This window comes from Phaseolus vulgaris, chromosome 1 (genome assembly GCF_000499845.2).
Source record: "Phaseolus vulgaris cultivar G19833 chromosome 1, P. vulgaris v2.0, whole genome shotgun sequence".
In the NCBI taxonomy this organism is placed as follows: Eukaryota; Viridiplantae; Streptophyta; class Magnoliopsida; order Fabales; family Fabaceae; genus Phaseolus; species Phaseolus vulgaris.
This window is the reverse complement of record NC_023759.2, coordinates 13,572,107-13,634,528: the sequence shown is the minus strand read 5'-3', so window position 1 is coordinate 13,634,528 and position 62,422 is coordinate 13,572,107. Positions and strand designations below refer to the sequence as shown.

General features: G+C 34.2%; 2 protein-coding genes across 8 annotated transcripts; both read right to left on the bottom strand.

Annotated features, from left to right (window-relative positions):
• Positions 1-42,847: 42,847 nt before the first annotated feature.
• Positions 42,848-43,936, bottom strand: LOC137815546 (uncharacterized). Its single transcript, XM_068618662.1, has one exon. It carries the CDS (start codon positions 43,934-43,936, stop codon positions 42,848-42,850), a length of 1,089 nt encoding a protein of 362 aa, XP_068474763.1.
• Positions 43,937-44,446: 510 nt separating this feature from the next.
• Positions 44,447-47,854, bottom strand: LOC137813635 (uncharacterized). 7 transcript variants are annotated; one of them, XM_068615990.1, is made up of 13 exons: positions 47,658-47,810; positions 47,309-47,359; positions 47,002-47,209; positions 46,649-46,723; positions 46,472-46,530; positions 46,242-46,377; positions 46,056-46,152; positions 45,899-45,965; positions 45,690-45,788; positions 45,413-45,502; positions 45,028-45,182; positions 44,836-44,937; positions 44,447-44,728 (listed from the first exon to the last, which is right to left on the bottom strand). In XM_068615990.1, the coding sequence occupies exons 3-13, from the start codon at positions 47,189-47,191 to the stop codon at positions 44,563-44,565; spliced, it is 1,236 nt and encodes a 411-aa protein (XP_068472091.1). In that variant the 5' UTR covers positions 47,192-47,209; positions 47,309-47,359; positions 47,658-47,810; the 3' UTR covers positions 44,447-44,562. The 7 variants fall into 7 exon arrangements, with proteins under 7 accessions (XP_068472091.1, XP_068472087.1, XP_068472092.1 ...); XM_068615986.1 differs by having other exon boundaries at positions 46,242-46,389; positions 47,658-47,759; XM_068615991.1 differs by lacking the exon at positions 47,658-47,810 and adding an exon at positions 47,479-47,599.
• Between the last annotated feature and the right edge of the window lie 14,568 nt (positions 47,855-62,422).

The following is a 62,422-nucleotide window of genomic DNA, read 5'->3' as shown; positions in this document are numbered from 1 at the left end:
TTATTCTACCCAGATCCCACCCAAACACAGCAGCAACACCAACCTTTCATCAAACACCTTGGATTTGGATTCTTCAAAGCACATGATCTCTCTTGATCAACAATCTCCCCATATTTGATGAAGACCCTGGTTGCTTGTGTTAATCTTGATTGAATATGAAACAACATCTGCAAAGCAAAAGAACTATGCAATCCAGAGCATATCTCGTAGCAGGTTATGATGGCACAAAAACCAGTTTTCTAAATAACCATAATAGTAGAAAAACCAGCCAAAAAACTAAGCTAAAACATGCCAAACAACAACTCCATACCAGACCAGAATGCAACCGAAATTAAAAAAACAGAGTTATAGCAGTTTAAGACAACACATAAATCATATTCTCCCCCTATTTGTCTTCACAAATAGACTTTAGGAAGAGATGAAAACATAATAATTCAAAATAAAAGCAATACACACATAGAAAGAGCAACAAAGACTTGTCTTCCAAGCTTCACAATCGGTTGTTTCGTGATATCAATCGATTGTTTTTCTTCAATCTTCTTGCCCATACTACAACTCAAGAATCTGATTCTGAACAGCTTCAATCTGTTCATCAAGGGTTTGAAAACATGTATCCATGCTTTGAAATCTGTTGTCAAAGTTCTAAAAATTTGTAACACAAAGATCATGAAGATTCCTTTGGTTTTCAACAAAGCTATCCAACCTATTGACCATGTAATTCTCAAAGGAAGACATGAAGGAGTCCTATCTCCTTGATGTCCAGCTCTTGTTCCAGCACCTAAGTCAGTAGTAGGTTGTTCTTCATTTTGAACATTCATATCAGCACCTTCAGCAACTTCTTGATCTTCTTCATCATGTTCGACATGAGCACCACTTAAGGAACCACCATAATCACCATCCTTACTTACCCATCTTCCATTGATCTTGGTAAAATCCATCTTACTTAGTGACCCATTGTTCACTTCATGTGTTGATTTCACCAACTCAGATGTTTCATCCTCAAGATTCACTTCAAAATAATTTAAGAATTTAGAAATCAAGATAGCATAAGGATAATGATAATCACTTAACCTCATAGATTTTTGCATGTGTTCCTTGATGATATGGATCCAATTAATCTTGACTTTGCTCATTATGTAGTATATGTAGACAAGATCTTCCTCAGTTAGAACAAAATGGTTGCTCCCTCTTGGTGTTAGAATCCAAGTGACAATGAGAGCCAACAATCTTTCGTTCAATTTCAACCCTCCAACTGAACAAGTTCTTACTTGTGCATGAGGATTCTTCAAACAACTTTTGTAATATTGAATTTTGTTGAAGTCTTCCACCACACCAATGTTCCCTTTGTTGATTCTCAAACCAGCATACTTTAGGCCAATCACAGCAGCCCACATTTCATGAGTGATCTCCATATCCACACCTTTGACATCAGAGACAAGATTGTTACCTTCAAACTTTAAATTGGTGTAGAAAACCCAAATAAGATCCGGATAGATGTTCCCTTTCATCTCTAAGAACCTCTTCAGAAGTTGTTCTTTGAGAAGACTTCTCACATCACCCAGCTTTTGGCTCTTCAACCAGATAAAAGAGACAACTTTTGGATTGTTTATCACTTTTCTACTTGTTTCAAAGTGATATTTCTCAATCAATTCATTGTCTCCTGAAGATCAACCTTCAAGACGTCCTCCTGATCTTACAGCTTTGGTTTTAATCCCTTTTAATAATGGAGGAGTGGAATCCATGAAACCAGAAGTGAGAAATCAGAAAAATAAAGGAAGATATGAGATGTAGCAAGAGATATGCCATTGGGTTGTTTTTGTGTAGAAAAACAGTTGCAGAGGGTTTTATAGCAAAACAGAAATCCTCTTTGATCCTTTTGTTGCAGTGGGTTTTACAGTGGATTTCAGTCTTCAAGAAGAGGAATCTGGTTCAATCTTTGCACAAAACCACGTCAGCCCTTACCTGAAAATCACATGGTCAACACATGTGGATTTGACTAGTCATAAAGGTACTTGAATTTCCAAGATATGAAATATATTCCTTTTATGACAAGAAGAAACTTTCTCCTGAATCAAATTAGACCTCTTGACTGCTTTATTGACTCATAATCCCTTTAAAAAGAAATCTGTAACAGATAGAATTCATAAAGAAATTAAATCAATTTTATGCAGTGTTGTAAGAGAAGAAATAATCGGTTGTTTCGAGAAAACAATCGGTTGTTTTTTTGCAGCAGCAACAATGTTTGAGATTTAAAACAAAAACAGAGAAGAATCAAAATGTAATTGTACATGTATACAAACTCCTTTTCTTCCAAAAGCTTGATCAGATAGCTCAAAACCCATGCTTCTTTTAGTATCCCTGCAACACAATAAATTCAAGTAACAAGATTTGGTACCCTTACAAATGTGGGTCCTTTTGATTCAGCTTTATCACTGGAAACTTCAGAGCCTTTGGGAATCCATCTCATAATTAGATACGAATGCAATCCTATTCCATTCTCTCTTGAAAATCCAAAGCTTGATGTGAATCTTGAAATCATAGAATCAATTCTCTCAAAACTGAATTTCTCAAAACTGTTTCTTACATATTTGACAACATAAACAAACTATTTATATTTTCCAAAGATTGGTCAAAGCAATTAATGAAGGAGCGTATTCAGTTGGAAAACATTTAAAGCAGATTTACCATTCAAAATTCAATTATGTTAGGATTTTAAAAGAAACAATCGATTCAAACCACGAAACAGCCAATTGTTTGGCTTGACAGTTAAGTCAATCACACCAAAACAGTTTTCAACCTTTTCAAAGCTCCTAAGAGTAAAACAACCGATTGATTCAACAAAACAACATGTTGTTTTTCACTTAGTTGGAAAAACACTTGATTTCAAAAAGGTTTTTAATCACATCAGCTTTAGATTCAACAAAGGAGTGGGTCACACTTTATTCTACCCAGATCCCACCCAAACACAACAACAACACCAGCCTTTCATCAAACACCTTGGATTTGGATTCTTCAAAGCACATGTCACTCTTGATCAACAACTTCATCCTTATATTTCCCAATGGCAAATGTTATGAGAACTTATTTATTGACCATGATTTCACCCTTTTCACTAAGCCATTGTAATTTATAGGGCTTTGTATGAGAGATAGTAGGTGATAACTGTCGTTTTGCTGTCAAATTAATATGATTCTAGCGTAGACTTGTCTAACACTAGAGAGATGATAGTATAATTGTGGTCAAATGTCCCCAAGTCGTCTCATCAACGAATCCAATAATAAAATCAGTTGATCAGGGGTTAAAATCTATCTGCAAGCAATAAAAGTTAGCAATAACAATAAAGATAAAAAAGGGGTTTGAGATATTTGTGTAGAAAATATAAAAGAGATTAAAATAGCAAATAAAAAGCGGTTGATCCCAAGTTCTTCCACCATTGAATTCTTCATAGGTTGTCTAAAGATTAATCTTTTCTCAATCCTCCAATAGAGCTAAACGAGATTGAACATGCGCCGATCTGATTCAACTGAAACTCACCAGTAAAGCATGCGTCTACTGGTTTAATTCATACCCACTTTGTTCCATGCGTATACTCCATGGGAATGCTTACCTCCTATCTCTTGAATCATGCACCCAAGAAATTAATTAGAACAATGCGACCTAACTAAGAAAGCAAAGTTTAAGATAAGGAAGACTCTCAATCATGCGTTCAAGTGCAACCTCTCAGAAAAACTAGTTTTCCAAAAGATTAGACAATAAAAACAACTGCTATAGAGAATTAAAAATAGAAACTTTTATTGAACAAAACCTCAGAACTCAATGGGGAATTATAAAAGAATTAACCAAAAAGGTTTAGCCCTCCATGCGGAGGCAAAACAAAAGAATTACTAAGAAGAAAATAAACTAAGAAAACCCTATGAAGCTCTCTCCCTTTCTACTTGATGCTTGTGTCCTTTTATAAGGCTTTTCTGCTCCAAGGATCTTGGGAAAATATTGCAGTTTAGATTTTGTAAACAGTTTCCACTTTCCATAATTCTTTTTATTTTGCAGAAGATTTGCTTCCAATTCCGTTTCTGGAATCTTGTAGCTTTTATTTTCTCTTTCTTTTCCTCAGAATTTGTTTTCTGTTTTGATTTAAAGAAGCAACTTGGACTTTTGCATGTTTGGCCCATTCACAAAGGTAGATGCTTCACATAATTTACCCTAAAAGCACAAAATTACCAAAGATAATAGTTAAGGCCCAAATAAACCCAAATATATGAATATTAATTAAAACAATGAATTTATTTATTATTATAGTCCAATAATATATGATTAAGGCTATTGTGTGTGAATAAATATATGCTCATCAAATACCCCCACACTTATCCTTTGGCACTCTTGGGCAAAACACTCTAAGGTTTAAAAAGAAAAGAAAAACAGTGCAAATAACAAATAGCAAATTCTAAGAATTCATAATGACAGACGTAATGTAATTTCAAGAAATCAAGGAATCAAGAAAAATGTGAATGTAAATTCCTATATTTTAATATACAAGCAGGTAATTGAAATCAAAGGTTGAATCAAAATTGACAAAACTTCATTGGACACTCTCCAACTCTCAAGTGTTTAGGGTTTGTATTTACCCTCATCACCCATGCAGACAAACACTACCATATGCTTAGCATGACTCTAATGTTCACAACAATTGAAAAAAACATGCAATCAAAGATCAAGAGGTCTTCATAAGGGATTTAATGAGGCTAAGGTAAAGGTAGGTAAAAGGGAGAAATTAGGCTTAAAACCATAGAAAAACAAAGGAGCAATGGAGGATAGGTCTAAAAACAAGTGTAAGTATTATGAAAATTCAACTCCTCTTTTTATTTCAAGATATAATTTTTTTTACATATAGTAGACAGTCAATCCAATGTATTAGAGGATCCACTCTTATTTTCTTTATTTTGCTTTGCTTTTCTTTTTCTTCTTGTATTCCTTTTTTTTTCTACCTTTATTTTTTTCTTTTTTTTTCTTTAAAACTGAAGAGGTAAATTATGAAAATGAGATACACCCCCACACTTATTCAAAAACCTATTCCCAAATAATTTTAAAGCTCCTTCATCTCCCCAACTATCATTCTCCTCCCCCACACTTAAATCATACATTGTCCTCAATGTAAAATCAATAAATAAATGTGTATAAGAAAAGTGAGAGAAGAAGTACTCCCTCATTCAGGTTGAGGGAAGTGGCAGTTACAGTGTTTCAACCATCCCCTCTACAGTATAAGCCAAGACTCTTCATCCATAGTGGTGTAGAAACACTATTAGCTGGAGTGTCTAACCAAAGCATGCAGTACCTTGGTAAACTATGTAACAAAAATATTATGATGAAGAAGCCTTGAAATAGTGGATGGAACTGGGGTAGGTCTGGAGGACGTGTGAAATGGTACAGTTTCTTCCATGGATGGATGATGGTATTTTCCAGAGTATACATGGAAGATGTAAATTTATTCCATATAGACGATCTAATATGGTTAACTGTTTGGGGATCGTCTAAGGGTGGTGGTCTAAGGTTAGACAGTCTAGCTAGGGTAGACGGTCTAGTTGGGGTGGGAGATGGAATGAAATGTAAGTTAGGAGGTGGTGGTGGCTGGTAAAGGCTGCTTTCAAACGTTCCAATTATGATAGAAGGTGTAACCAGTGGAGATGATGGAATGAGTGATATGGGCTTCACCTTAAATAACGGAGGTTGTATTCTTTGAAGCTTCAAGGATGGAAGAATAATATCATCTTCTTCTCCACTAGCAGCATCTGCCTGAAAGATGGCCAATGTCAACTCTTCCTCATCTTGTATTACCTCCAAAACCCTGTTAGAGTCATTTGCTAGTGCGCAATCTTTTTCAGTAGATTCAGCAAGTATAACAATATCAACAACTTCAACATGTGTCATAAAGTCTAATGCCTCTTGATTAAGCAATGATTTTTCCTCCATCAGTGGAGGTTGGACATTAGTTGGTAACGGTTCAGAGATCCTAACAACCTGCAAATCAACAGTGTCTACACTGCAAATTATGTCATCGGAGGATATGCATTTGTTCATCACAGAACATGTTGCACATGTATCATCAAAATCCTCTATGTCTTCAGCAGTCATATGCACTTTGGGAGTGTCTGGATAAGGTTTTATTCCTGCAAATGAAATGGAAACTGGAGGTGATGAGCATATATTTATTCAAACTCAGTAGCCTTATTCATAGATTATTGGATTATAATAATAAATAAATCCATTGTTTTAATTAATATTCTTATAATTGGGTTTATTTGGGCCTTAACTATTATTATTGTTAATTTTGTGTTTTTAGAGTAAATTATCCAGATGAAGCATCTACCTTTGTGAATGGGCCAAATATGCAAAAGTCCAAGTTGCTTCTTGAACCAAAACAGAAAAAATATTCTAAGGAGAAGAAAGGGAAAATAAAAGCTACAAGATTCCAGAAACAGAATTAGAAGCAAATCTTCTACAAAATAAAAAGAATTATGGAAAGTGGAAACGGTTTACAAAATCTAAACTGCAATATTTTCCCAAGATCCTTGGAGTAGAAAAGCCTATAAAAGGACACAAGCATCAAGGAGAAGAGGAGAGCTTCATAGGGTTTTCTTAGTTTATTTTCTTCTTAGTAATTCTTTTGTTTTGCCTCCGCATGGAAGGCTAAACCTTTTTTATTGATTCTTTTGTAATTCCCCATTGAGTTCTGAGGTTTTGTTTAATAAAAGTTTCAATTTTTAATTCTCTATAGTAGTTGTTTTTATTGTCTAATCTACTGGAAAACTGGTTTTTGTGAGAGGTTGTACTTGAACGCATGATTGAGAGTCTTCCTTATCTTAAACTTTGGTTTCTTAGTTAGTTCGCATTGTTCTAATTAATTTCTTGGGCGCATGATTCAAGGGAGAGGAGGTAAGAATTCCCATGGAGTATACGCATGGAACAAAGTGGGTATGGATTAAACTAGTAGACGCATGCTTTACTGGTGAGTTTTAGTTGAATCAGATCGGCGCATGTTCAATCTGGTTTAGCTCTGTTGAAGGATTGATAAAAGATTAATCTTTAGAGAACCTGTGAAGAATTCAATGGTGGAAGAACTTGGGATCAACTGCTTTTTATTTGTTATTTTAACCTCTTTTATATTTTATGCACAACTATCTCAAACCCCCTTTTGATCTTTATTGTTATTGCTAACTTTTATTTGTTTGCAGATAAATTTTAAACCCTGATTAACTAAATCACTATTGGATTCGTTGGGAGACGACTTGGGGACATTTGTCCACAATTATACTATCATCTCTCTAGTGTTAGACAAATCTACGCTAGAATCATATTAATTTGACAGCAAAACGACAACTATCAAATTTGGCGCCGTTGCCGGGGAATTCAATTTGATTTTTGTTATCAGGTTTTTCTTTTTATCTGCATAATTTTTTTTTTCCTAATTTTTTTTTCTGCTTATTTAACCTGTATTTTCTTCCTATTAGTTTTTATTTATTTAGTATAACAAAATAAATAAATAAATAAATAAATAAATAAATAAATAATATTTAGTTTATCTCTTATCTTTATTTTATTTTGATTTGTTTTTATTTTCTTTCTTTATATCTTTTATCTTTATTTTTTTATTTGTTATTATTTTATTTCTTTATATCTTTTATCTTTATTTTGCTTTGATTTGTTTTTATTTTAGTTTATCTCCTATATCTTTTATCTTTATTTTGTTTTGATTTGTTTTGATTTTATTCCTTTATATCTTTTATTTTTATCTTCTTTTGCCTTTATTTTATATCTTTTCTGTTTTTAGTTATTTCTTTTATTTTGTTTTGTCATCTTTATATTTATTTCTATTTTTGTTTTTGTTTACTGTTTTTATTTTCTATATTTTATTTATTTTAACATAATTTTTTTTCTCTAACTTTTTTTTAAGCATTAAGTGTAGCATTTGCATTAGTTTTTTTTTTAGGATCTTGCATTTAGGGTAGACACTTCAGTTGCTACTCTTTGATTTTTTAATATTGAAAGCAATTCAGGGAAGACTCTGGCTAGGAAAGACTTGGTTTCTAAGTTTGTCCCTTTGTGACTCACCTCTCTTTCGTGGGAGTTTACTTGGTTTGCTTTTCAATTTAAAAAAAAAATTGCTGTAAGGCGTCTAATAGGTGTTGGTGTCCATAATATACATCCCTTGTTTTCAATTCTAAAATGGAACAGAAATTAAGTGAAGAAATTTACAATTATGATATTCATTATGTGCCATATTTGCAGCAACCTTCACAATTTTATGAGCAGCCTCCACATTGTGAACCATATTTTCAACAACCTTAATATTTTAATCCATATTGTCAGCCGTCATATGAGCAACCTCAACAACAACCATATTATCAACAATACTATTTTGATGAAAGGAAAACACCTTTTCAACCATTTTTGCAAACTGATAATATTCCTCATAATCTTGAAGAGCCATCTTTAGAGGAGCTGGTGAGACAATTAATGATAAATACAATGAAATCTGAACAGAGCATAGATGCTAGTCTATTAAAATTAGAAGAGAAAGCTAGTCAATTGGCTAGACAAGTTGAAGATATTGCTAAGAATTTTGATGATACATGTGCAACATGTGTTGAGATGAACAAATGCATATCGTCTGATGATATGATTTGCAATGCAGACGCTGATATTACTACACCAACATTGTCTAATGAGTCAGAATGCATATATGCAACCATACCAATTGTTTTTTATGTTGACCCAGTTGATTTGCAGGTTGTTAGGATCTCTGAACCATTACCAACTAATGTCCAACCTCCACTGATGGAGGAAAAGTCATTGCTTAATCAAGAGGCATTAGACTCTATGACACATGCTGATAAAAATCATTTCGTGCATCATATAAACACTGAGGATGAAAATGTGCTTGAGCTTCTAGGAGATTTTAACTTCTCCAATCCAGTTGAATGTATAGAGGATGAGATAGATGAGCTCTTAGAATGCACTAACCCTTGTGATGCATGTCTTGATACAAAAGTTGTTGATGTTGTTATACTTGCTGAATCTACTGAAAAAGATTGCGCACTAGCAGATGGCTCTAACAGGGTTTTGGAAGTCATACAAGAAGAGGAAGATCAGATATTACCCATCTTTCAAGTAAACATGGCTAGTGGAGAAGAAGATGACATTATTCTTCCATCCTTAAAGCTTCAAAGAGTACAACCTCCACTATTTAAGGTGAAGCCCATATCACTCATTCCATCATCTCCACTGGCTACACCTTCTATCATAATTGGAACGTTTGAAAGCAGCCTTTACCAGCCACCACCACCTCCTAACTTACATTTCATTCCATCTCCCACCCCAACTAGACTGTCTACCCTAGCTAGACTGTCTAGCCTTAGACCACCACCCTTAGACGATCCCCAAACAGCTAACCATATCAGATCGTCTATGACGAATAAATTTTTGTCTTCCATATATACTCTAGAAAGTACCATCATCCATTCATGGAAGAAACTGTACCATTTCACACGCCCTCCAGACTTGCCCCAGTTCCATCCACTATTTCAAGGCTTCTTCAACATAATATTTTTGTTACATAGTTTACCAAGGTACTGCATGCTTTGGTTAGACAATCCATCTGATAGTGTTTCTACACCACTATGGATGAAGAGTCTTGGCTTATACTGTAGAGGGGATGGTTGAAACAGCTGCAACTGCCACTTCCCTCAAGCTGAATGAGGGAGTACTTCTTCTCTCACTTTTATTATACACATTTATTTATTGATTTTACATTGAGGACAATGTATGATTTAAGTGTGGGGGAGGAGAATGATAGTTTAGGATTTATCTTTTGTTGTTTTATTTTGTTTTTTAATTTATTTGTTTGAATTTCTTTTTGCTTCTATTAAAATAAATAAGCTTTTTAGGATTGTCTAAGGGCTGACATGTTTTATAATTCTTGAAAATCTTGGTTTCTTGATATTTGTTGTTTGGATTTTCTTACAAATTGATAAATAAGTTGGTTATGAGAAATTTTGGGTTGAATCTTTTGATAGAATGTCCCTAGTGAGTTTTGAGCCTTAATTGATATATCATTTAATACTCTTTTTAGTGTGTTTTCACTCATGTTTGCTTATACTCTAGAACTTAGCTTGATTCTTTGTTTTACAACTGTGATTTACGTGCATGAACTGATATGATAGAGACATTCTTTGTTTAAATTAACCCACTAGCCATATTAGCCTACCTTTATGATAATCCATTTGTTAGCCCCTTGAGCCTATAGCTTTTTTCTTATTTTTAACCCTCATTACAAGCCTCAAAACAGAAAAACCATGTTTGTCCCTACCTTAGAAGATAAAGAAGCTTTGCAATTATTTGGAAATAAGTTTTTGAATAAGTGTGGGGGTGTATCTCATTTTCATAATTTACCTCTTCAGTTTTAAAGGAAAAAAAAGGGTAGAAAAAAAAGGAATACAACAAGAAAAAGAAAAGCAAAGCAAAATAAATAAAATAAGAGTGGATCCTCTAATACATTGGATTGACCGTCTACTATATGAAAAAAAATATATCTTGAAATAAAAAGAGGAGTTGAATTGTCATAATACTTACACTTGTTTTTAGACCTATTGTCCATTGCTCCTTTATTTTCTATGGTTTTTAAGCCTCTTTTCCCCATTTTACCTACCTTTACCTTAGCCTCATTACATCGCTTATGAAGTCCTCTTGATCTTTGATTGCATGTTTTTTTCAATTGTTATGAATATTAGAGTCTTGCTAAGCATATGGTAGTGTTTGTCTGCATGGGTGCTGAGTGTAAATACAAACCCTAAACACTTGAGAGTAGGAGAGTATCCAATGAAGTTTTGTCAATTTTGATTCAACCTTCGATTTCAATTACCTACTTGTATATTAAAAATATAGGAATTCCCATTCACATTTTTCTTGATTAATCTTTAGAGAACCTGTGAAGAATTCAATGGTGGAAAAACTTGGGATCAACCGCTTTTTATTTGTTATTTTAACCTCTTTTATATTTTCTGCACAACTATCTCAAACCCCCTTTTTATCTTTATTGTTATTTCTAACTTTTATTTGTTTGCAGATAAATTTTAAACCCTGATTAACTGAATTACTATTGTATTCGTTAGGAGATGACTTGGGGACATTTGTCCACAATTATACTATCATCTCTCTAGTGTTAGACAAGTCTACGCTAGAATCATATTAAATTGACAGCAAAACGACAGCTATCAGGAGGCATGGCAGAATTAATCTCAACACATATATCAGGATCACAAGTATAGCCGGTATCAAAGTTGGAAAAATTTTCTATATCTAAATTAGGATCATGATGTAAATTCAAACTTTTCTTAGAAATATCTTCAAATTGTCTAGTCAATTAACTAAATTTCTCTTCTAATTTTGATAGAGTAGCATCTATGCTTTGCCGAGATTTCATTTTATTTACCATTAATTGTCTCACCAGCTCCTCTAAAGATGGCTCTTCAAGATTATGAGTAATATTATCAGTTTGCAAAAATGGTTGAAAAGGTGTTTGACTTTCATCAAAATAGTATTGCTGATAATATGGTTGTTGTTGAGGTTGCTCATACGACGGTTGATAATATGGATTAAAATGCTGAGGTTGTTGAAAATACGATTCACATTGTTGTAAAGGCTGCTCATAAAACTGTGAAGGTTGCTGCAAATATGGCTCATAATAAATATCATAATTGTAAATTTCTTCAGCTAATTTCCGTTCCATTTTAGAATTTAAAACAGGGATGTATATTATGGACACCAACACCTATTAGACGCCTTAGAGCAAACTCTTTTTTTGTTTAAATTGAAAAGCAAACCAAGTAAACTCCCAGGAAAGATATGAGTCACAAGTGGACAAACTTAGAAACCAAGTCTTTCCTAGCCAGAGTCTTCCCTGAATTGCTTTCAATATTAAAAAATTAAAGAGTAGCAACTGAAGTGTCTACCCTAAATGCAAGATCCTATAAAAAAAACTAATGCAAATACTACACTTAATGCTTAAAAAAAACAAAATAGTTAAAGAATAAAAAAGATTATGTAAAAATAAATAAATAAATAAATAAAATATAGAAAATAAAAACAGTAAACAAAAACAAAAACAGAAATAAATAAAGATGACAAAACAAAATAAAAGAAATAACTAAAAACAGAAAAGATATAAAATAAAGGCAAAATAAGATAAAGATAAAAGATATAAAGGAATAAAATAAAAACAAATAAAAAACAAAATAAAGATATTGGAGATAAAATAAAATAAAATAAAAACAAATAAAAACAAAATAAAGATAAAAGATATAAAGAAAGAAAATAAAACAAGTCAAAACAAAATAAAGATAAAAAATATAAAGAAAGAAAATAAAAACAAATCAAAATAAAATAAAGATAAGAGATATCCTAAATATTAGATTTTTTATTTTATTTTTTCGTTTTTTTTATTGCTATACTAAATAAATAAAAACTAACAGGAAGAAAATACAGGTTAAATATTCAGAAAGTAAAATTGGGAAAAATAATTATGCAGATAAGAAAGAAAAACCTATAACCAAAATCAAATTGGATTCCCCGACGACGGCGCCAAATTTGATAGATGTCGTTTTACTGTCAAATTAATATGATTCTAGCGTAGACTTGTTTAACTAGAAAGATGATAGTATAATTGTGGACAAATGTTCCCAAGTCGTCTCCCAACGAATCCAATAGTAAAATCAATTGATCAGGGGTTAAAATCTATCTGCAAGCAATAAAAGTTAGCAATAACAATAAAGATAAAATGGGGTTTTGAGATAGTTGTGCAGAAAATATAAAAGAGATTAAAATAGCAAATAAAAAGCGGTTGATCACAAGTTCTTCCACCATTGAATTCTTCACAGGTTCTCTAAAGATTAATATTTTCTCAATCCTCCAACAAAGCTAAACCAGATTGAACATGCGCCGATCTGATTCAACTGAAACTCACCAGTAAAGCATGCGTCTATAGGTTTAATCCATACCCACTTTGTTCCATGTGTATACTCCATGGGAATGCTTACCTCCTCTCTCTTGAATCATGCACCCAAGAAATTAATTAGAACAATGTGAACTAACTAAGAAAGCAAAGTTTAAGATAAGGAAGACTCTCAATCATGCGTTCAAGTACAACCTCTCAGAAAAACTAGTTTTCCAAAAGATTAGACAATAAAAACAACTGCTATAGAGAATTAAAAATAGAAACTTTTATTGAACAAAACCTCAGAACTCAATGGAGAATTATAAAAGAATCAACCAAAAAGGTTTAGCCCTCCATGCGGAGGCAAAACAAAAGAATTACTAAGAAAACCCTATGAAGCTCTCTCCCTTTTTACTTGATGCTTGTGTCCTTTTATAAGGCTTTTCTACTCCAAGGATCTTGGGAAAATATTGCAGTTTAGATTTTGTAAATAGTTTCCACTTTCCATAATTCTTTTTATTTTGCAGAAGATTTGCTTCCAATTCTGTTTCTGGAATCTTGTAGCTTTTATTTTCTCTTTCTTCTCCTCAGAATTTGTTTTCTATTTTGATTTAAAGAAGCAACTTGGACTTTTGCATGTTTGGCTCATTCACAAAGGTAGATGCTTCAGATAATTTACCCTATAAACACAAAATTACCAAAGATAATAGTTAAGGCCCAAATAAACCCAATTATATGAATATTAATTAAAACAATGGATTTATTTATTATTATAGTCCAATAATCTATGATTAAGGCTATTGTGTGTGAATAAATATATGCTCATCAGTAGGTAATCCAAGTTTCTCCACTACTCTTGTACTTGCCACATTAGCACAACTTCCCTATCTATGATCATGGAACTTGTTGTTAATAAGGTAGCGGGTGTGAAAAATATTTTCTCTTTGAGTTTCATCAAAAGGTTTTTAAATTTTCCCTAAGATTCGCCTTACCACTAACAAATCACTTTCACATGGTATTTCACATTCATACTCACTTGGGGTTTTTGATGAGCTTGGGGAGTTAGATCTAGAAGATTGTGAGCTATGATCACTTACAACTACCCCCTTTTAACCAACATAGTTCTTCTACTAGGTTAATTTGCAGCAATGTGCCCAATACCTAAACATTTAAAATGCTTAGTATTTTAGGTTTTGGTAGACGACTTAGGAGTAGAAGTAGAAGGTATATGCTTAGAGTTCCTATTATGTGGGGTGGGTTCTCTTGAGAAATTTGAAATAGATTTTTCATTTTAAAATTTTTTGTCCTTTCAAGATGTTTTGTAGAATCCATCATTGTGAGCATTTTAAAAGAATTTTTCTTTGAAAGTTGTGATTCCACCTTGATGGCTATGTGAACCAACTTTTCTAAAGAAGAATATTCATACAATTTTACCACATCTTGGATTTCTCTCCTTAACCCACTCATAAACATAGCTATTTTAGACTCATCACTTTTCATCATGCATATTAGCTTTGGTTAAGGTAATCTCTATATCTTTAAAGTACTTATCTAGACTCCTATATACTTGATGAAGCCATTGAAGCTTCAACAAGAGTTCCTTCCTATAATGAGGAGGAACAAACCGTTTGCGCATACATTGCTTTAAATCACTTCAAGAGACCACGTTTGGACTCTTGTTTAGTCCAATGTCCATTACAGTCTTATGCCACCATTTCATGGCATAGTCATCAAATTCTAGGAAAGCTAATGTTACACATTGGCTATCATCTACATCATACACACTAAAATTTTGTTCTACTATAGTTTCCCATCCTAAGTACACATTAGGATCACTATTTCCATAAAAAAAGGCAATTAAACATTTGACATTTGTCTCTTGTGATGTTGACAATGGCACGTTTCTCCATAGTATTGCATTCTCCCATCTTCATCTTCTTCCTCTTAGCTCCAATAATGCATGTAATATCTTGCTCTTCTAGACTCCCATCTTCTTCCATGATTTTGTCTCTCTTGGGAGTCATCTAGCCGTTGCAATCTCTCCATCAGGTGTCTCATGATCTCCTCCTTTTGAGCCAAATCTCTCTTAGTTTCTTCAAGTTCCACCATTAGACTAGCCTTGTGAGGAAATGATGGTTTCAAAGAATCATGGGAAGAAATATGAGATATGATTGCATAAAATGAATCAACCCAAATTATCACACAAATGTGGAAAAAAAAAATTAAAACACACTCTCTCAAGTGTATCACTTGGCTATTTTAGTAAAAATGAAAAAAAAGATAAGGTAAGATCACTCTTCACTCAAAAATTAAATCTAAATTACAATGAGGCTAAAACTTGAAAAGAAATACTTCAATCGAAAGATGACACAACTTTTATCAAATCACTTAAAAAGAAAGTAATGAAGCACATCCACACAAAACTAAGAAATTTTAAAGACAAGCAAGAAAATGACTAATTCAAGAAAGCTAAACCAAAATAGGAATTGAATGTAGAAAAACTTGAAGAAAAACAACAAAGCACTTTTAAAGATTCCAAGAAAACTTACTTAAATTTTAAGTATGAAGCTTATTTTTAGAAATTATCAAAGTGAGAAGGATAAAACTCTACAAAATATGAACACAATTTGCCACACATATAAAATTCTTTTAGCAATTTAATTTTGAAATGTGAATGCATATAGTTTTCTTTGTTTCTATTGATTCAATTTTTCCATATTCTGTTCATATGTATTTTTTTTTGATTCAGATTCAATTTATGTGAACACTTGAATTCTATATTTGGAATTAAATCAACCACTACTAAAACAAATTCTAATTTGTTTTTAATTCTTCACAATTAAAATCAAATAAGTCGAAAGAAACCAGCCCTAGAACACTAAGAACATAAGACTCAAGCAAAGATGGCTATGAAAATTTAAATGAGAAAGGAATTCAAAGCAGAATTTAAATTGCCAAAGAATATAAAATCAGAATTCAAAATGACAAGGAAGGTAAAACGAAATTGAAATGACAAGAAATGTAAAAACGGAATTGAAATGACAAGGAATGGTTGAAAGCAGAATTGAAAGTGCTTAAAATAAATCCAAGCGAATAGTGATGGAAGAGGGCCAAGCACAACCTTTCATGAAAAGCAAGGGCCAAGTCAAGAACGTCCAAGACCAAGCTAGGAGCGTCTAGGACAAGAAGACCAAGCTAGGAGCATCTAGGACAAGCTAGGAGCGTCTAGGACAAGAAGACTTGATCAAGCTATGAATGGGAAAGTGGTATACTAGCACAATTTCCGTGAAGGCCCAACAAGTGTAGTTTAGCTTTAATTGGGGTGTAAATAGCACAACCATGTGGACAATTGTTTAATTTTCTGCACATTAGAATTAAGGAAGCATTAACCTTGATTAGCTAAAGGTTTCTAGAAGCCTTTACTAATAAAGGACCATGTGCACCCATGTGCACCCATGTGCCATGTGCACCCATGTGCTTCACATTTACATTACATTTAGCTAACATTTCATTTGCACTTAGCTTAAGAATTACGGCCTCCTTAGCCTATAAAAGGAGATGCCTAGCTCTTGTATTTGGAAGATTATTGTGAGTAAAGTTATGCTGCCAACATTGTGCCATGCTTTGCTTCTACCTAGTTTCTAGGCTCTAATCTTCATCTTCCTCACTTACCATAGGGCTGGCCGAACCTCCCTAATCCCATACATATCATGCACCTTCAAGATCACCATAGCTCCTAGGAGGATCTTGCACATACACATCCATGGCTTCCGCACCATCTTTCACATGATTCTAAGAAGAGCTTCATGAATTTGCCATCATTTGGTATCATGAGCATAGGTTCTTCAAAGATGACTAGTTCTTGGTCTTTTCATTTTGAGTTCTTCTTTATTTCATGTTGTTCATCTTGTTTCCATAATTGTCTTGCTATTTTTTTAATTTTTACTTTGTTTTGGTGTGCTATTTGGAAGATCCAACCGGTGCACTTTGTTCAATTGATCTTGAACAATCCTTGTGCAATTTGTGATAGGATTCCATACACCTTGAGTTGCTGTTTTTTATTTTAGGTATTTGAGTCTTTATTGCACTTTTATTTGGTTCATTTTATGCTCTTTGATTCTTTTAATTTCTGAATCCATATATGTTTTGTCAAGTCATGTTCATTCACAATGTCATCAACTCATAGTAGTCCTTTGTTTGGCTTGATTGTTTCTTAATTTTGGGTAATTTTGCTTGATTTGAAACTGATGTGATATTGATCTTTTGGTGCCTTTTATTTTTAGTTTGAGTTCATATTTGTGTTTAGATCTTACACAAATTCCTTTTTCATCGATTCCATTGTGTTTATATTTTGGTCTCTTGCTTTTTTTGTTTCCATTTTTTTCCAGAATCCCCTGTTTTACATTCTCTGTGCTGGCTGTTTTGTTCCAGAAATTTATTTTCACTCATAGGAAATTTTTTATTCTCTGGAATATGCAAGATTAGGCTGTTACAGAAAAGAAAAAAAAAGAATCAGCTCAAAAGAGTCAATAGAAAAAAAATGATAAATATTTTAAAAACAGTGTGCAAATCTGGGAGCTACAGTTGGGGTAACTGAACACTGAAATTGAAAGTTTTATTAAAAAAAAATGGCTCATGCTTTTGGAGTGATTCCAACGCCAGATTTTATTTAAGATCTTGAATATTTTGCATATCAATTTTCAGAGATAAATTCTAAAAGGGCAGCTCAACGTAAATTGGGGAAAAACACGTTCTCTGGCCCACAACAATTTTTCCAGTGGTGCTGTTTTTCATTTTGAAATCTATTCTAGTGCTATTCTTAGGATTCATTTTGTGTGCCTACCTTTATTTGAGTACCTTTATTTGCTTGTCTAATATTTGTTGGACCTCTTTCTAGTTGTCACAATCTAACTCCATTTGTGTGGTACTGTTTTCTTCAATTAATTTGTTTCTTGCCTTAATTCTTTGACCTCTAAATTTGGTGCTGGAATTTAGTCTCTTTTGGTGCTTATTTGAGTGGAAATTTGACTTGGGTAAGGTCTAGTCTTCTTGATAGGTGTTGGAATTGGAGAATTAAGTCCTTAATTCTAAGGGGAAACAAAGGCAAAGGCAGAATCAAACACTTCTCAAAACACCACAAACACTTGGAGGGCCCAACAAGAAAAGACAACGAAGGAAGTGCCAATAGCAAAAAGAGGATCAACAAAGGGAGTTTTCTTAATTTCTTTGCAACTTAATTTGTGTTAATTACTTCTTTAATTACATGATTAGACGGTGAGTGCGTCTTCAAGGGCTCCAAGTGTCCAAGAAGCCTCACCTAGGGCCGACTAGTGTAGAGTTTTAATTAGCAATTGTTAATTGTTTTTAATTACATTACTTGCTTAATTAGTTACGCTTTGCATGTGTGGTTGCCTTGTTTAAGCTTTGATTTTTTCGTCTAGCTTGGTTAATTAGTTAGCTTGCATTGTTTTCTTGTATTAAAATCTGATTTCTCAACTTAATTGTGTTCTAAGTGGTTTACTAAGAGGAAGCTTTGTGTGAAGACATTGAGGGATAGTTTTTGGCTAAGGCAAAGGCTTGGTATTTAAGTAGTCCATTGTGACTCACCTCCCTTACCTGGAAAACTACCTTCTTTGACTTTCCTAAATTTTCTCAAGGTAAACTTACTTGTATACACAAAGCTTTAGTCATGTCTTCTCACTCCTCTAAATCTTTTAAAAGTGAGGTGAAATCCTTGAAATATCTTTTGAAACAACTTTCCAAGGATATGCAATCAATTTCATCTAAACAATTGGAGAATGAGGCTAAAACTAATGAATTGACTAAAGCAAAGGATGAGAAGTCTCACATTTAAAAAAAAAATTACCTTCTCATGCATCTATCTCTAAAGATCATGATTCTTTTGGGGAGGGAAGCCTTAGAATAAATGATTATTATCAAGCACCCCCTAGAAGACATAGAAGAGATAGAAAAGAACAAGAAAACCCAAGAGAGGTTAGGGTAGACCAACCCCATTTCCATGGAAAAGAAAATATAGAAGCTTGCCTAGATTGGAAAATGAGGGTAGAAAAATTGTTTGCTTCCCATAAAGAAAGAAAGGAAAGAAAAATACAAAAGAAAAGAGAGGAAGTCGAAAGGGAAGCTAAACAAAAAGAAAAAGAAAAAGAAAAGCATGAGAAGACCCTTGAGAAACAAAAGGCGTGGGAGAAGAGTGTTCCTTCCCACAAGGTCATTCAACAAGACAAAAGATTTAAAAATACCTTTGAAAATATGTGTCTTGTTGAACAACCTCAAAGCCTTACCTTTTGTAAAGGAACACTTGCAAGCATAAGCAAAAAAGAAGAGTCTTTAAAAGAAGCTTGCATAGAAAAAGATAAAGTAGATTATTTCTCATATGTGCTAGGATATCACCAATTGAATGTCAAGTTATCTATAAGCATCTACAAAAACAAATTTTTATGTAAGGTAGTGCCTAAAGAAACTTGTCATGTCTTATTGAGACAACCATTGCCAAGTGTACAAATTCTCATAAACAATGGTTGTAACAACGAGACTATCTTTACACATAAGAGAGAAAGTCTTCATGAAGGAGAACTCATGGGTCAAATTAGAGTTGATAAAACTCTAGAGCTTATAAAAGGAAAACTTTTGTCCCCCATGAGAAAAGAGGTTCAAAGACATTACTTTAGGTACAATTCTTGTTTACAAACTACACCTAAGGCAAAGTCTCAAGAACTCTATACTCCTTCACCTTTTGTAAATGATCCTTGGGAAAACACAAACTTCATATTAGAGCTTCCTAGGACAACAAAAGGTTTTGATTCAATTTTCATGGATAAACTCTTCTCTAGAGATATGGTACATCTTCATGGTTTATCCTCAAGCATAGTATTGGATAGAGCTCCAAATTTCGCAAACCATGATTTGAGGATTCTCTTTGAAAAACTTGCATCTAAGTTGTACACTTTAAATTCTTATCATCCTCAAAGGCATGGTCAAAATACATTTGAAAATCTAGCTCTTTCTACTATGCCTAGAATAATCATAAAGGACAAACACAACTCAAGAGATGAGCATACACACCATAAAGTAGTTCACAAAACTACTTATATTTCTACTTTTGAGGTTGTAGGTGGGCTAAATCATCTTTCTTCTTTTGAGTTGTTACCATCTCCTATAGGATTTGTGCCTAAGGAGAAAGTAACCACAATTGAAAATTTTAAAATGCATAAGATGATTAGAGAACACATACAACAATAAAAAAAGAAATATTGTAAAAAGTTGCCAAACACAAAAGAAAAACAAAAATGGCAACTTAGTAAAATTAATTTTCAAACTGACACCTCTGCTTTATTTGATGATTTTCGTAGGTACACGTTTGACCCAGGAGGGCAATCCTAGTTCTCAAAGTAAGAGGCTGCTATCCGAGATCCAGTCTGAAGATCTGAGGATAGATCTTCTCAAGAAGGAGAAGATGATGGACACCATCCAGCCACAACCATTCCCCTAGGAAGCAAAGGCATTGGATTTGAGGACAAATCCTTTTAAAGAGGGAGGGGATGATGGAAGAGGGTCAAGCACAACCTTTCATGAAAAGCAAGGGCCAAGTCAAGAACGTCCAAGATCAAGCTAGGAGCGTCTAAGACCAAGCTAGGAGCGTCTAAGACCAAGCTAGGAGGGTCTAGGACAAGAAGACCAAGCTAGGAGCGTCTAGGACAAGCTAGGAGCGTCTAGAACAAGCTAGGAGCGTCTAAGACAAGAAGACTTGATCAAGCTATGAATGGGAGAGTGGTATACTAGCACAATTTCCGTGAAGGCCCAACAAGTGTAGTTTAGCTTTAATTGGGGTGTAAATAGCACAACCATGTGGACAATTGTTTAATTTTCTGCACATTAGAATTAAGGAAGCATTAACCTTGATTAGCTAAAGGTTTCTAGAAGCCTTTACTAATAAAGGACCATGTGCACCCATGTGCACCCATGTGCTTCACATTTACATTACATTTAGCTAACATTTCATTTGCACTTAGCTTAAGAATTACGACCTCCTTAGCCTATAAAAGGAGATGCCTAGCTCTTGTATTTGGAAGATTATTGTGAGTAAAGTTATGCTGCCAACATTGTGCCATGCTTTGCTTCTACCTAGTTTCTAGGTTCTAATCTTCATCTTCCTCACTTACCATAGGGCTGGCCGAACCTCCCTAATCCCATACATATCATGCACCTTCAAGATCACCATAGCTCCTAGGAGGATCTTGCACATACACATCCATGGCTTCCGCACCATCTTTCACATGATTCTAAGAAGAGCTTCATGAATTTGCCATCAAATAGGATAGTAAAAATCAACTCAAAATTAAGCTCAAAATAAACCATGCTCTGAATATCACATAATATAGTTGATTTGAGAATTGTACATATCATTACAGGTTTCACTTGGATTTAGAATTGGATTAACATTATGGTAACGACTAAGTGAGGATTGTCACTGGACACGAACTTAACCATGTGGTTAATTAAGTGTGAAGGTTCTCTTCAAAGGGCAAAGGAAAAAGACTCACATAAAGGAAAATATGCAAGTGGAAATTAAGAACTCAAAATAGAGTAGAATTGGCGAAAAGGAAAGACATGAAATTAGAGAAGATGAAATGAAAACTTAGATGGTTGTAGTTGTTCATGGAGGAGGTAACGCCACTTAGAGGAGAGGAATTCCAAGATAAGTGATGAAGAGATTTGCCACTTGAAGCATCTTGCCAAGATAAAACTCAGAGAATTTTAGACACTCGAAGAATCACTCACGCAAAGTTTCTTTACTCAAAATATATTGTCATTTACAAGAGGGGGGACTACCTATTTATGGTGATAGGTGTCATGCGATTAGGGCATGAAGGGAAATTTGAAATTCAAAATAAGCTAACTTAACTTCGAAAAATTTGTCACTAATTGTGGATCTAGAAGGGGTCATGCTTCTCATATTTAAGCATCTGCTTAATGTGCAAAGTATGACTAGGGGCTACACATGGGAGACGTTCTAGATGTTAGGGTTTTGATGTGGAACATGAACAAGCCCAATTTTTATCCTTTTTAACACCTCTTCTTAAAAGATTAAAATAAAGAATAGTTGGTATCTTGGCCCATGCTCTGGTGTTATACTCTTGATGATTTTTAGAGGGATGATGGGGCCTTGTGTCCTAGCCCAAGATGCTTAACCTAGCCTTTAATAGTATTTTTTGCTCTTAGTTATCTTCTTGTAAAGTTGGGCTAGTTTAGATGGCGATGCTCCTTTCATGGTTACATCAGTAGGCCTCTAATAAAAGGAGAGGCTAAAAAAAATCATGCATTATAAAATGTGGGATTAATTGTGCAAAGTGCAACTACACTTGTATTTTTGTCTCTCCATGCAAAACAAGTCCCACAGTGATTAATCCTTTGATTTTTTAAGTGTTTATAAGCTCCAATGCTCCTTCACTTGTTGCTTGGTCATGTGGCCTTGTAGGTGAATATGTTGATTCTCTTCTTGCCTCTCCAATTAGGGTTTTTTACCTCCCTAATGGATAGGGTTACAACTTGACTTCCAATTGGGCCTTAGACCCTCCAAATCAAGGCCTATTCAAGTCCAAATTAGCCCGAATTAGGTTCACTCATGTATCTATTTTTAAAAAAATACCAGTTCCTATACATTTTAAAAGATTAAAACAAGGAAAAGATTTTAATATTCTTGTCTCAAATGTTGATTCTTTCTTTGTGAGGTTTTAATCTTCTCCACTCTTAGTAAAAAATTTTGAGGTTGGATGATTTCATTATTCCCTCCCTCTTGAGAAGGATTTATCCTCACATCTGAATGATGTTCATTGATAGTAACTTCTGTTTATTTGCTATTTTTCTCTTGGATCAAATGTCAATTTACAATAGACATCAAACAAATATGAGATAATTTTCTTTATTAAAAGAAAATAAAAACAAAAGAAAATAAAATATAAATAAGGCCTTTTATTTTTATAAAAGTTTTGGAAAGAAGAAATTGTGCCTTTTTCAAAAATGTTTTTGTTCACTTTGTGTTGTTCATTGCCCAAGCTAGGCAACAACATCCTAAATTTTTTTTTTTTAGATTTTTGTGAAGAAGAATGAGAATTATATAATTGAAAAAAAGAGTTTAAAGAATTGCAATCCCTCTTTAAGGATTCTTCCTTAGTGATGTTTGCAGAAGGTGTCATAAGAGACTCATCTTTCTTGGTTTGCTCTTCTTCTTTTTCAATCAAACCTTCAGTTGGCTTTTTTGTAGAGGAAAATTTTATATCTATATCTAGTTCAGCGCGAGACACAAATTTTTCTTCAAGCACATCCTCACAAGGTTTGTTTATGGAAGGTAAAATGTTATCAATGTCTGGTTCAGCTCTAGCCAAAGACTTTTCTGTACTTTCCTTTGCTATTCTTTTTTCCCTATCCTTCTCCCATGACCTTTCGTACCTGGATTTTGAGGAGTAACCCTCCCTCTTAGCCATGGATCTCCATTTGAATTTTTTTTTCTTACTTATCTTTTATACAAGAAAATTATAAGTCCTATACATTTATTCTACTCTACTTTTCACATTATAGAAAGCTATGAAGAAAGAAAAAGACTTTTTGAAATGTATACTCTCTATCATGACTTTATCTTCTCCATTATCTTAGCCAAAAATATGGTGAGTAAATGGTTTTCCATCACGAAATCTCCTTTCTTCTAACTTTGGTGCATAATGACTTCAAACCCTTCCTGAATGAATTTGGGCTTTCTTCATCAATAAGGATGCTTTGTGCTCAACCCTTCAAAATCCTCTTAACCATTTCTTCTTAAGATTACAATTGCTCTAGCCTTAATCTACTCAACAAATGTAGAGGTGTTCAACGTTTGAGTGTCTCTTATGAGGCTTGTTCTCTGGGCTCAATACGTTGAGCCATTCTTCATGTGCTGGGTGGATTGACTCTTTTTGCTTCATCATTGTGTGCTTGTTTTTCTACCTTTTTCTACTAGATTTATGCAGATTTCTTCTTTTCTTCCTTGTCTTTAGGTGCAACTAGAGTTGGAGAGCTTTTGGCATGCTTTTCACTAGTTTTTACACACTTTCTGCACTAATTACATGTCTTTTTATTTATGATTTTGTTATAATTTGACACTTATCAGAGTTGCGAAAGCTGCAAGAAATGGATGCAAAATAATATAGTTTTCAAGTGGAGAAAATGGGTTTGGAAGAGTAAGAGGTGAAGCCAACGCATTAGGAAGGAGTCTAGGGAAAACTACACAAGACACTACCATGGAAAACTTAAAAACATGTGTTTATGGAAAAAAATGGGCAACATAAATCATTCAAGCTTAAAAAATACAAGAGCAGAGCAAACTTATTTATAATGTCACGGTGAGCCCACAATGGGGTCAAATTTCAAATTCAAAAATAGACCCTAGATTTAGAAAAGAAAATGAGAGTGTAACATGTGCTTAGTCAATATTATAATTATTATTATTATTGTTAATATTTTAAACATTTTTAATATTACTAACATTTATTAATAGTAATAATATTTTATTAATATTATAAAATAATATGAATACCCACCAACTTCAGTCTATAGGTAATACCAATCAACTTCAGTCTATAGGTAATACCGACCAACTTTAGTCCGTAGGTAATATCCACCAACTCTTGTTCGTAGGTATTACCCATCGACTACGATTTGTAGGTATTACTCACCAACTCGAGTTTGTAGGTAAATACTACCAATTCTAATGCGTGGATAAATTCATAGGTAGTTCTATACTCTTTTTTAATTTTTATTATTATTATTTTTATAAAAGCTTTCATGTTACGCATTACTATGCAACTTGACATCTCAACTAGGCTGACACCTCAAGTAACAACAATGATCTACCATCACATGAAAAAAGTATTATTAAAAAAATAAAAAAGAAAGAAAATGCAAAATAAAAAAAAATATGGGGGACTAGGCCAAAACTCATATGTTAACAAAAACAATACATAGGTAGACTATAGCTATTCATAAAGAATTCTAAGAACATACTAGATGGAAACCTATTATACCAATGAAATGATTCTCTATGAATAAATCCTAAATTAGCTAACTTATCAGCACACACATTCCCTTCACAAAAAATAAGAGTAACCCTAAACTTGATTTTCCCACAGTAATTAAGACAAGTATTCCATCGATTGCGAAACATCCACAAAACATAATCCTAGTAGTAAATGCAACACAAACCAAGGCAGAATCACATTTAAGCCATACATTAGTAAGCCCCATCTTTTAAGCTTCCTCCATAACATGTATAACTCCATAAAACTCAACAACCATAGTAGTTTGAACTTCAAGAAACGTAGAGAAATCACCAATAAACTTCCCCATATTCCCCTGAAAAATACCTTCATAAGCAGCAAGACCAGGATATCCCCTAATAACCCCATCAGTGTTAATTTTAACCCAGCTTGGTGAAGGGAACTCTCATCTAACAGGAAGTGGACGAAGAACTTTACCAATACGAGTATTAATATCAAAAAAATTAATCACGTTGAAATCCAACATATCATTCTTCATTAAAGCTTTAGACGGATTTCCCACTAGGTAAGTTAAATATTTAATTACCGAAATAGTCCTAGAAACATCAATCTTTTCCTGGAATCTAGCATAATTCCTCATACGGCATATCATCCAAATAGAAAAAGTTATCACAACAAGCTTAATTAATTTAACCAAAGGAATGTCATCACTCTTAATAAAAGAAAGAAGATAATCTTTATTAGAGAAATGAGAAGTAAGAAAAATCTGCCGAACCCAACTCAAAATATGCAAAGCATTAGAACATTCAAAAATTAAATGTTGAATAGATTCCTCGTGTTTTTCACAAAGTGTACACATAAAACAGATATGCAAACCTTTATTTTGAATATGTTGATCTGTAGGAAGTCACCCATGAAAAACTTTTCAAAGTACTAGAGTTTTGGAAGGCAGAATATATGAAGACTAAATGAATTTACCCCAACCACAGGGAACTCCTGGTTCCAAGAAAAAAGTCATATCCGATTTAAGAGTGAAATGACTAAACTCATCTAGAATCCAATTAGGAATATCCTTCTCCTCCCTAACCATGATATGACTGAAAATGAGGCATCTGCCGTAAAGACAAGGGAATATTCCAATCACAACCAGTCCAAAACTGAGAGAGTGTATCCGGAATGCTAACACCAACAGATAACCCTGCAATATTTGCTAAAGAAGTAGTAGAACACCATTTATCATTCCAAAAATTAATAAAAGTACCTACACCAACCGCCAAGAAGTATGGTAAAGAATAGTGTCATAAAACTACTTAATTCTAGGCCAAATAGATAAGGATTTATAAATCATTCTAAGCTTATATTTTGATTTAAGAACTCTGGCTTTCAGGAGAAAAGACCAAGGTTTGTTTGTATATCAAAGTTCCAAGCAAGCTTAAGAAGATATGCATTATTTTCATGATGAAGGTTTATAATCTTCAAACCTCGATTCTCAAGAGAATAACAAATCTTAGCCCAATTAATTGTAACTATGTCTTTTTTCAAAATATTATCAGTCAAAATAAAATTTCTACATTGGTGATTAACTTGCTTAAGAAGGGAACATGCTATTTATACATATTAAATCTATAAGCTAGAAATCCAATAATCACTTTATTAACCAACTGAATCCGATATGATTATTATTATTATTTATTATTATTACTATTATTATTACGATTTTGTTATTTATAATTATTAATATTATAATAATATTTTTAATATTATTCATATTATTTCTATTACTATATGTATATTATTATTAATATTAATATTATTAATATTGATAATATTGTTAGTATGGTTAATATGGTTAATATTATTAATAGTAATATTATTATTATTAATATTTTAAAAAAATGTTAATAAAAATATTAATATTAATAATGATATTGAATTTATCTACCAATACATAATCGTGAATAATATTTGTGAGTAATGCCAAATATACCTACGGATAAAGATTCATAGATAATAATTCGTAAGTAATGCTAAATTTACTTATAGATTTAAATATGTGGATAATATTCTTTAGGTAATGGAATTAAGATTCGTGCGTAATAATATGTAGATAATACAAAAATTTTCTACGAATTAGATTTGTGGATAGAAATTCATAGACAATACTGAATTTACGGATTTAAATCTATGAGTAATAATTCATAAATAAATTTGATTTTTTAGTGTTTTTAATACTTGTAAAGTAATTAAAAGGGTTATATTTATTAAAGTGGTGGGATAGAAGCTAATCCGTGCACACCCAAATAGAAATGAGAGTCTAACAAGGTTTAAGGAGGTGCACACAAATAAGAAATGGTCATAAAGTGGCTAATATTGTTTTTATTCTAGATTTTCCGAATTCCTGTTACTAATGTAGAAGAAAAGAAAAACAGCTAAGCAAGACGTGAAAGAATAATTTACATTATTTTTTCATTAAAAGTTTAAATTCTTTATCATGGTGACTTTTAAAACATAATTATTTGGAATTACTAGTACAATCTTCCAACCATGTCTACTTGTTTATTTGGTATTGAACCTTCAATAATGTTAAAATAAACACCAAAGATTGGTTGCATAGTATAAAAACAAAAGTTGTAATATTTTTTCTACGTCCAACCCCACGCTATCCCGAATTATTTTTATTTCCTTTTAAAAGAGACAATGATTGTGATATTTTTTAGACATATAGAGATATTCGGTGTATGAGATGTATCCAGAATAAATTTTCCACGTTGAGATCATAACGTTTCTGGCCAAATTATCTGATCCAAGAAAGAGGAAAGCCACGCTACTTTACGTGTCTTATCAATGTTATGCATATCTCGAAGGAGAAGTTAGCTTTCATGGCTCATTGATGTCGTAAGGCTATGGGAAGATGATGCTCTTCCACCTTCACTGTAATTATTGCAAAATTAATTTTGGTCATGTCTGCATTAAATTCTAAAATGGGCTTATTTGATTATATTTAAAGCTTCTAGAAGAAATTGTGTTTGACTCTTTATATTGTTATATAATATGTTTTTTTTTTCTTTTAAAATTGGTAATTCATTTTTGGAAAATATATAATTTTTTTTATATATTTAATAAAGTGACTATTATTTTTTGTTTTATTTAAAAATATCATATTAACTAAAATTTAAATAAAAATAATGAAAATTGAAAATTAAACCTTAAAAAATTATATATAAATTCTCATTTACAGTGATTCTTAAACTATATTAGACTTTTTGATGACAAATTCATGGAGCTCTTCTTGGATGTTGTGAAAAATGGTGCGGAAGCAATGGATTGAAATGGGCAAAATCCTCATAGGAGTTGTGGTGATCTTGAAGGTGCATGATGAGTATGGAAGAAGGGAGGTTCGGCCAGCCCTTGGATAGATGGTGAAGATGAAGATTAGGTCCTAGAAACTAGGCAAAAGCAATGTATGGCACAATGTGGGAAGCATAACATTACTCTCATTAATCTTCCAAATACATGAGCCAAGCCCTCTTATTTATAGTGTTTAGAGGGCTGGAAATTCAAAAGAAAGTGGAGGGAGATTCAAATGAGAAGCATTTGAATTTGGAGCCAATTTCTAGTCACAAGGGAAGTGTGACTTGGTATCTTTTTTTGGCACCTCCTAAATCTACACTTACACCTTCTTTTTATGTCACATGGAAGGTGTGACTTAGCTTAATACATTTGCACCTCTTATATCTATATCTACACCTCCCTTTATGTTCTACTAAAAAATACTCAAAAGTAATTACAAAAATAGACATCCAATGATGCTTAGTTGGCCCATATCTTATATTTGTTGGGCTTGTGCTGAAGCTTGAACTTGTATTTGGGCTTGGGCTTGGGCTTTTTCTATCATGGGCTTGGGCCTCTTCCATCATCCCCTCTCTCTTGAAAAAGGATTTGTCCTCAAATCCAATGCTTCTTCTTCATCATCATTATGTGGATGTATGTGGCTGGATGGTTTCCATCATCCCCTCCTTCTTGAGAGGATCTGTCCTCAGATCTACAGGTTTGATCTCGAACAACAACCTTATTCCTATTTTGAAAACTAGGCTCGTCCTCCGGGATCAAATGTCCATCTCTGTGAGTCATCAAACAAATCAAATGTGTTAGTTTGAGCAATTCTGTAAACATTAATTTTAGGAAGTTGCCATTCCTTTTGTTTTTCTATTGTTTTTGGCAACTTCTCATAATATTTCTCTATTTGTTGTTGTATTTGTTCTTGAATCCTCTCATGCATTTTCTTAAAAAAATTATCTTTTGCAACTCCTTCCTTATGCACAATGGTATGTGGATTAGGAAGGGGTAATAAATCTAAAGGAGAAAGAGGATTAAGTCCGTATACAACTTCAAATGGGAAAATAATGGTAGTTTTGTGAACTACACTATGGTATGTATGCTCATCTCTAGAGTTGTGTTTGTCCTTTTTGATTATTCTAGGCAGAGTAGAAAGAGCTATATTTTCAAATGTATTTTGACCATGCGTTTGAGGATGATAAGAATTTAAAGTGTGCAATTTAGTTGCAAGTTTTCCAAAGGATATCCTCAAATCATGGTTTGCGAAATTTGGAACTCTATTCAACACTATGCTTGAAGATAAACCATGAAGATGTATCACTTCTCTAGAGAAGAGTTTATCCATAACAATGAAGATTGAATCACAAACTTTTGTTGTCCTAGGGAGTTTTAATATGAAATTTATATCTTCCCAAGGATCATTTGCAAAAGGTGAAGGAGTATAGAGTTCATGAGACATTGCCTTGGGTGTAGTTTGAAAACAAGAATTGTACCTAAGGTAATGTCTTTGAACTTCTTTTCTCATAGGGGACAAAAGTTTTCCTTTTAAAAGCTCTAGAGTTTTATCAACTCTAATTTGTCCCATGAGTTCTCCTTCATGAAGACTTTTTCTCTTATGTGTAAGGATAGTCTCGTTGTGACAACCATTGTTTATAAGGATTTGTACACTTTGCAATGGTTGTCTCAATAAGACATGACAAGTTTCTTTAGGCACTACTTCACATAAAAATTTGTTTTTGTAGATGCTTATAAAAAACTTGACATTCACTTGGTGATATCCTAACACATATGAGAAATAATCTCTTTCATTTTTATCTATGCAAGCTTCTTTTAAAGACTCTTCTTTTTCACTTAGGCTTGCAAGTGTTCCTTTACAAAAGGTAAGGCTTTGAGGTTGTTCAACAAGACACATATTTTCAAAGGTATTTTTACATCTTTGGTCTTGTTGAATGACCTTGTGGGAAGGAACACTCTTCTCCCACGCCTTTTGTTCTTCAAGGATCTTCTCATGCTTTTCTTTTTCTTCTTTTTCTTTAGCATTCCTTTCGACTTCCCCTCTCTTCTTTTGTATTTTTCTTTCCTTTCTTTCTTTATGGGAAGCAAACAATTTTTCTACCCTCATTTCCCAATCTAGGCAAGCTTCTATATTTTCTTTTCCATGGAAATGGGGTTGGTCTACCCTAACCTCTCTTGGGTTTTCTTGTTCTTTTCTATCTCTTCTATGTCTTCTAGGGGGTGCTTGATAATAATCATTTACTCTAATGCTTCCCTCCCCAAAAGAATCATGATCTTTAGAGATATATGCATGAGAAGGTAATTTTTTTAGAATGTGAGACTTCTCATCCTTTGCTTTAGTCAAAACATTAAGTTTAGTCTCACTCTCCAATTGTCTATATGCAATTGATTGCACAGTTTGTGAAACTTCTTTCAAAAGAGTTTTTAAAGATTTTAATTCACTTCCAATAGACTTTGTAGAATGAGAAGAAGAAGACATGACTAAAACTTTGTGTATACAGTATTTTACCTTGAGAAAATTGAGGGAAGTCAAAGAAGGTAGTCTTCCAGGTAAGGGAGGTGAGTCACAATGGACTTCTTAAGTACCAAGCCTTGCCTTAGCCAAAGACTATCCCTTAATGCTTCACACAAAACTTTCTCTTAGTAAATTAGATTTTTTTACTGCAAGGAAAGCAATGCAAGCTAACTAATTAACCAAGCAAAGATTATCAAAGCTTAACAAAGCAACACAAATTGGAAAATGAAACCAATTAAGCAAGAGATACAATTAAAAACAATTAACAATTGCTAAACTAAATAGTTCTACACTAGTCGGCCCTAGGTGAGGCTTCTTGGACACTTGGAGCCCTTGAAGACACACTCACCGTCTAATCACGTAATTAAGGAAGTAATTAACACAAGTTAAGTTGTAAAGAAAATTAAGAAAACTCCCTTTGTTGATTTTTGTTTTTGTTTTTGCTATTGACACTTCCTTGGTTGTCTTTCCTTGTTGGGCCCTCCAAGTGTTTGTGGTGTTTTGAGAAGTGTTTGATTCTGCCTTTGCCTTTGTTCCCCTTAGAATTAAGGACTTAATTCTCCAATTCCAGCACCTATCAAAAAGACTAGACCTTACTCAAGTCAAATTTCCACTCAAATAAGCACCAAAAGAGAATGAATTCCAGCACCAAATTTAGAGGCCAAAGAATAAAAGCAAGAAACAATTTAATTGAAGAAAACAGTAACACACAAATGGAGTTAGATTGTGACAACTAGAAAAAGTTCCAAGAATATTAGACAAGCAAATAAAGGTACTCAAATAAAGGTAGGCACACAAAAGAATCCTAAGAATAACACTAGAATTAGATTACAAAATAAAAAACAGCACCACTGGAAAATTGTTGTGGGCCAGAGAACGTGTTTTTCCCCAACTGCCCTTTTGGAATTTGCCTCTGAAAATTGATATGCAAGATATTCAAGATCTTAACTAAAATCTGGCTTTGGAATCACTCCAAACACATGAGCCTTTTTTTTTAATAATGTTTTCAATTTCAGTGTTCAGTCACGCCAACTGTAGCGCCCAGATTTACACACTGATTTAAAAATATTTATCATTTTTTTTCTATTGAATCTTTTGAGCTGATTCTTTTTTTTTTCTTTTCTGTAACAGCCTAATCTTGCATATTCCAGAGAATAAAAAATTTCCTATGAGTGAAAATAATTTTCTGGAACAAAACAGCCAGCACAGAGAATGTAAAACAGGGGATTCTGGAAATTTAAACACAATGGAGTTTGTGAAATAGAATTTGTGTAGGATCTAAACACAAATATGAACTCAAACTAAAAATAGAAGGCACCAAAAGACCAATATCACAGCAGTTTCAAAGTAAGCAAAAATACCCAAAATCAAGAAACAATCAAGCCAAACAAAGGACTATTATGAATTGATGACATTGTGGATGAACATGACTTGACAAAACATATATGGATTCAGAAATTAAAAGACTCAAAGAGAATAATATGAACCAAATTAAAAGTGCAATAAAGACTCAAAAACCTAAAAGAAAAACAACAACTCAAAGGTGTATGGAATCCTATCACAAATTGCACAAGGATTGTTCAAGATCAATTGAACAAAGTGCACCGGTTGGGTCTTCCAAATAGCACACCAAAACAAATTAAAATTTAAAAAACAGCAAGACAATTATGGAAACAAGATGAACAACATGAAATAAAGAAGAACTAAAAATGAAAAGACCAAGAACAACTCATCTTTGAAGAACCTATGCTCATGATACCAAATGATGGCAAATTCATGGAGCTCTTCTTGGATGTTGTGAAAAATGGTGCGGAACCTATGGATTGAAATGGGCAAGTTCCTCCTAGAAGTTGAGGTGATCTTGAAGGTGCATGATGAGTATGGAAGAAGGGAGGTTCGGCCAGCCCTTGAATAGATGGTGAAGATGAAGATTAGGTCCTAGAAACTAGGCAAAAGCAATGTATGGCACAATGTGGGCAGCATAACATTACTCTCATTAATCTTCCAAATACATAAGCCAAGCCCTCTTATTTATAGTGTTTAGAGGGCTGGAAATTCAAAAGAAAGTGGAGGGAGATTCAAATGAGAAGCATTTGAATTTGGAGCCAATTTCTAGTCACAAGGGAAGTGTGACTTGGTATCTTTTTTTGGCACCTCCTAAATCTACACTTACACCTTCTTTTTATGTCACATGGAAGGTGTGACTTAGCTTAATACATTTGCACCTCTTATATCTATATCTACACCTCCCTTTATGTTATACTAAAAAATACTCAAAAGTAATTACAAAAATAGACATCCAATGATGCTTAGTTGGCCCATATCCTCTATTTGTTGGGCTTGCGCTGAAGCTTGAACTTGTATTTGGGCTTGGGCTTGGGCTTTTTCTATCATGGGCTTGGGCCTCTTCCATCACTTTTAGCTGTACCAAAACAATTCTTATAGATAAGGCTAAGTACATGAGTGATCTAGTCACCTATATGCTAAACTAGTGTTCAAATAATCATAAGTTGGTAGAACATTGTTAGAGGTACCACATCTTATATAATTATGCAACTCATATAATTGTCTTTCTTTAGAGATATAGATTCTCTAGAGTCCACAACATCTAGATAGAGATAAGGAGGGAGGAAGCCGAATCAACTTAGGTACAATCTATATTTATGTTCTTGTACCTTAATTTTATGACAAAAATGTGATTGATATTTTATTTTAACCCCTTCGTCAGTGTAATTAGAAAATAAAAAATCTAAAAAACATCTTCATAATGTTATATGAAAATAAAAAAACCAAAATAAATTATTCATAATATAATATGAATATTCACAATACATGGATAATTATAATAAGATGATTGAACATGTATTTATCATGGTTTCGATAATTCCATTGTATTGGTAACTTTTAAGGTTTATCAAAACAAAAGATTAACATATTTCATTGCTTTTCTCTCACACATTTGTGCTTTTTATGATTTTCAAATAAAGTTCGTGCAATTATTAATTCTTGTGTAGCTTCAGCTGTGGAGTTGTGGTAATACTTTTCTATGTTTTCTTTGTTCATGTTGAGTTAGTAGACAACACAATACGCATAAGACAATCTCATGATTGAGCGTCTATATGTTTTGATGATAACAAACAATATAAGGTGTATTGTGATATGACCAAGTTCATCACAAAAGATCAGACAAAGCAAAGAGAAAGTGAACAAGACTCAATGGACCATATAACAAGAGAAAAGGTTGTTAGACGAAATTGTCTAAACACTGATAAAATGATTCAGTCTTCATCTTCACTCTTGAAACAAATATAATCAAATAGAACATTGAAAATAAATATTGTTGTGCATAAAATTCAATAAAATGTAATAACACCACATAAGATGAAGCGTTCGTCAACATAAAGACCTATCAGACAAAGCTCGTGGAGAAATCACAATAGACGAAGAATTAGATGATGGAGTTGGAAAATGATCATAATAAACGATCCAAGTATTGAAACACTTTAAAATCTCACATCAAACACAAATCCTATGGGGAACACATAGTATATAATATGCTCATAAGCATTAGATGCTAAAAACTATAAAATATAAGACGATACAAGCATTGTTGAAGCATCAGATGGAACACGATAAACAGGAAAGTGTTCATGCTTAATCTTTTACATTCTTGGAATATTTTATGACACTATGTTTATGCTTTCCAAATACTATTTCGTATTTCTAAATTATAGAAAACATTATTTTTCAAATACGATTAATGCATTAAATGTTTAGAACAAATTTGATTAAACAATATATCAATGTAAAAGTTTTTGAAAAATAAAGTTTGAAATGTTTCTATATCAAAGGTTTTCAAAATATAATTAATGAGATAATAACCAGGTTAAAAATAATTATGCTTTAATATTTTGAATCAATATTAACTTGGAAAGTTCTTTAACATAAAATTAACTATGAAATATATGAGTATAGAAAGTTTACATAATTCACAAATATTTAAAGATATGGTTTCAGTGATACCCATGTTTTAAATTATAAATTATATTGTTCATTGATACTTATTTTTTTTCTCATAAACTATTAAGGGGACTTGAAGATGTGCACAAAAATGGAACCAAAAGTTCCTTTCTCTGTGTTTGACCAACAAGATTTGTGCTAATCAAGAATGATGGAGTTGACCAACAAGATTTGCGCTAATCGAGAAGCTAAATGAAGATTCAAACAAAGGAATGCAATACGTGAAGTACTCTAAAAAAGTTTCAAGAGAAGAAATCACATTTAAGATGCACATTTGAAGTTTTCTATTTTAGCGTCTAATACGAGAGAGAAGATGAACAATACACATATAAAAATATCCAAGTCCAGAGTTGGTCAAATCTCAACAGACAAAGTTCATACTGATGAAGAAAGTATTTGAAAGACAAATACATACCAAAGACGCATAAGATCTCATTAAAGCGTCTAACACATTAAAGATGGTGAACATAACAGGAAAGAGAAAATCCAAAGGTATTAATGATTCAACCTGTGACGTTCACATCTAATATGAGTAAAGAAACATTTTGAAATGTTTCAGGAGATTTCAGAAGCACACATATCACCAGAACAAAATTTTCCATATTCAATGTCTAGTGCATTAAAGAAGAACAATGTGGCAAGTTGAGTAGATATTGAAGTTATGAAGATTCAAATGCCAACGTTCATATTTATTGAAGATAAAGAAAGTTTTTGAAGAGCCTTAACCATAAAGAAATTTCAGAGTATAAGTTTTTAAATCAAGTATCTAATATATGAAGAATTGAAGAAACCCTAAAGCTGCAATGTTCATATTTCAGAATTCTATATAAAGACAACAAGGATGAAGAATACAACAACGAAGCGAATATAAACAATATACAAGTGTTCATAAAAAGTTGTTGTTATGGTGTTAAGAATTGTGCCTAGAATTTCATATATCTTAATTGAGAGCAACATGTAAGATTGGGTAGTGTGCGAAACCATTGTAAATCCTTTACCATTGTGAAGTATACCTAGGGACCCTCATTTGTTCTCTCTGAATGAGAGATTTTCTCATTGTATTGAAAGGTCTTTGATCTTAGGGGGAGATTGGGACATTGAACCTGGAGGTTAGAATACTTGGTTACCTGAAGAGGTTAGAATACTTGGTGTACCTAGAGAGGTAGAGAATACTTGGTGAACTTGAAGAGGTTAAGAATACTTGTAACCTATAGAGGTATAAAATATTAGTGACATGAAGAGGTGTAGAATACTTGTTCGTGAAAGACTCTTGAGTGGGTTTCTCTAGGGAACTAGACGTAGCCCTTATTGGTGAGTGAACCAATCTCTCTCTCTCTCTCTCTATATATATATATATATATATGTATATTCCTTGTTTACTTATTGGTTTTTGTTGGTAAATATTCTGCAAGTTGAGTGTGGGCTTCATTCAACCCCTTCTTTTGCAGCCAATTGAACCTTCAATTAGTGTTATAGCTAACCTTAGGGGTTAGTTCTTAACAAGACTTGAGGTAAGATCCTTTGTGCACTTTATAAAGTTTGAGACAAAAACCATCAACAAGCCACCATTGTTTAAAGGAAAAAAATATAATATGTGGAAAGAAAAATGATCAACTTTCTGAACACATAGATGAAAGCAAGTTGACCATCATCCAAGAAGGCATTGCATTTGTACTTGATTGCTCTGGAGAATTGCTATCTAGAGAATCATGGACTGATCAATAGAAAGATAGATATAAACTTAATGCCAAAGCTAGATACATGCTTTTAGGAACTTTATCTGAAGAAGAACTAATGAAAGTCATTTCCATAACAAGCTCCAAAGATATGTTTAATATGATTTGTATACCACACAGAGGTTCAAAAAGCAATCCAAACTCATTTGACACTAAGCCTGATCATATCTATCTTATGTATAATATTTCAACATTAAAGGAAATGGACTAGGATACATGTGATAATTATGTGACAGATCCTTTGGAAAGCTGTGATGCTAATGAATACAACAAAGAGGTAAATCTTCTTGATCTATGTTGTCTTAGTAAGTTATATCAAGAAACCATAATAGTAAATAACCAACTAGTATCTGCATATAAGACTTTCATAAAGAAATATAGGATTGCATGTAATGAAATTGAGTCTATTAAAAGGGAAAATCTAGATCTAAAACAAAATCTAGAAATATAAAAGATTGAAAGTGACATCAATGGCTGAATTGAAATGTGGAGAAGATGAAATGAAAAGGAGAGGTGGAGAGGTTTAGAAGAGGTGTGGCCAACTTCTAAGAAGATTCAAGAAAAACACTAATAGAAGTGCAAACTTGAGAGTGAGAATTTGAAGAAAAATGAGCTAGTAACTTGGGTAGTGTTTCATTATCAATTTAAATATGATTTACAAGGGGGCTAACACTTGTATTTATAGTGCTCTAGGCAGCCAATGTGCAAGCTTTAACCCTAAAAACTCTTTAGATGGTCTAGAATTGCATTGGGTCCAAGGAGGCCCAATTGTAACTCTAGTTAGACTCTTTCCTTTTCTATTTACACCCTACTCTAATTGGCCCAATACATGGCCCATGAAAATTGGCCTAAAACATGGCCCATGAAAATTAGCCTAAAACATGACCCAAATACAAGCCCACAATAAAGCCTATACTACTTTGCATAATGTTTATAAAACTAGATAAAAATGGAAGAGCAGACAACATTAATTCTTCCTGAGAAAAGAGTCTTCTAAGATCCTTTTTCTGCTTCCAATCTTCTTAGCCAAATGTTTCGAGGCTGGATGGATTTTCATCATACAATCTATAAATGAAATACCGTCTTATAAACACTCCATTACACATTGTCTGGAGTCATAAGTACATCTAAACTTAAGATAAATAACATGATCAAATGCTTGGACATATTAGACGAAGATATATTCTTGTAGACGAACCATAACTTTATGCCTCGGATGTTCTCTGGATAAAGGAAGGGTAGTTTAGTAAAAACTTTAAGAAAAAGTTAGTGTTTATTTTCCCAACCTATATACATCTTCTTTGAATTCAAAAAGTCACTTTTTGCTTTCCTAAAAAGGTTATCCTTTTCTCAACTCTTAAATCCTTAAACCCTCTAAAGAAAATTAGCATTCAAAACTTGTGTTTCTTTAGTTGTGAAATGACCAACCCCATCAGATGCTACATGATAACTGCTATAGTCACATTCAATTTTCAAACAAAATATAACTTGCTCCCTAATGTATTATAGGTTAAACCAACTTGCTCCCTAATGTAGTATAGGTTAAACCTAGGCCATTCCAAGGAACATAAGTTCATTGAGTTTATTAAAGAGTTTTTTTCTTAGAAAATTATTGATGAATTGTCTTTCAATTTTCTTTCGCTGTAATCGGTTTGTTTTGAGATTCTTTGTTGTTTGTATCGTTTAATCTTAATTACAATCCTTTTAAATGGTTTAGTTTTTGTTTGTTTTGTGTTTTGTTGGTTAATTGTTCATAACAATAACAAGTGGTTCGCCGTAAAACCTATTATAGCTTGCATTATTCTTGAATTTCTTTCATGTTTTGTTGTCTTAATTCATGTTTGATTTGGTCAAAGTGTGCCAATAGGTGTTGTTTTGTGTTTTTAATATTTTCATGTCAATAGTCATGTCTCATTTTTGCTTAATCTTGTCATATAATTCAAGTTTTCAGCCATTTACATATGTATTTTCCAAAATGTCTCTTAGGTTCCATTTGTTTGTGCTAGCTTTTATCCAGCCTTAATTGTTGTTTGTCATTTTTTTGTTTTCCATTGCTTTTGTCTCATCATATTCCCTTTGGTTTAGCTTAAGAAAAACTAGAAAAATCCTAGGAAAGACTTTAGCTTACATCCCTGAGATCAGTCCTTCACTGTGCATGCATAAGATACTTATGGAAGAAGTTACTAAACTAGTGAAATAGCCAGAAAGAAGTGTTAATTCACAAATCTTAGAGGTAGTTAAAAAACAGGTAACTAAATTATTATCAGTTTGTATTATTGATGATTACAGAGAAACATCTACAAAGAAGAATTAATCCACAAATCATAGGGGTAATTAAAAGAAAGAAACTAGATTATTACAAGCCGGTTATTACAAAATAGAACAGAGATGAACAAAAGAGTAAACTAAAGACAAAGGATATGAGAATGAATATCTCTTCTTTCTTATTATTCAAAATCAAAACAAACGGTTTGAATATATACAAGTAGTACACTCATTCTAGGGTTTAACTAAAGAAGGAAATAATCAATAATTAAATACTATAATCATAACACACAAAGATAAAATAAAGGTTATTCCCCTCTATAAAGAGAAATAACTGATAATTAGAAAAGACACTTAATTATTCTCTTCTATAAAGAGAAGCAACTATTAATTAGAAAAGACACCCAATTATTCTTCTCTATAAAGAGAAACAACTGATAATTAGAAAAGACTCTCAATTAATATTAGAATATTAGGATCCTTCTGTAACTCTGGTATCCGTATCCTTTAATACCCCGCCACAAGCTGGAGAGCAAATATTGATGAGACCCAGCTTGAAACAAATATTCTTAAAAGATTGAGGACTTAAAGCTTTGGTATAAATATCAGCCAGTTGCTCTGTGGTGGAAATGGGAAGCAAATGGATGAGACCCTTCTTTAATTTTTCCCTGACCACGTGACAATCTATTTCTATATGTTTTGTACGTTCGTGAAATACTGGATTTGCTGCAATGTATCTTGCTGAGTCATTGTCACAGTATAAAAGAGATGGTTGCTCAAAAGGAACTTTGAAATCTTGAAGAAGATAAGTTAGCCATTGAATTTCACATGTAACAGTGGCCATTGCCCTGTATTCAGCTTCACAAGAACTCTTTTGTATTGTTCCTTGCTTCTTTGATTTCCAAGATATGAGAGAATTCCCAAGATACACACTAAAACCAGTCATTGATTGTCTTGAATCACTGCAGGTGCCCCAATCACTATCACAAAAGGCTTTGAGATGAACATAAGTAGTGGAAGAGAAAATAGACCAAGACTTGGAGCCCCTTTGATATATCTGAGAATTCTAATCGCTGCATTATAGTGAACAATTGTAGGCTTAATAAGAAACTGAGAGAGTTGTTGCACAGAAAATGTTATGTCAGGTCGGGTATTAGTGAGATACATAAGCCTTCCAATCAATCTTCTGTAGGCTTGAATATCTGTGAAAGGAATACTTCCAGTAGAAGAGAATTTCTCATGATTATCAATAGGAGTGGGTGCAGGTTTGCAGGCTAAAAGACTTGCATCGGTTAATAATTCCAATGCATATTTCCTTTTATTTACCATTATTCCTATCTTACTCCTTGCTACTTCTGGACCAAGAAAGTATCTTAAATTCCCAAGATCTTTAATCTTGAATGTCTGATTAAAGGCTTGTTTGATTCGAACAATCTCTTCTTTATCATTTCCTGCCAATATTATATCATCCACATATACCAATAATGTTGTAAAAGATCCTTCAGAAGAATTAATGAACAAGGAATGATCATTAATAGATTGAGTATATCCCATAGAAAGCAAAAATGATGACAGTTTGGCAAACCATTCTCTGCTGGCTTGTTTAAGGCCATATAAATCCTTTTTTAGTTTACAAACTTTTCCTGGTGGAATAGAAGTCAATCTAGGAGGAGCAACCATGTATACATCTTCTTTCAAATCTCCATGTAAAAAGGCATTGTTTATGTATAATTGTTTCAATTCCCAATTATAAATAAAAGCTAAAGAAAGAAGCAACCTTATGGTGGTCATCTTTGCTACTGGAGAGAAAGTATCGAGGTAGTCAATGCCTTCTGTTTGTGTATATCCCTTTGTCACTAACCTTGCTTTATACCTTTCAATTGTTCCATCAGCCTTATATTTTATTTTGAATACCCATTTGCAACCTATGACAGCTTTGTTTTGAGGCAGAAGAGCAGTCTCCCAAGTTTGATTTGACTCTAAAGCAGATATCTCACATTGTATAGCTTTTCTCCAACAGTCATGTTTCACAGCTTCAGAATAAGTGTTTGGCTCAACATGTGAAGAAAGAGACATAACAAAAGATTTGTAAGAAGGTGAAAAATTGCTATAAGACAAAATAGAATTCAAAGGATATTTAACACTTGAAGATGTATTGGAAACATTAAAATTACAATGATAATCCTTTAAATACTCAGGTGATTTTTTTATTCTTGTGCTCATTCAGAAAGATGGATCTGATTCAGAACTTTGTTCTATATCATGATTTTCATTGAGGTTTTGGTCTATATGGGAACATTCTTCTTCTGAAACCTCAATTTGTGACTCGCAATTATTATCACTACTATTTTCAACATTATCACTAGGTGTATTATCACAAGGTGCAAGAATGGCTTCTGATGGCTGAATTAAGACAAATTGATCTTCAGCAAACAAAATTTGATCATTAACGTCGGGACTGTTAGTTTCATTGCTAGTATCTTGAACCCTTTGGTATGGAAAAACATGTTCATAAAAGACTTTCGGGACTGTTAGTTTCATTGCTAGTATCTTGAACCCTTTGGTATGGAAAAACATGTTCATAAAAGACAACATCCCTAGACACAAAAATTTCTCTTGATTGAATATTCAACAAAATATATCCTTTTGTCCCCCGTTGAAAACCAATAAAAACACATTTTGATGCTCTTGGATCAAATTTTCTTCTATTTGTTGACAAGGTACTAGCATAACATAAAGAACCAAACACCTTTAATCCATTAAAATTTGCATCAGTTTTGAAAAGCATTTCATGAGGAGAAGAATAGTTTAAAACAGGTGTGGGAAGCATGTTTATAATATGCGCAGCATGTATCACAGAATATGACCAATAAATTTTGGGTAAATGAGATTGTATCATAAGAGTTCTTGCTACATCTAATAAATGATCATGTTTCCTTTCAACTATACTATTTTGTTGTGGAGTATAGACACATGATGTTTGATGTATTATTCCTTTACTGACAAAAAAATTAGTCATGAAAAATTCAGTTCCATTATCACTTCTTATTATTTTTATTGTTGTCTCAAACTGTGTTTGAACAAAAATAACAAAATTTTCCAAAACCTTAACAACTTCAGATTTTTGTTTCAAAAGAAAAATCTATGTGTACCTCGAATAGTCATCAACTATGGTCAAGAAATATTTATGACCATGAATTGATGGTATTGAGTATGGTCCCCAAACATCTACATGAATCAAATCAAAACATTTTTTTGATTTAGATGTACTAATAGGAAAAGAAAGTCTTTTTTGCTTTGCAAAATGACAAACATCACAAACAAAAGATTTGTTATATTTAACAAAAGGAAATTTATTCTTGATAACATCAACACATTTATTTGAAATATGACCTAATCGAAAATGCCAAAGGGTTTCTAGATCACTAGCACTGACATTAACAGTATTGATGTTGTGTGTACATTCAAGGGGTTTAATTTGAAATTTCTGGTAAGATGGGATCCTGAGTATATAAAGTCTATCTTGCGTCTTAGCGATTCCAATCATTTTCATAGTTATTTTGTCCTGAATGTGACAACCATTAGAGTCAAAGGTAAGAACACAAGATAGTTTATCAATCAATTTTGCTACGGAAAGAAGATTAAAATGGAAGCAAGGAATGTACAAAACATTGTCTATGACATGATTTTGATTGAGAAAAACAATTCTAGAATAATTGGCAATGACTTGATTTCCATTTGGTAATTTGACATAAATAGGATCAATTTGATGATATGAAGTGAAATAAGTTAAGGATGAACAAATGTGATCAGTAGCACCACTATCAATAATCCAAGAACTAAAAGAAGAAATAAAATTATTACCTGTTTCATTGGAGGGATTGGAGGGAATAATAGAGACTTGATTAGAAGCATTGCCACTGGATTTGGTCTATTGTAAAAGAGCTAACAATGTTTGATACTGCTCAGGAGTAAAACCAATTTGTTGAGACTCCACTTCTGACTTTGAACCTTCATGATTCTGCTCATTATTATTGAAATTTTTATTCTGAAAAACTGCATTAGTATGACTCTGATAATGATTCTGATTTTTGAACTTGAAATGAGGTGGAAAGCCATGCTTTTTATAGCATGTATCAATGGTATGTCCTGTCCTTCCACAATGACTACAAATTTTGGAAGTATATCCTCTTCCATTGCTTCCTCTTTCGTATCCAGCACCTCTGCCATAGGTTGTAGCATTGTTTTTATAACCTCCTTTGCTAGTAGCAATCATTGCCTTGGATTGATCATCAAATATTTGCCTCTCTTGTTGTGTAACAAGAGAGCAAACTTTATTCAAGGATGACAAAGGGTCCATCAATAGAATTTGAGTTCTCACAGTCGAATAATTATCATTTAGCCCCCTTAGAAATTTGATAATTTGTTCTTGTGTTTTATATTTAGAAACATTCACAAGAGTATTGCATTTAGAGGCACATGAAGAAGCGGATAGCGGGCGGAAAAGATCAAGTTCATCCCAAAGAATTTTTAACTGAGTGAAATAGTTTGTAACAGTTAACTCACCTTGTTTAAAAGAAGAAATCATCTCCTGGATATCAGAAATACGAATCATGTCTCCTTGTAAGAACCTTTCCTTTAAATCATTCCATATGTCAAAGGCATTGTCCATACAGATCCTTTCCTTTAAATCATTCCATATGTCAAAGGCATTGTCCATACAGATGATGCTCTGCGCAATGGATTGAGAAACAGCCTTGAGAATCCACGAAACAACCAACATATTGGCTCTCTGCCATGTTGGAAACAATGATTTGGTACGATTGGGAGCTTCTATAGTTTCATCAATGAAACCTATTTTGTTCTTTGAAATTAGGCTTATTTGAAACGAGCGAGACCAATGATGATAATCTGGTCCCTCAAGAATAATAGGGACAATAAGAAAGGAAGGATTATCTGATGAACTAACATGGTAAGGTGAACTTAGATCTTGTGAGGGATCATCAACTTCACCACCCATGAATAAATGTAGCAAGCAGAGCTCTTATACCATATTACAAAATAGAACATAGATGAACAAAAGAGTAAACTGAAGACAAAGGATATGAGAATGAATATCTCTTCTTTCTTATTATTCAAAATCAAAACAAATGGTCTGAATATATACAAGTAGTACACTCATTCTAGGGTTTAACTAAAGAAGGAAATAATCAATAATTAAATACTAGAATCATAACACACAAAGATAAAATAAAGGTTATTCCCCTCTATAAATAGAAATAACTGATAATTAGAAAAAAACACTCAATTATTCTCTTCTATAAAGAGAAGCAACTGATAATTAGAAAAGACACCCAATTATTCTTCTTTATAAAGAGAAACAACTGATAATTAGAAAAGATTACCAATTAATATTAGAATATTAAGATCCTTCTGTAACTCTGGTATCCGTATCTTTTAGTACCGGTATTATTGATGATTATAGAGAAAAGTTATGATTCACTTATACCATATAAGTTGGGTAATCATATAATGAATAGTAAGTAACCTTGATATCTATGACAATGTTAGCATGTATAGAAGAGTTCTAATATTCAAGAAGGTATTGAACTACAGATAGAAAACAAATAAGATCATTTAAGTTCATCAATCAGTTGGATTCTCATCACTATCTATAAGGTGCTCCTTCAATGGCTGCCCTAGAGATTCCCAGTTTCTACTATCCCATGCTGGGTCAATTTCAGGCAGTTCATAGTCATCTGGACGTAATGATAATTGGAACTCAGGAAGGTCTGGCAATGATCGGAGACCCCTGCATCATTAACAGAATTCCAAATTTTCATAATTATGATATATCTAAAGGAAATTAGGAGTTTAGTTAATAAATCAAACGAGTTGGAAACAAAGAAAGCTCCTTACTTCTCTTGCTCCCAAAGGTAGCCATACATCTGGGACTTCCTTGATGCAACTTCAGGAATTTTCTGGTGTAAAAATTTCATAGCACCCCAGAGTGGAGGAACTCTTGAAAACAGAGAAATACGCATTTGTTATTTAAGATAAAGGAGTGTGACAAACGAAGCATCCAGACAAGAGTCAAAGATCGCTACCAACCTTGTAACTGGAGCTGCAAGGCAAAAGCTTAAGCTGGCCTTCTTGCTTTCACTCAGAAGCTCTTCTGCAGCAAGAAAACAAGACACAGCACCAATGGGACTATTTGGTTCATTACCCTTGTCAAGGATCAGACCATGGTAGTAGTAGGCTGCAGCCTGACAACATAATAAAAAAAATGTAAGGTATGGATTATATATAATAAAGTATGATGTTATCAGCAATTTTATAAAAAAGTCACAATTTTTAGTTACATGAAAATTCATGATTAGATGATAGTATAAAAAATTCTTTACAAAGTATGTAGGTGTATTCTAAGTAAATTCATAAATTATTGGATATGTGAAAGATTTATTTTTGGTGGAAAGTATTTGATACCATTACTAACCTTGGCTTCCAGGAATTTCCATTTGATGAATCGGAGATGCTTCCTTCCATGCCCTTGGTTGGTGTCGCATCCTAACAAGCAGTGATAAGCCTGCTCAAGAAAGTGAAACATTTTTACTTGAGAAACAGCAATCCGCACTTGAGCAAACAAAAAAAGTGTTAAAAGGAAATATTAAGGATAATAATTTCCTTTTAACAGATATGAACAGATTGCAGTAATAAAGTTAGTGATTTAAAGCAGTAATGATGAATAGATGCTCAAAAGATTGAATAAAAACCTGACTAAAGTATATCAGCTGTTCACATGCCAATCTCCTCTTCACAGACAAAGTTGCCTTCTGACACTCCACAGCAAGACCAAATTGAATCTCAGTTCCCTAAATAATCATCAAGATGAACTATTATTACTTTCATCAGTCATAAAATTGTACCCTATAAGAATTAAATGCTTGCACATGTAAATCTAGAGATAATGATCAAAGAGTACCTGGCCTAGTGTTTGAATAGCAATAGCCTCCAACACACCCTCCTGTAAGTCGTGGGGAAAAGTATTCCTGAATGTTGTTTGAATGTACTTTACTATAGGGTGTTCAGTGCTGGTCCAAAACTAGTTTCACAAACTTAAAATCTATTCAGAAAGATACCTGATTTCAGGAGGTATGCGTGTAAGAATATCCCTTAAACAGAACTCCAGGTATCCTGAGGCCTTGAGCAACAAATCAATTGCCTCCCTCTTGATATCTTACAACACAAATATGCATGATCAATGATTGTTCAACTTGTGGATGGTTTAAAACTACTACGCCAAAGGTTATGTATTGACACAAAACCTGAAGATACAACCCTGAATCCAGAGCCTGACGAGTCCTTTGGAATCATCATTGAGTCAGCCTCAGAGAGTGTCAGCATAGCCATAAGGTGAACTGCAGATAGCACCTCAAACCAGGTATTTGCTACACTGCTATCCTGCCAAGTGGACTTAACCATGTTAAAGAAACTAAAATTAACAATAATAAAAGTAATAATAATGAAGAAGAATGAGTTTTTTTTATGGACTTACTTGTTTCCCATCTTCTAAATTTTTCCATTTAAAATCTATTAGCCCTTCAAGACCATACTCTGTAAACAAATGAAAATCACGCAGCCCATTTTGAGAAATACAGAGAAAAAATATTCATTCTATAAAAAGTTTGTAAGGGTTTTGGAAGAAGGGGAGATTATGTGCAATTTGGGAAACCTTTCTTCGTAAGTCCAATCAGAAGAGACAAGTATTCATTCAAAGCTCGCCGCAATTCAGTTATAGCTAATCCATCTGCACAAAATATTAAAACTTCAGATCTGCATGCCATTTTCACACTTCACTATTCATTCTACGATAAATTTATAATTTCTTCATAAATGCCATCAACTGAAGAAGTGGAGTAAGCAGAACATAAGTTCTAAATTTTGACCACTGATTGTCCTATATAGTGAAAACATCCAGGTTTATAACCTATTGTTCATGATCCAATTCTTGTGTATTTTAAGAAACAAGTAAAATAAATATAACAAAAAAAAAAATACTTATAAAGTGAAGAAGCAAAGACACACCAGTATCCTCTGCTACCAACACTATCTGATTCCTTAGAGAAGTCAATTTATCAGCAAGATCCCGTGGAATTACACCCTTAAGCACCCTTTGAAGATCAGATTGCACCGGAATTCTTGTTGATGGAACAAAGAACACAACTTCAGGAAAGCTTGTTTTTTTTTTCCTATACACAGAGTTAGTGCACCCCATCCTTTCAAGCAAAGCATCCTACACAAACCAAACATTCATTTTCACAACCTGATTCCATCACAGTGACAGTGTTATGGAGAAATTGAGCATTAATGATGATAAAGGATGGGACTTCACATAAGCATGGTTGGGACATTTTTAACAGCATAAGTGTGCTGGAATTCAACCCTGCAAAAGTGGGTTGGGAATGAAAAACTTCATCTAACCACAGTTATCATCACGACCATAAGGTTAATAATAATAAAAATAATAGAAAAAGAAAAAAAAAAGACAGTTGCATCATGTACATGTGTGGGACAGAAAAGACAGTTAATACTGGTGGATTCAGATATGCTTGTTCGAGAATATTAAAATTAAAATAGTGAAATCATGGGTGGAGAAAACACACAGAAATACAAGTTGAGGAATGAAGGAAGAAAAGAATAAAAGGGTTATTAAAAGAGAGACAAAGTTTGGAACAACTTACTGGATACAGAGAGGAGAGAAGGAGGGAAGATTCTTGGAGAGGCAGAACATGTTAATATGGTATCTGAGTGAATTGGAAGCTCAAGAACCGAGACATGTCTCACATGGCCATTGCGTAGAAGTCTCTGCTTCTTTCAAAGGACCACGTTCACTTGTATGTATTTGTTTAGGTTTCAGCAAACGCTTAACTAGTAGGGCGCGTAGTGGACTGAGTTTACTATTATTATAATTACATGCATGTATATTTTAGTATAACAACTTGAGCTATCAATGTCTCTCCATCAAAAATTAGATTTTACATCTTACAAAAGACTAAATATACTAAGTTTCGTACTTTAATTTCTACACTGTTTCTCATGTTAATCACATTAATTGTGAATAGAAAGAGATTAAAAGGAGTTTTTAAAAGTGTAAACTAATAATTAAAAATATGTATGACTGAAATGATAATATTATAATATGTTTAATAACTAAAATCGTAGTAAATATTTTGCTTATGTTCTTGTAAAGGGATGAGACACTAACTCCAATTGGATGAATAATTGATTTCTTCCCTTTAATCGTGCTCTCCTTTCTTTTACTTCCTTTCCTAACATACAGGCTTTGGCTTTCGGTCGGATGTGCACCTGCAAAAGATTCTCTGACGCTAAAGTGAGTATTCAATGCTCAGGATAATAATGACGTATCTTTGTTTTGGTCGTTGTGCCTATTTATATGTCCTTGATCACCCCTTTTACTGTCGGGTCGAGATTAGCGTGTGTATCATAATTAAGGATGTATTACTTAATCTTCCGTACGACTTATCATAAGTTAATCGTTCATTTATCTAAATACATTCTTGTGATGGTTAGTAGCAGTTGACCGGTACCAAATATTGTGGGACTGTTCGGCCCCCGATACACTTGTACCTAGACTCGAGAGACATGTTCCCAAAGGGTCTTGTTATAAGGGATAGAGGTTCCACAAGCGCGATCGTTCACTATGTTTATATGTCTATTACAAGTACTCAACACATGTGAAACATATACAAGATAGGAAACACAGACATATCAACCTTGATGAGTTCATTTATATTCACAGCTAGAGTATTTAAGCTTGGCCTTTTAGACTATAATTGAGAATAAATCCACTATTTTAGATAAGATTTGGTACACGAGTCCCCATACTTAAGCCAGTTCATTCTAGCCTTTTGACTTATAAGTGAAACAATTTTACTATCATTCTCCCTTAACCGGCTCATTAGTTCCACTCTTTCCAACCTTGCACTTCCAAGCGGGTCATCATACACATCTTGGCAATTCAAGTTTTCAATTTCTTGCAGGATGTCCCTCTTTTTGGTGTGTAAATTTCCAAACACATCTCTATTCCATCCCTTTAGATCACCCTTTAGCATTTTCAGCTTGTCTTTGAGCTTTGTTATTTCATTCCCCTGTACAACGTATGACTGCCACATTTACTTCACCAACCCATTAAAACCCCTTTCCATATGCCATGCATCAATGGTTCTAAACGGCCTAGGGCCCCAGTACTTTTCCATCAACTTCACCACTAAAGCACAATGATCGGAAACTTCCCTCCGCTGAACATACTGCTTGCACATTGGCCATATTTGTAACCACTCTTCAGTGACAATGACTCTATCCAACCTGCTCTTTGCTGAACCATTTGCCTTAAACCACGTATATTTTTTCCCTACTAAGGCAAATCCAGTAACAAGTTTGTTTCAATGAAGTTGTTGAACCCAGAGATCTCCCTAAAGTGGTCATCTCTATTGCTAACACCTTTCCTCTCACTTCTAGTTCTTACGGCATTAAAATCCCTACATAAGTGTTGGGAAAAATGGGTAATTTCCCCACTAAAACAGAACCCTAACAGAGCTACCCGACAAATAATATTGAATAAACAGAGCAAAATAATAAAAGAGATAAAGAGGAAAAAACACACCAGAAAATTGTTAACAGAGTTCGACCAATTTAGCCTAATCTCCGAGCACAACAAAAACAACTCACTTTTATTATTATAAGAGAAGATATTACAAAGTGTGATATATAATAGTGAAGGATGAGAGTTTAATTTATAACCCTCAAACCTCCTTCCCAAACAATGAACCCACCGATGTGGGACTTGGGATTAAGCCAAAATCAACAAATCTCCACCTTGGCTTAATTTCAAGTCCCACCTAAAACAAATCTTCTCAAAACATAACAAAAACAAACTTTGCAGTGCTTCAAATTTGCGCCTCCGAGCGCCAACTTCAAATGTGCAAGATATTAACCAAGTCTAAACAGTGTTCCAACTTGGTCCTTGTAACCACCTTGGTGAGCATATCTGCAGGATTCTCCGTAGTGTGAATCTTCTGGAGAACAATCTCCTCTTCTTCGAGAATCTCACGCACAAAGTGATAACGAACATCAATGTGCTTCGTCTGTGCATGAAAGACTTGATTCTTTGCTAAATGAATAGCACTCTGACTGTCAGAATATAACTCAAGTTGTTTCTAACCAACTCCCAAGTCTTTAAGCAACCCATGAAGCCAAATTGCTTCCTTCACAGCCTCTGTAATCGCCATATACTCTGCCTCTATCGTAGACAAAGCCACCGTAGACTGCAAGGTAGACTTCCAACTAACTGGCACTTTTGCTAAAGTGAACAAATAACCAGTTGTAGACCGTCGCTTATCCAAATCACCTGCATAATCAGAATCACAATATCCAACTATGCATTGACCAAGTGATTCATCTTGCTCAAATGTCAATCCAACATCTAAGAAGGTATTTTGGAGGTACCGTAGAATCCATCTAACAGCTTGTCCCTTGCTCAGATTATGCATGTACCTGCTAACAACACTCATAGCCTGTGAAATATCTGGTCTTGTACACACCATTACATACATCAAGCTTCCAACTGCATTTCCATATGGGACTTTTGCCATGTATTCTCATTCTTCATCAGTCGTCGGAGATAAACGGCTACTCAATTTCAAATGAGGAGCAAGTGGGGTACTTACAGGTTTTGTATCTTCGTGTATACCAAAACGTTGTAGTACCTTCTGCAAATACTGTTTATGTGACAGCCAAAGTTTTCCCCTCTCCCTGTCCCTGTTTATCTCCATGCCGAAAATCTTCTTGGCTTCCCCCAAATCCTTCATCTCGAACTCTTTACTCAACTGAGCCTTTAACCTGTCAATCTCAACTTGGCTCTTTGCTGCAATCAGCATATCATCAACATATAATAGTAAGTAAATGTAGGAACCATCTTCAAGTCTGCACAAATACACACAATGATCATATTTTCTTCTCTTGTACTTCTGATCCTTCATGAACTTATCAAATCGTTTGTACCACTGTCTCGGAGATTGTTTTAGTCCGTACAACGATTTGCTAAGTTTACAAACCCAATCTTCTTTACCATCAACCTTTTATCCTTCTGGTTGAGTCATATAGATTTCCTCATTCAAATCATCGTGTAGGAACGCGGTCTTTACATCAAGTTGAGCAAGCTCCAAATTCAACTGTGCTACCAAGGCCAACAAAATTCGAATGGAGGAATGTTTAACAACTGGAGAAAATACCTCATTATAATCAATTCCCTCCCTTTGAGCAAAGCCTTTAGCAACCAACCTTGCCTTGTAGTGAACATCTTCTTTATTAGGAAATCCTTCTTTCTTTGCAAATACCCATTTGCACCCAATTGCCTTCTTACCTTTTGGTAATTGTGCCAGCTTCCACGTCTTGTTCTTCTTCAAAGACTGCATTTCCTCTTCCATCGCACCTGCCCAATTACCACTCTCTGAACTCAGAATGGCTTCTGGGTAAGTGGATGGAATGTCATCAACAACTAGGAGTGCATAGGCAACCATATCCATGAAACGAGCAGGCTTCTGAATATCTCGTCTCTGTCTTCTAACTACAATTGGTGCTGATTGCTGTTGAGATTCTTGGGTAGGAACCTCTTCCTCATCTGACTCTTCTTCTGCCATAGGAGAGTCACTTGTGGTATTTCGTGTTGGGATCACCACTGTCGGCTCAAACTCCACCTGCTTCCGGGCACACTCCACCTATTGTGGAGTACTATCAGCTCCTTCTGGATTTACCTTCTTTAACATGGAAGATTCATCAAAGGTAACATCCCTGCTGATAATCGTCTTCTTTGCCTCTAGACACCACAAACGGTATCCCTTCACTCCAGGACTAAAGCCCATGAAAAGAGCCTTCTTTGCCCGTGGACCCAACTTTGATTCAATCACATGATAATATGCAATAGAACCAAAAACATGCAAATAATCATAATCAGTTGCAGGTTTTCCAGTCCATACCTCTAACGGGGTTTTGCCATCTATAGCAGATGATGGCAAACGATTGACGAGATGTTGAGCGTATGTCACAGCCTCAGCCCAAAACTCTCTGCCTAACTCAGCATTAGACAACATACAACGAACTTTCTCCACAAGTGTCTTGTTCATACGCTCCGACACCCCATTCTGCTGTGGTGTTTTTCTAACAGTGAAGTGTCAAACTATGCCACAATCTTGACATACCTTCAGGAACGGATCACTCTTGTATTCTCCTCCATTGTCTGTTCGGAGAACCTTAATCTTCCTTCCTGACTGGTTTTCAACTTGAGCTTTCCACTTAAGGAAAATTTCAAGCACGTCATTTTTGTTCTTCATAGTAAACACCCAAACTCTCTTGGAAAAATCATCCACAAAAGTGACAAAATAATGCCTACCTCCGATTGACGGAGTCTTGGCAGGTCCCCACACATTTGAATGCACATAATCCATAATATCCTTGGTATTGTGAATTGCAGTGCCAAACTTCATTCTTCGTTGTTTTCCCAGAACACAATGCTCACAAAATTCAAGTTTGCAAGCCTTCGTACCTTTCAACAATCCCTGCTTGGTAAGAATTTGCAAGGATTTCTCTCCAGCATGTCCTAACCTCATATGCCACAACTTCGTTGCCTCAGCATCCTTCTTAGAGCTAGAAGTTGTTGCCGCTACTGTCCCCACCACTGTACTACCTTGGTAGTAATACAAATTGTTCTTCCTCACGCCTTTCAACATCACCAGTGCTTTTGAAGTTGCTTTAAGAATTCCATCTCGCATCGTCACAACTAGGCCTTTAGATTCTAAAGCCCCCAATGAGATGAGATTCTTCTTCAACTTTGGCACGTACCGTACATCCCGCAAAATTCTGGTGGATCCATCATGATTCCGCAGCTTGATTGAACCTATCCCAGTTGTCTTACATGGATTATCATTACCCATGTAAACAACCCCGCCATCAAATTCTTGAAATTCAAAGAACCATTCCCGAATGGGACACATATGATAGGTACAACCTGAATCCAATATCCACTCATCTGGATACGATGATGCTGAAAGCGAGACAATTAAAGAGATATCTGATTCCACATCACTTTTGCATTCTGCAACATTTGCATCTTGCGGAGCCTTCCCTTTCTTCTGCAGTTTTGGACAGTCTTTCTTCCAGTGTCCTTTCTCATAACAGAAAGCACACTCATCTTTGGTAACGGCTCGACCTTTAGACTTAGACCTCTCTCTTCTCCCCTTTGTCTGGCTTTGCTGACGACCTCTTGCCACCAATGCTTCTTCTGATGTCGTTGATTTGGTTTTCATCTTATTCTGCTTTCTCAATTTATGACTATATAAAGCAGAACAAACAGCATCTAACAACACATTCTCCTTTCCGTGAAGGAGCGTAGTCTCCAAATGTTCAAATTCATCAGGAAGAGATGATAACAACATCAAAGCCAAATCCTCATCCTCAAACATCACATCTAAATTCAACAGGTCTGCTATTAAATGATTAAACATAGTGATGTGTGCATTCATAGTAGTACCTTGTTGGTAATCAAATCGGAACAACCCTTTCTTCATCAAGAGCTTGTTCTGACCACTCTTCTTCATAAACTTGTCCTCCAATGTCTTCCACAGTTTGTGTGCAAAAGTCTCGTTTTTTACAACATACTTCTGCTCTTTAGACAGGCAAGATCGAATAGTTCTGCATGCCAACCGGTTGATGATGCTGCAGTCTTTTTCCTCTACCTCTTCTGGTTTCTCTCCTTCAATAACAATATCAAGACCCTGCTGAAAAAGAGAGTCCAAGACCTCTCCTTGCCACATACCAAAATGTCCAGTGCCATCAAATATTTCCACCGCCAATTTCAAAGTGGACACTGGGAACCTCGACCATGATGACAAGGAGCCCGACACTCTGGATACATCATTCGCTTCTTCTTCTTGATTTGCCATTACAAACTCAAAATATAGTATTCAATATTACAAATAATTTCAAACAACCCAAGGCGAACCTTCGGCTCTTGATACCACTTGTTGGGAAAAACGGGTAATTTCCCCACTAAAACAGAACCCTAACAGAGCTACTCGACAAATAATATTGAATAAACATAGCATAATAATAAAAGAGATAAAGAGGAAAAAACACACCAGAAAATTGTTAACGGAGTTCGGCCAATTTAGCCTAATCTCCGAGCACAGTAAAAATAGTTCACTTTTATTATTATGGGAGAAGATATTACAAATTGGGATATATAACAGTGAAGGAGGAGAGTTTAATTTATAACCCTCAAACCTCCTTCCTAAACAATGAACCCACCGATGTGGGACTTGGGATTAAGTCAAAATCAACAATAAGCATCAGATCGGATCCTGTGATACCGCTTTAATATTAGTCAACTTCTCCCAAAGCCTCTCCTTTTCTCTCAAGGCGCAAGCAGCATAAACATTAACTATAACACATCTATGAGAAAGTATTTAGTGTTGCCCGGAAATAGCAATGAATCCCTTCCCCATAACATGACTTTCATAACCGAACACTTCTTTCTTCCACATGGACAACAGACTCCTCCTCCATTTTCCCCTTCATTGTGTATCCACCCAATATTATTGTGCCCCCATAATGCAAAGCATCTAGCCTCTGAAAAGACCATGGTTTTTGTTTCTTGTATGCAGACGAATTCTACTCCCTCACTCGCGATGATTTCTATCAAATATCTAGCTTTGGTACCTCCCCCCAAACCTCTTATATTCAAATTGATTATCAACATAAAAAACTAGGTTTATTGCCCTCCTCAAACCTCTGCTTACACTTCGCGTCTCTCGCTTTCATACTCTAATATTCCTTAACCACCTCTGTTTCAACCCCTCTGCAAGCAATACCCATATGTTTATCTACCTCCCATAACATAGTTGGTTCCTCCACAACTTTCAATTCACAAAAACGAGCATTACAGTTGTAAATATCCCCATTAGAGATTGTTGCTGTAAGGATTCCGGTTGTGCAAGAGGAAGAATTCCTTACCCGAGTTGACCTCGCACTTCATCTCGTCGAACGCCTAGGGTGGGTGCTTGGCTCTCCCAATTCCCACAACCCTTTCTTCTTACATGTGCGAGGTGAAGACTTGTTCCTGCTTCCCCCTATCACGTCCTCATCTCTGGTTTTCCTCAGCCTTTCAACAACCTTGCTTCCTTCTACTAGCTCCCGCAACACCAAACCTTCAATTTGGTTTCTCATAAGCGCATCATCACATGTTAACTTCTCACACTCGTGCAGAACACCCCCTACACCCACTTCCACATGGGTTGGCCTTGAGTCTTGCCATACCTCCCACTGGGCCATCTGCTTTGTTGGCCCAAAACAGATTTGGGTGTGCAAAGAGAATTACTATGCTCAACATCCACCACTAGCTTAGCCAGCTCCTCATGTTCAGTACAATTATTGCCTTCCACATTACCGACATCGCAAGCAGATGGGTTGACAAAAATAATCTCTTCTGACACCTTCTGGACCTTCATTCCTTTATTAATGAAACTCTCACCAACTTTAATCTGACTTAGTATAAGTCGCTGACTCCTCAAAACCTGATTTTTTTTCGTTTGCAGAGCCTGGTCTCCACCTTCCCCGTCATCTCTGTCGTTCTCCTCCCCCTCTGACCTTCTAACCCCTCTGTCATTCTGGCCCTCCTCCTCCTCACAGCTGTTAACCGACAACTCTGTTTCTTCTATGTATCTCTCCAACGATGATACACTATCCAAAGAGCCAAAACCATTATAACTACACTTGGAGTCTAGCGTATTCTAGGTTCTCCCATAACAACGATTTATCAATGGACACCAAAGTTGCTATTTCTCCTACCACTTTGGAAAAACAATCCTCATTCCACAAAGAGAAAGCAAATCCATAGCATCTAACCCATACAATTTTGTGGCCGCTACCAGATTCTCAAACCACTGTTCAATATTATCAAAGACGCTTTCGAACCACTCCTTGTTGAGTTTTATCAGTGCCTCCATGCTTTCCCCTTCTCTTAGCGTGAGCATGGTCAATCTATCACCCATATATCTCAACTTGACCATGTCCATACCTCCTTTCACGAACTCCTCTTCCAATTGGTCGTAGTCCAACTCTACATTGAATTGGCCAATAGTGTTATTTATCATCCATGGTAGGGTCTGTTGGTGTGTCGTAATTACTGGCCCCTTCCATTTATGTTGAGAACCTTCCTTAACTATATCAACAAAATACTTTTTACCTTTTTATTCCATCCAGACCTCCTTCCTTCTCATCCTCCCACTGACCACCGGACCCTCCACACCCTGCTTCCTAGGCTCTCTTGGTAACACCAAATGTTGATTCTTGCCTTCCCACCTCTGCTCCCTTCCAGGTTCTAGCTCAGTTCTCCGGTACTTCGGGATATTTACATCAAGATTCATGTTTCCTATATAAATTTGATCAAGTTCCTTCTTTGGTCGTCCTGCATTTTCAACCTTAAAGAATCTCACAAACCCAAATCTCCTCCCCCACTTATTTAACCTTCGTGAAATAAACACTTTTTTCACCCTTGCCCAGCTCTGGAACACCTTGAGCATGTCTAGCTCTCCAAACCCATGTGGGAAATTTGACTTAGGTTCAATTTGGGAGACAAAAGCCATGTGCCTACAGTAGTTAGAGACAATACTGCGTGTAGAAACACCCTTCTAAATCTGCCCAATGATGTTATCCACAGAAAGATCTCTTGGAATTCTCCATTCCTTTGGCAGCTCTTCCTGTTGCAGAATTTCAACTGGTTGTTTCGCAGAATCAATCGATTGGTTTTTTGGACAGGATTCTAGCTTCTGCAAAATGATGTTTTGCTAATCTTCTTGTACAAAATTCTTCGAAGAAACCTAGTCTGCATGGTTAGTTTCATCAAATACCACATGAACAGACTCCTCTACATTCATGAGTCTCTTGTTATAGACTCTATAAGCATGACTAGTTGAAGAATAGCCTATAAAAATGCCATTATCGGCTTTCTCATCAAACTTGCCCAAATTTTCTTTCCCATTGTTCAAAATGAAACACCTACATCCAAACAATTTTAGATGCCTAATGTTTGGCTTCCTTCCATTGAAAAGTTCATATGGAGTCTTCTTCAAGATTGACCTTATAAGCACCCTATTCATCACATAGTAAGAAGTGCTTACTGCATCAGCCAAAAAGTACTTGGGTAAGGAAGATTCACTTAGCATGGTTCTTGCAAGTTCTTCAAGGGATCTGTTCTTCCTCTCCACTACTCCATTCTGTTGAGGAGTTCTTGGTGTTGAAAAGTTATGAAATATTCCCATCTTTTCACAGAAGGTGCTGAATTTTTCATTTTGGAACTCCACTCCATGATCACTTTTAATAGCAATAATGTTGTTGCAGCATGTGTTTTGCAATCTTTTGGCAAGCTTCTTAAATGCAGAGAACGCCTCACTCTTTGACTCCAAGAATAGTGTCCAAGTAAACCTAGAAAAATCATCAACAACAACAAGAGCATAGTAATTTCCACCAAGACTCATGGTTCTTGAAGGACCAAATAAATCCATGTGCAACAGCTCAAGGGGTTTTGAGGTAGAAGCAACATTTTTCAGTTTGAAAGAATGCTTAATTTGTTTCCCTTTTTGACATGTTTCGCATAAATGGTCTTTCTTAAACTTGAGTTTGGGTAACCCTATCACAAGATCTTTAGAAATCAATTTATTCAAATGATGCATGTGAATATGAGTTATTCTTTTATGGCATAACCATGATTCATCATGTTTGGAAATAAGACAACCAATAGATGTAGGATGAGAGATATCTAAAAGATAAACATTGTTGACCCTTTTACCAATCAACACAACTTCCTTTGAATTGGGTAGGCAGATCTCACAAGAATTGGGCTTGAAGATTACTTGATAACCCTTATCACACAGTTGGCTAATGCTAAGAAGAATGTGCTTGAGACCTTCCACATATAAGACATCATGAACCAAAAAGTTGTTCTTGTCTCCAATGGTGCCTCTTCCAAGAATCTTTCCTTTATTGTTGTCTCCATAGGTTACATGTCCTTCTTGCTTAAAGTTGATACTCACAAACTTTGATTTATCCCCAGTCATGTGTTTGGAACAGCCATTGTCTAGGTACCACAACTCTATGTTCTCCATCAAGCATTCCTACAAGAGATAAAATAAAGCAACAAGATTTGGTCCCCTTACAAATGTGGGTCCTTTGGCACTAACTTTATCACTAGGAACATCAGAATTCTTGAGAACCCATCTCATAACACCTTTAAGAAAAGAAAATTTCCTAATTTTACAGAATCTAACAGAGTGTCCCCTCTTCATGCAATGAAAACATGTAACAACCGGTTGTTTCAATTTTTCAATCGGTTGTTTTTCTGGCACAATTAAAAAAGGCTTTGAAATCCCACTTTTCTTACTCTGTGGATTAAATCCTAAACCTGATTTTCCAAAAACACAATTTTGAGATGCCAAGACAGTCTCAAAGTTGGATTTTCCCTTTGAAAGCTTATCCACAATTTTCACAAGATAGTGAACCTTCTTTTCAAGAGATTCACAATTTTCACAAATAAGTGAGTCACACTTGCAAGAAAGGGTTCTTGTAAAGCATTTCCAACTCTTCTCCCTTTTACTCTATTTTCAAGCCAGTTATTCAACCCTTTCAACCGATTGTTCAAGAGATCCAATCTATTAGCTTTTTCATGTGTTTCTTTAAAAGCTTCAAGGAGTTGGCCATAATTTTCAGCATTTAAAGAAGTGCAGGAACTTACACTGCTTGCATCATTCTCTTCCTTGGCCATAAGACACAAATTGGCTTCTTCATCTTCACTTGATGAGGAGCTTAATGAAGAGACATCATTTTCATCCCAAGCAATGTAGGCTCTTTTTGATTTGCCTTTCTTTTCCTTCTTGCTTGACTTCTTTTCTTTGCTCTCTTTATTTAGGCATTCAGCCTTTATGTGCCCTTGTTCACCACAAACATAACAAGTATAATTGTTGGCATTAAAATCACTAGTTTTCTTGTTACCATACCTTTCTTTGTTGGAGTCTTTGTTGAGGTTCTTCTTCAAGAATTTGTTGAACTTTTTGGACAACAAACTAAGAGTCTCTCCCTCACTTTCATCACTTGAAGCTTGGTTGTTCTTGTGTTTGGCAGCTTTCAAAGCAATGTTTCTCACATGCTTATCTTCACTCTCTTGAACATTGAGCTTGTTCCTCTCCAACTCATGCTCCCTGAGCTTTCCAAACAAGGAGGTTGTAGTCAAAGATGTCAAGTCTTTAGATTCTGAGATAGTCGTGACTTTAGGTTGCCAAGATCTATCAAGACACTTGAGGATCTTGATGTTCAACTCTTCTTTGTCAAAGACTTTTCCAAGACTCATTAGGTGATTGACAATGTGAGTGAATCTTTTTTTCACATCCGCAATTGATTCTACTTTAAGCATCCTGAACATCTCATACTCTTTTATTAGAGTATGTTTCCTTGCCCTCTTTACATCGTTAGTTCCTTCATGAGTTACTTCTAGAGTATCCCACATCTCCTTAGCAGATCACATTGTGAGACCCTGAAAAACTCATCAGAATTTAAGGCAGAGGTGATGATATTCTTAGCAATGCAATCAAACTTGGCCTTTTTATTTTTAACATCAGTCCATTGGGACCATGGTTTTTCAATAAAAACACCATCCTTTTCAAACTTATGAATAAAAGGGCCATGTTCAATTGCATCCCAAATTCCTCTATCTAGTGATTCAACAAAGATTTTCATTCATACCTTCCAAAACTGGTAATTCAAACCACAAAACAAAGGTGGCCTGTTTATTGAGGCACCCTCCCCAAAAGGTAATTTTTCAGCCATAAGAAAAAGATTTATGATCGAAAAACTTGAATGACTTTCAAGAACTTAGCTCTTTATGCCAATTGTTAGAATATATGGCCTTAAACAAGAGGGGGGTAAATTGTTTATGAAAGATTTTTTCAAACTTTGAAGGCATAATAAAAGCCAAAGCAGAATTACAGAGAAAGGAATCAAGGAATTAAACACACAAAACTGTTTAAGTTGATATTCAGAAAAACAACCGGTTGTTTATGCGATTCAATCGGTTGTTTTTACCAGCAGAGCTTAAAATAACTTAAAAGTAGAATGTAAATGAGTTCAGGGAAAGAGAAAAGCACACAAGCAATTTATACTGGTTCACTCTTATCCTAAGAGCTACATCCAGTCCTTAAAAACCACTGGGTATCTACTATGTAATCAAAATCCAAATTACAACACCACACACCAAAGAAGTGACCTTGAACACCTCAAGCCACACACTTCCTTTGCCACACAACACTACAAAAATTAGAACACCCTCTGATTCTGCACTTACACAACAATTCCATAAATACAAGAGATAGAGAAGGGATTACACCTGATCAATATCCAAAAACAAAATATTACCGCAATCCTATTCCACTCCTTTATGAAAATCCAAAAGCTTGATGCAAATCTTGAAAACTCAAATTTTTTTTTCTCAATCTCAAAATGTCTAAACTGTTTTCCCAATCTCAAAATGTTTAAACTATTTTCCAAATTTTTAGGAGCGTAAAACAAACTTTATATACTCCAAAGGTTTGTTAAACACATTTAAAGTAGGAGCCAAAACAATTAGAAAACATTAAAAGATTATTTACAAAGCATAACATAATTTTGTTATGGATTTTCAAAAAACATTAATATGTGGATGCCTTGTTGGAGAGAAAATTGGCTTCCTTTTAAGACTTTATAAATGTGGACTTAAGGCCCAACATTCCTATACTAAATTGGCTCAGAAATACAAAGCCATAAATTACTATTCTACTATTTACATTTTGTATAAGGTTGAAACTATGGTGGCTTGGAAGGGAAGATGTTCATCCATCACTAATGCTTGAGCAATATAATATATCACTTGAGTATTATTTAAAACCCTTGAGCGACATACTTGGAAGATAATTGATGTGACCATTTTCTCACTCAAGCATCCATATGTCACTTAAGCATTAAACTAGGCACTTGAGCATACACATCTAGTCACTTAAATATCATTAAAAAGCTTGAGCAACCAAACTCAAAATGGAGAGAAAATTGATTCAAACTCTTCATCGCTTGAGCGACTAAACGAGCTTTTGAGTGCTCAAACTCTTGGTGGAGAGAGAATTATTTTTTCCTTCTTCCTTGCTCAAACTATCATTCATGGCATGAGTGAGAATCATTATCACCTAAGCAACCAAATGGACACTTGAGCGGTAGTACTTTGTCATAACATTAAAATACATCGTTGTTATATCTCTTGAGCATCATTCTTGTTTTTTAGCGAAGTTACTAAATTCAATTGAATTGAGACAATATTTCATCTTATCTTACAAAGCTTCTCTTCATTAATACAACCCAAAGTATATTTGTCTCAATTTAAATGAAAACAACAATTCAAGTTATTCATTCATACAAATGCACATTTTATACGAGCTCTATTCATCATTTCTATACAAACACAATTAGAAACGGTTATGTAAACCTTATCTAGCATCATAATACATTAACATCATTACAAACTTTGACTAATCAAGATTTATCTTTACAAACTAGGTTAGATGTGCATGTACTATTCATTTTGTGCAAAACAATATAAAGATCTTTATGTGGAGCATAAAAACTTAATTTTATTAAAAATCTAATCAACTATTTTTGACCAACTCTTAATAATCTTTCAAGACAAAGGAGTTGAATCTAGAAAAGGATGAGTATCAAACTCCAAAATGTTGTTAAGAAATAATTTTAAAGAAATAAAGATTTTAGATAAATGAAGAATGACTTATATATAACTTCTTAACTTAAAACATTAGTATTTTCACTTTTCATCTATTTTAACATTCCCATTTATATTTATATATAAAAACTGGTTCTTATATATATTAGGGACTAAAGATAATGTTTTGAAAACCCTTAGTTTATTTGTTGTTGTTTTTTTCTTTATTATGAGAGAATGTTTGAGTCTCATTTTCTATTATTTGTTCAATAATATAAACTCTTAGTTTATTAGGTAATCTAAAAAACTTGATTTTTTTCTCTTTGGTTTTTAACATTGTTTCACTTAAAGAACCGTCTTTCATTACAAATTTTTTCATTCTCTCTCTCAACAATTCAACTTGTTTGATATCCACCAAGTTTACTTAGAGAACATAACCTCAACAGAAAGTATACAATCATAATAGAAAAATCACATGTTCACGTGCACCTCTTATCTTCGGGTGCTAACAACAGGAAAATATTTTGTTTTACATGTTCACCATTATTCTCGGGTGCTAACAACATTATTCTCAACAACTTTTATTTGCATTTTAATGATCGTATGTGTTATAAACAAACAAAATATTTCTTATATTTTAAGTAT

What these genes read in the sequence shown, in the direction of transcription:
- LOC137815546 (XM_068618662.1), bottom strand. Translation starts at nt 43,936, where the DNA reads ATGGGTGGTGAAGTTGATGATCCCTCACAAGATCTAAGTTCACCTTAC.
- LOC137813635 (XM_068615987.1), bottom strand. Translation starts at nt 47,191, where the DNA reads ATGGGGTGCACTAACTCTGTGTATAGGAAAAAAAAAACAAGCTTTCCT. An exon ending in ATTCAGGGTTGTATCTTCAG is followed by an intron (nt 46,153 to 46,241) that starts GTTTTGTGTCAA and finishes TTGTGTTGTAAG; the next exon opens with ATATCAAGAGGGAGGCAATT. An exon ending in CGCATACCTCCTGAAATCAG is followed by an intron (nt 45,966 to 46,055) that starts GTATCTTTCTGA and finishes AACAACATTCAG; the next exon opens with GAATACTTTTCCCCACGACT.